This window comes from Lynx canadensis, chromosome B2 (assembly GCF_007474595.2).
Source record: "Lynx canadensis isolate LIC74 chromosome B2, mLynCan4.pri.v2, whole genome shotgun sequence".
In the NCBI taxonomy this organism is placed as follows: domain Eukaryota; kingdom Metazoa; phylum Chordata; class Mammalia; order Carnivora; family Felidae; genus Lynx; species Lynx canadensis.
In genome coordinates, this window is record NC_044307.1 from 114,454,391 (window position 1) to 114,526,479 (window position 72,089).

The 72,089-nt window shown below is 35.8% G+C and overlaps 1 protein-coding gene and 2 non-coding genes across 3 annotated transcripts; all 3 read left to right on the forward strand.

Moving 5' to 3' along the window:
- Positions 1 to 37,146: 37,146 nt before the first annotated feature.
- Positions 37,147 to 45,128, forward strand: CENPW (centromere protein W). Its single transcript, XM_030314610.1, has 3 exons — positions 37,147 to 37,412; positions 42,866 to 42,979; positions 44,990 to 45,128. The coding sequence occupies exons 1-3, from the start codon at positions 37,287 to 37,289 to the stop codon at positions 45,014 to 45,016; spliced, it is 267 nt and encodes an 88-aa protein (XP_030170470.1). The 5' UTR covers positions 37,147 to 37,286; the 3' UTR covers positions 45,017 to 45,128.
- Positions 45,129 to 47,931: 2,803 nt separating this feature from the next.
- Positions 47,932 to 48,040, forward strand: LOC115515082. The gene has a single exon (XR_003969148.1). It is a non-coding gene; the product is annotated as a U6 spliceosomal RNA (small nuclear RNA).
- A 3,228-nt stretch (positions 48,041 to 51,268) lies between these two features.
- On the forward strand, positions 51,269 to 51,374 carry LOC115515094. Its single transcript, XR_003969160.1, has one exon. It is a non-coding gene; the product is annotated as a U6 spliceosomal RNA (small nuclear RNA).
- Positions 51,375 to 72,089: the final 20,715 nt, after the last annotated feature.

The following is a 72,089-nucleotide window of genomic DNA, read 5'->3' on the forward strand; positions in this document are numbered from 1 at the left end:
GTTTTTCAGGCAGAGGGAATAATGTGCTAATGGCCTACGCAGAAAGACTCAGGGATGGGGTGGGGTGGGCAGAAATTGGAGGAACTGAAAGAAATTCAGTGTTACTGGGGCTTACTAGAGAAAGATAAAGAGTGGACAAAGATGAGGCTCCATAAAAGGGCAGAAGCTAAATAATGCAGTGCCTTGTGAGTGATGATAAAGCTCCTGAAGGGAATTAGGTGGAAAGGGATTAAGTGCTTTGGCTGCATGGGACTGAATGACCACACCTATAGGGAGTGTAGGGAGGAAGGGAAAGGAAAGGACAAAATTCACAATTAAATGAAGCTTTGAGATAATCTTTGATTTGTGCTCACTTGTTTTATATCTGTTGGTGAATAATAATTTTAAATCTTTCAAATTGAACAGGACTGTGGTTTTGTTTATTTTTATTCTTACCTGGAGTATGCTCTGCTTCTATTCTTGACATATGAATCCCCGTTTTCTGAATTAAATTCAGAAGCTCCTTTAACTGATACATTTTTGGACTTCACATAAAAGTAAAGGAGGATCAAGAGAATACTACAGTACTGTTTGTAGTTCTCTGTTTATAAGAACACATAGCAATCAATGTTTGCACCCCATGGAAATATGGTTTCAATTTTGTCCTTGAAATATGAGAAGAGATGTGTTGCCAGCACATATTTATTTCTGCAACACATCTTCTTGTTTCTTGAGTGTACAGACATCCTAGGAAGTTTTGCTTCCAGTTTTTTTCAAGTTTAGTTTCATTTTAATGTGATGAACACCTGATAAATGAGAGAATTTGATACAACGATGAAAATACTAGCTGGAATGATGTTCCAACAAGAGATGGCAGATGGACACCAATTGCCATGAGTCTACTAAGAATATCAACTTCTGTCTTGTTTATTGGGATTTATATTTGAACATACTGGCTAACTTTCAAATCTGAACTTTGTGTTGATTAGATTCAAAACAAGAAGCCAGGATTTTGAGGCTGGATTCTTAGAACTTGTTGCATTTTGTTACTGTATTGAGTAACAACAGAAACAGATGGTTAGCAATCATGACCTTGCAAGTTCATTAGAAATGTGACATTCATTTACCACAAATTTAAAGTCTTAAAGTTTATTTATGACCAACAATTTGGCCTGAAAATTTGAGCAAAAGTATGACAAATGTTAAATAGACTTTCAAATCAATAGTCCTTTGTTGGACTTCATGTCCATACTTCTCTTGTTTTTGTTTTTGTTTTTGTTTTTGTTTAGCATTTATGGAGAAATGATAGTATACAAAGCCAGCATTGACACAAAGAAAACTAAAACATGAAATATGTTATTTTGATGAATTCACTCTGGGATACCAAAGTTCTATCATGATAAGTGAGTAAAGGCCATCAGAGTTGGCCTTGAAATATTTGGGTTTCTTCTTACCACTATTCAATCTTAGTTCTTTTCTTATATCAACACATTGCATTATTGTTTTACTTTAGTCACTCTGTTATCCATATATTTGAAAATCCCAGAAAAAAATTCCTTTACTGCATATCCTCAAGTCAATATCAAATTCACTGTATGGAAGAAATTTAGAAACATTTAGAATCTGAGCGGATATAAAGGCTTTGTTAAACTTATCCAACACAGTATTTCTCACTATTTCTCCAAGAGTTATATGTTTATATGTTATATGTTTCTGCAGAGTCAGGTCTTGATTTTCAGTTAAGGTTAAAAAAAAAAGTCTTCTCATATCTAGATTCTACTTTCATTACTGCACTGAAGTTGCTTGCATGAAATTCATCAGTAATAGCCTACTTATAAAATCCATTGAATTTCATATATTTTTTTAATAGTATTTGTCATTGTTGACCACTTTCCTACCTACTGCTAACCTTTTTCCTGCCTCTGTTTTGTCACATATAAATTGGGTTGTTGTTAGCTTTAAATAAGTTAGTATATGTAGAAATCTTAAAGTAGTGTCTAACACATTGTAAGCACATAATACTTCCTGGCTATTGTTATTTTATTATTACATGCCTTCCTACCATTCCCTACTCTGCATTCCCTGAAAGCAGAGCCTGAAATCAAAGCTGGCATGAGAGTGGTTTATTGTGAAATGATCCCAGGGAAGAAGTAAGGACCCAAAAGAATAAAACAAGGAAGGAGGAAAAGCCAACACAAGTTTATGGGCATCTCTATAGGAGCTTATGTAATGCATTTTGAAACTGACCACATTTGTTCATTGTCTCTAACACCCTGTTGGTTAGGATAGCTACACGAACATTAACTTCCCTATACTTTCAGGTTGAGAAATTTTTAGTGCCAAGTTGGTACCGTGTATCAGAGAAGGCAAGAACTGATAGAACCAGAGCACAGGCTGAGGTGGGAAACTGTCAGGCTGCAACTCTGCAAAGCTGGTCAAAGACAGCATAGAATGTCACTGCTGCGTGGCTGTAATAAGAGGTGTGGCCACGAGTATTTTAGGTAGTGTTCAGGAGATATCTAATGCATACGTTCTCTGGGATTTTTTCTTACCTCCTTGGCCACTCTTTCTCCCTCTCTTTACATTTGGCCTCCTTGTATTATAATGTTTTCTTTTTTAATCAAATTTTGTGCTATAACTCACGTAAATAAAATGTACCCATTTTAAGGGTACAGTTGGATGGTTCTGACAAATACTTGTACACCTATTTAACCACTAGTCTAATTGAAGTCATAAATCATACCCAGTTCTCCCCCAAATTCTCTTTTCTATCTTTGCAATCAACACACCAGCCCTGCCTTCAGGTAGTCACTGAGCAGTAAAGAAAGGTGGTAGGCATTGTTTTGTATGAGTATTGGCTATTTTTCTGCTTTTGCAAAATATTTGTTCAAATATTTTGTCCATTTTTACTTCAGTTTGTTTTCTTACTGAATTGTAAAAAAGTCTTTTTTTTTTTTAAATGTGTATTTATTTTGAGAGAGAGCGCACGCACAGGAGCAGGGAATGGGCAAAGAGAACGAGAGAGAGAATCCCAAGCATGTGGCACTCAATTTCACAACTGTGGGATCATGACTTGAGCCCAAAATTAAGAGTTGGATGTTTAACTGACTGAGCTTCTGGTGCCACAGAAGTCTTTAAGTATTGTGAATATAAGCCCTTCATCAGATGTACATACTGTGAATTTTTCCTATTCTGTGGTTTCCCTTTTTATTTATTTTTAGCAATGTTTTTCAAAGGAGTTTAAAATTTTGATAAAGTCTAATTTATCAATATTTTAATCATATATTTATGCTTTTTACGTGCAATTTATGAGATCTTTGCCTATCCCAACGTAACAGATTTTCTTCTTTTCTTATTTTTTAAGCTTTTTTTTTTTTTTTTTTTTTTTTGAGAGAGAGAGAGAGTGTGTGTGCATGCATGGAGAGGGGCAGAAGGACAGGGAGAGTGGAAATCCCAAGTAGGCTCCATGCCTATCACCACCTTGAGATCATGCATGACCTAAGCTAAAATCAAGAGTTGGATACTTAACTGACGGAGCCACCCAGGCATCCTATAGTTTCTTCTGTTTTCTACTAAAAGTTATATAGTTTCAGCTGTTATATTAGACCTCTGATACATTGCAAATTAATTCCATATATTTAATGAAAAGTAAATAAATAAGTTATTTTTTTGTTTGTTTGTTTGTTTGTTTTAATAATATGGCTATTCTATTGTTCCAGTACGATTTGTTGAAAAGGTTACCCTTTCTGCATTGTATTGCCTTGGCACTGTAAAAAAGCAACTGACCATATATATGTGGGTTTATTTCTAGATTCTTCTGTTTCATTGATCTGTATGTCTAATCTGTATTACTGGGGTTTTATAGTAAGTATAGAAATCAAGTGGTATAAATTTTCTAACTTTGTTCCTCTTTCTAAACATTGTTTTGGCTCTACTTGTTCCTTTTTACTTCCATAAGAATCTTAGAATCACTATGCCAATTTTTACAAAAAGCTTGTCATAGTTTGAGATTACATTGGATCAATAGATCAATTGGGCAGAATTGACATTTTAACAATAGTGAGTCTTCCTATCAATAAATATGATACTCCAGTCCATTTATTTCACATGTCTTTAATTTCTCTTAACAGTATTTTATAATTTTCAGGGACAGGTAGTTTATATATTTTGATAACCTTATCCCTAAGTATTTTATAGTTATGCTACTACTGTAAATGGAATTTTATAATTTTGAACTTCCAATTGTTTTTTGAAAGCTCATCCTCATACAACTGATTTTGCGTATTCTTATATTTTTTCATGAGTTGTACCCTATAGCCTAACTAAATTCATTTGTTAGTTCTCATAGTTTCCTGTGTTGATTCCATATAAATTTCTGTATACAATTATGTTACTTGTGAATGAAGAAAGTTTTGCCTCTTTCTTTTATATGTGTATATCTTGTATTTATTTCTTTTGCTTTATTTCCCTGACTAGGACTTTCAGTACAATGTTTAATAGAATGGATGAGAGTAGGTATCCTTGGTTTGTTCCTGATCTTGGGGGGGAAAGAATTTTGTTTTTTACCATTAAATATATAATAACTATAAAGTTTTTTTTCCAGATGTTCTTTATCTTCAAATGTTCTGGCTCCAAGTTATGTGCTCTTTCATTTAGTTTCAACAACATATCTCAGACTATACTGTGTCAGGATGATAACATTATTTATCAGAATTTTATAGTGACTGTAAAGAATTCATAGTCCCTTGGTTTGTTGTTGCTTCAGTTCAACATTTTAGTTTTAGTTTAGTGAGAGTTTTATCATTAATAGGTATTGAATTTTTGACAAAATTATAGGCCCAATTTCAATACTGGCATTCCCTTTTATCTTCAATTTAATCATTTACTTAATACAGGCATATAATTTAGATATTAAAAAGTGCTAAGTACTTCTATTCTGCATCTTCCCAGTTTTCGTTCCTTATCCACAGGTAAACACTTTTATTAATTCCCGGTATTGTAAGCTGTCTGAATTTCTAAAACATAAGTTAACAGAAAATATCAATATATATTCTAATTTGCTCCACCTTTTAAACACATAGAATTCTATAAAGTGGTTTTGCACAGTGGCTTTTTTCACTTGATAGGTCTTAGAAAGTTTTTATCTAGTGCTGTTATGGACTGGAAATGTTGTGTCTTCTCTCCTCCTCCTCTAAACCCCCATGTGATGATATTTGGAGGTGGAAGTTTTGGGTTGTGCTTATATTTAGATGAGGTCATGAGGGTGGAGACTTCATAATGAGGTGGTGTTCTTATAAGAAGAGACCTGAGCTCTCTCCATCATGTGAGAATATAGGGCTCTCTGCAAGCCAGTAAGAGGATGGCCTTTGACAAGAACTGCATCCTTACTGGTACCTTGATCTTGGACTTCCCAGGCTCCATAACTATGAGAAATACATGTCTGTTGCTTAAGCCACCCAATCTATGGCAATTTGTTATAGCAGTTCAAGTAGACTAAGACAATGCATAGAGAGATTCCTTATTATTTCTTATAGCTACATAGTATTCTATTGAAAGAATATACCATTATTTAGAAAACTAGTACCCTTTAATGAAAGAATGGGTTGTTTCCAATTTTTTGTTGTTGTAGGAATGCTGCAGTGGATAACCACATATATATGTTAATTCCTATAATTAGTAATCCAGTTCAAAGAGTACATGCATTTGTAACTTTGGTGGTACAAATTTGCATTAACTTGTAATTTCTCATTGTCATGAAGTGATTAGACTCTTGTTCATATGGGAATGCTCTGTACTGCTCTTATCTAGATCCTGTTCTTCATTTATTGTTCTAGCTCCAAATTATGTGCTCTTTCTTTTAGTTTCAACAATGTATCTCAGACTCTACTGGGTCAGGATGATAATGTTATTTATCAGGTTTTATAGTGACTGTAAAGAATTCATAATCTCTTGGTTTGCTGTTGCTTCAGTTCAACATCAGTTACATTCAATTGTATATTTTTGTAACTAAATCTGGGATTCCTAGATTACTATACAAAATATCCATGCAAATTGCAACATAAATTTTTTTTTATCCTCCAGTTAGACTGGAAAATACCTAGTATAAAATTAAGCCTTCTTTTTTTTTTTTTGAAACTGTACTCTTCCTTTGCACTGTTTTTCTCTGTCCTTGAAAAAAGGTTTATACAGTTTTACTTAGAGTAGAAGAAAGAAAAAGACAAAGTCGGTACTATCTACTTAATTTCCCACATTTTGGAAAAGGGATTGTCTCTATCTTCTCTCAAAAATAATCGCATTGGCATCTAAGCATGTTTTATTGAACCATTTATGTGTTTTTCGGTGGAGACCACATCTGCTTTTCTTATCTAATGAAAAGGAATGATAGGAACTTTAACAAATCCAGTAGATAGGGCCTCAAATATTACTTGCCCATGTGTAGGGCTAGCTCTAGATTTACTTTTATATTACAATAAATGCCAGTTGCATCTTCTTTGTACTCTCTCTGAAAAAGAACAAGAAATGGTTATGTATGCTGAAAAAACATTTCAGATGACCAGTAAAAAAAAAATAGCAAATTTTGATAATATATTATTCTGCTTTTTCTGAAGTTTATGATAATAGGCCCTTTTCATCCCATTCCTATCTTTTCTATCTTTGGATGCACCTCTGAAGAGAGTACAAAAGGCAGAAGGGGAAATGTATGCCAGGAGAATAGAACTCACTGTACAGAAATTAAAAGTGTGATGAAATCTCTTGAAGGAACAATGTGCAAAGCATTCTGCACTTTAACTTGAGCAATGACAATGCTGTAGATTTTAAATAATCAACAGTATTTAAAGAAATACTATAGAAATGTAAAATGTCAAAAAATCTCAGATCCTATGTTAAATTTATATTCCTTTCAAATATTTTTGGATGTTGATGTGAGAGAACAGGAAGATACTTAAGGCGAGAGACTCAGCAGAGCAATAAATTCCCTCCTACTGCTTTTAATTAAAATTAATATGTTTTATTCATTTAGTATGACCTCTTTAAAATTTTTTTTTTTTCAACGTTTATTTATTTTTGGGACAGAGAGAGACAGAGCATGAATGGGGGAGGGGCAGAGAGAGAGGGAGACACAGAATTGGAAACAGGCTCCAGGCTCTGAGCCATCAGCCCAGAGCCCGATGCGGGGCTCGAACTCACGGACCGCGAGATCGTGACCTGGCTGAAGTCGGACGCCTAACCGACTGCGCCACCCAGGCGCCCTAGTATGACCTCTTTAATGAAGCATACATAATTGGAATCACTTTTGTATCCCTTTTGTGCTAATATATTGAGTTAGTTTATTGGTTTGGTGACTTGAAAGAAATATTGGTTAAGAGCAGTGGCTATGGAATGAGAGCCTAAATTTGAATTTTGGATTCCCCATGTATTAACTAATTATATCACATAAGCTCTGATTTCTCAGATGCACAATTCCTTCCTTAGTAAAACAGACACAAAAATATTTACCTTTTAAGGTCATTGTAAGGACTAAATGAGATAATATATGCTAAACACTCAACATAGTTTCCTGGTGAAGCGTAAATGTTTAATAATTGATAGCAAAAATGAAAAGAACAAAATTATTTTCCATTCCAGTATAGGTTCACTAATTGAATATGAGGAAATATACTTTGAGATGATTACTTGAAGTACAACAATTCAATATTCAGCAAAACTTTATATAGACATACATATGTAATGTATGTGTGTATATATATACACAATATACACATATCAACACAGGTACACATGCATATATATAAAGTAATGCAAAAAAAGCACTTTAGGTAGTAAGAAATGAATATGCATAATCCATTTATATGTTTTACAATTACTTATTCTAATATTTGTATCTGTTTCTATATTAGCACATTCCAGAAGGATAAGCAATATTTCTAGCACTGCTTATTCAGAAAACACATCTGCATGTACTTTAAGAATCCATCGGGGTTCTAGGCTCCCTGTAGTATAATGCTGTTGAGTATAACTTAGGCTGGAAATCTTTCAGGGATAGCATCATAACACATCCCATGATTTCATGCATTATCTGGCTGGCATTGTTCCCAGTGGGGCAAGAGAGACACACACTAACGTGGCTGTCGAAACAAGTTAAGATGAATCATCTGAAAATATGTTAAAGACTAGGATTAGTGAAGACAGCCTACTAATTTTCATTTAAGTGTTTTGTAATATCACTTGATATTAGACCGTCTGTTCAGGAACTTACCACCTGCAAATTCTATTTCTTTATTAAATCCAAAAAGTTTAACTTTGGAGTAGATGACAGAGAGCTAAAAGGAAATGGGGAAAACTAGAAACGTATATAGAATAAGTTTTAAATGAGATGACTGAAATTATCCAGAGAATAATTTTTATCATCAGTAAATATGCTTTTCACCCTTTCCTCTTGATTCACATAAATTTAATAAAGAGAGTAAAAAAAATGTGTGCTGGCCTGCATTTTATTATGTAATAACGTTTGCATGGTACCGCTTTTCTGTTTCTCACTTCATCAGTACTGTTTTTCATTTGGTTGGACCTCCTCAGCTGTGACAGTGTCGGAAAAAAGCATCTGTAGTTGTGCAATCATCTACTGAAAGCTATTCTGTTTCCATGTAACTATACGTCTCTTTGAGACCAAATGGGAGATGGTTAATGTTAATAAATAAGCAGTTTCTGCATAAATAAAGACCAGGCCCTAAAATCTACAGGCTTGATTAATTATTTTTTTTCTGTGCCAAGCCAAATGGACTCATAAAACAAGCGATAAAGCTGTGAATTGTACACTTAGTTACAAATGCATTCAGAATAAATATGGTTTCTATTTGTAAATACAAATATTATAGCGCTATGGGATTCAACCTTAATCCATTACAATAGAGAAAAATACAAATATATGACCCTTGTGCATAATGCACATTTGTGCCAAAGTACTGCAGCAATGGATAATATGTTCGTCTTTGGTTTAGATGCCAAAAATGTGCTTCAAAGCCTTGGAAGATGAGACCAACTCACCTCCTTTCTGGCCTCTCACTGCTCCTCACAAACTTTAATATTTAATCTGATCAAATGGGGGCAGTACATGGTGATTTTCATACTAGCTGTGCATATTTGCATGCATTTAAGAATATGGTCTTTAAAAGAGGAGAGGTACTATTTTTTTAAAAAAAGGTTGCTTTATATTTCTATGAATGTAGAAACAGAGGACTGTAATTAAGGAGGAGCTATGTTAGCTATTTATCTATTTATTGCTATAAGGACAATTTTTACTACTGTTTGAATAATTTGTACAAATACTCTTTTTTGCTGCAATTTTTCTCATTTGTTACAGTGAGACCATAAAAGTCACGATTGACCACAACAACAATCGGTTGCCTTAGATTGGATTTTGATGCCACAAATTCACCATTTCATTTTAGTATCCAATAGCTGGAGAACTCAAGCTGAGAGGAAGGAAAACCTTGTTTAAATATAAATAGCTTTGACAATCATCTGGGATAGTTAAAAGGATTATGAGAAACACATGAAAGGTAATAGATACTTTTTTTAAACAATAGAGTTTGAAGTTTCTTCTGTTCTGAATGTTCTACTTTACAAAGAGAAAATATAAAGTAAAAAGATAAATTATTATATTTGGTTTATGGCCTCATTTCCATTTAACAACAAAACTATTTTATGATGATAAGATTCTTGTAAACTATTGTCTTTTTCAAAATAAACATAGTTTTTTATTAGCAGGCTATTTGGAAAAATTGGCACTTCAAGAATATTCATTTATAATTAATATAAAAATATAATTAAAAAATAAACTATGCCTTAAGGAATATGAGGTCTCCATTCAGAAGCCCCATGTGTTTTACGAAGTCCTAATAGACTTCAGTTGGCTTTGCTGGCAATTGCCTTCCGCCCAGCCATATTTAACACCTCTTACATTCAACTATCCTTCTCAAACCTGAATCTAACATCTATGTCCCAGTAGCTGTGTAAATATATGTATATTGACCCCTGAAAAGATGATGGTGACCAAAGCCACTTCTACATCAGTATATATTTTTCATGCCTAAACCAAAAATTGAATTCAATTCTCATATCAAATGCTACCTGTTCTTTGAAGATCCCATCAATTTCTTAATTCCATCACAAGCCTAAATTTAGGTCTTCCTCCTTCTGTACTCCTATTACATTTTATGTAGATACACATGCACACTTCCATTAGAGACACCAGCACACTCTAATGTATGCCCTGAGTTTGCCTGGTCACCTCCTCTATAGATTGTAAGAGTTCTATAAGATACAGAAAATGCCTTCTTATTGTACTTGTTAAATTAAAAAGCCCAATTTAATATGTGATGAGTGAGTAATGAAGTAATTCAAAGTGCAGTAAAACCTTGATTTGGGAGCATAATTCATTCCAGAAACATGCTTGTAATCCAAAGCACTTGTATATCAAAGCGAATGTCCCCATAAGAAATAATAGAAGCTCAGATAATTTGTTCCACAACCCAAAAATACTCATATCAAAATGATTACAATACTGTAATATAATACAAATAATAAATAAAATACAAAATATAAAGAAAAAATAAACAAATTAACCTGCACTTACCTTTGAAAACCTTTGTGGCTGCTGTGAGGGAGACAAGAGAGAGAAGGGTTATTGTGTAGGAAGACTTTCACTGTCACTAATGGGATCACTGCTATCTATTGCCTGGATGGAATCTTTTTCTGCATGGGGACCATTGTATACAGTAGCATGGATGTTGACTACAGTACGGTATTAATAAACTCTTGTCATATACTGTGTTTAATGTAACTGGCAATAAGGCAGCAGGAGAAAGGGTCTATATCTGCAGGCAGCCTGACCTATAATGAAGCAAAGCATTCCTGAGCTTACTCTTATATGAAAAAGCAAAGGACTGTCCATAGGTGCTCTGAAGTGACAAAAAATACACTTTTGCTAGTTGTGGGAACCTTCCAGTGTTCTGAAAAACCTGTTATTTCTGCCAAACACGGCCTGAGATCGAGCATCTGAGCATGGGTAATGATTAACCACAATCACGCAGCGAGAGAGAGAGAGAGAGAGAGAGAGAGAGAGAGAGAGAGAGAGAAGAACCATTGGCTCAGTTGTGATCATGTGGTGTTTGGCATCACGTACTACTTGTATTGCAAGACTTGTTTTATCACTCATTTATCAAGTTAAAATTTATTAGAAATGTTTGCTTGTCAGGGCACCTCAGTGGCTTAGTCGGTTAAGTGGCCAACTTGGGCCCAGATCATGATCTCAATGGTTCATGATTTCAAGCCGCACATCGGGCTCCATGCTCCTAGCTCAGAGCCTGGAGCCTCTCCCTCTCTCTCTGCCCCTCTCCCACTCACACTCTCTCTCTCTCTCAAAAATAAATGTTAAAAAAGTTAAAGAAAAGAAATGTTTGCTTGTCTCACCGAACACTCGCAGAACAAGTTACTTGCAATCCAAGGTTTTACTCTACTTAGAAAATTTGTTTTGAGGGGCACCTGGGTGGCTCAGTCGGTTGAGCGTCCGACTTCGGCTCAGGTCACGATCTCGTGGTCCATGAGTTCGAGCCCTGCATCGGGCTTTGTGCTGACCGCTCGGAGCCTGGAGCCTGTTTCGGATTCTGTGTCTCCCTCTCTCTCTGACCCTCCCCCGTTCATGCTCTGTCTCTCTCTGTCTCAAAAATAAATAAATGTTAAAAAAAAATCTTAAAAAAAAAAAAGAAAATTTGTTTTGAAATCCTGGATTACAGATAAATTACTAATTTGATACACTCTTTCTTCACTCTACATGAACCTGTTTCCTGTCCCATAATCTAAAATGCATTCAATAGCAGAATGAGGAATATAATTTACTTCAGCTAGCCATTTAAATATGAAACTATATTACTTATGTGGTGTTTCTAAATTATGAGAGAATTAAATGAATTTCTATGGAAAGTATGTGAAGCCAGAAGCAAATAATAATGAACAAATTATTCATAAGAAGATTCTATAAACACAAGGTACCTTAAGTATTTTAGAGACTCTTTGGATGGGGAATTCAAATCATTGGAAGTTTGGAATCCAAGTGTTCCTCTGCTTCTTCAAGTCTTTGTTTCTTTTTTTTTTTTTTTTTTTGAATGAAGACAGTAATGAACAGGTGAAAGTAAATACATGTATTTTGAAATGTTTAGATTTACTTAATGCTCTACATGTTCTCTTATGTTTTGTTTTTGTTGAGAAGAGAAATTTATACATTTGTCTTCCTATTATATATATTTTGTAATTGAAAGTAATGCTCTTTACCCATTAGTTTATTTGAACTTGCTACACTGACCTTTAGTCCCCACAAAGTACCTAGAAGAAACAGAGGTATAAGCCACTTAGATGTCACAAAATTCCTAAATTGAGAATATATGGTTGTTTTCTATTGCTACTGTCAACTCATTCCCTTGAATGTTAAATAATAGAATATGTTCTTTTATTCTTTGCTCGTGCCTTTTTTTCAAAAATTTTTTTAGGTTTATTCATTTTTGAGAGAGAGAGAGAGAGACAGAGTGTCAGTAGGGGAGGGGCAGAGACAGAGAGGGAGACACAGAATCCAAAGCAGGCTCCAGGCTCTGAGCTGTCAGCACAGAGCCCGCACGTGGGGCTCAAACCCACAGACCGTGAGATCATGACCTGAGCTGAAGTCAGGACGCCTAACAAACAGAGCCACCCAGGCGCCCCCTGCTCATGCCTTTTCAATTATCACAGCTACTTTAATATCAATGGTATTATAGTTGCCCTTAAAATTGAGCTTACTTCTGTTAATTTGGGTTTAAAACATTTTAAGATCCCACATAGTATATACATTTAAAAAAATGAATTACCAATATCTTAACCATGTTTGGCTAAAAGTGATAGAAAGAGCTCTCAAATTAGCTTAAATTAAAAAGGAGATTTATAGGAAAGATGCCAGAGTGGATCACTAAAGGAAGATAACAGGAAATAAGATAGCTCTGGATGTCAGAAACTCTCTACTTCTAATCAGTGCTTCTTTCTGGGTGTTAGGGACATGGCTCCTGGAAATTCTGATGTCTCAGAATTTAAGCTTCATGATCAGTAAGGAAAGAGATCTTATCATCATTAACAGAAAAATCCTGGGTGGGGCAGAACTCTGATTGACTTACCTGGACACATATCCCCATTCCTAGACCCATCCATGTAGACAGAACTAAAGCAAATTATGAATTATCCAGCCTCAGTCTCATGATGACCTCTATGGTCAAGATATAGGACTGTTTTTCAAAGAAGGCTGATGGAGGTGCCAGGCCAACAATAGCAATAGCCACAACAAAGAGAACCCAATCATTTTTATTTCATTAACCTTTTATGCCTCATTCTGTAACATCAGAGATTATGGGGAAAAAAAGATTTATATCCAGTGTCAAATATTTGTAATGCTACTATTAATTTAAACGTGGAAATATTTTGTCTGTACAGCATTTAACTATTTGCTCTAACTTAGGATTATTATGAAAAAAAAACCCACTATTGAGGCCAGATGTTAAAGTGAAGTTTTAATTAAAATATTAGAATGTAATGGGCTATGAAATTCTAAAGTGAGATGCCAGACCAAGATGAAAATTTTCAAAGGAAAGCTCTGTAAATGGTCTTCTTGACTCTAAAAATCCCTTAACTCTCATTGGGAATATAAATAACAAAGAGAGCAGAGAGGGGTGGAGATTAGTGAAGATGATTTTTTTTTGACAAAAATTAAGATTTCCCTCTTCATGTGAAGTCGAGAGGATTTCTAGCAGGATTACTCAGAGACTGAGCTATGGCCCTGCAGTTAAGGAGGCACAGAAACGTAGAATGCAAGGGCTTGCTACAACAGGAGTGTTAGCTCCTCTCTTGGGATTGTCCTGCTATACCTGGTGTGTGGGGAAAAAGGATGCCTAAGTGTTTTGTGCTCATCGTATATGGTCGAGAGATTTGACATAGATGTTTATTAGATAGCATACAAGCAGGTCCCCAAGAGGACAAACAGGCTTCAAAAGGAGAAGGTGAATCACCAAACTCATTATGGCAGAGGAGTAAGCAACCACAGAAAAGTGTTTATCCTAGTCAGGAGAACTGCAGAACAGAGACCATCTCAAAAGGGAGGATGGTAGGGTAGGGCATTCCAAACAAATGCAAAAGTTCCCCAGAAGAGAAACTGTTTGCTTTAAAAATCTGCCAGCTCTTAAAAGATAGTAAGCAACTTAAGACAATGGTGATCAATTACGAATTTTCTTGCTCCCGCCCATCCCTTGTCTGTCCTCGCATATTGTCTCTAGAGGGAAGCTTCAATAATCACAATTAGCAAGGTAGAGGTGTAGGATTGAAGGCCTAAGAAGAAGAGAAAAGGATACAAAATGAGTAACTTTCACCACTTTATTGACTTCTTACAACAGGTCTATATACTTTGGGGACTGGATGTAGCTCTAATTTTGAGCAAAGTTGGATACTTTGACTATTACATGAGACTAGACATTCTAAGTACCAAATGCAGGCTTTGAAACCCAGAGTGATCATTGTGCTTTTTATTATCTATAAGTGAGAAGAACAGTTAGGAGGCTACCAGTGTTTTATTCCAGAGACAAAAAGGGAAGAGCTCATATCACTGAATAAATTTTGAAAGGAGAGTGGGTGGGGCGGGGAGAAAAGTGTATCTGATTATAATCTTTGAGTTATGTTTTTTCTTTTTGTTTCTTGCTCACTTGCTTGCTAGATTTTTCTTTCTCTTTTTTTAAGCAGACATAGTCCCTTAAATTAAATTATCAGCTTCTTAGGCCATACCTAACCAAACAATTCTTGTGAAGTGTTAGACTTTTTGTTTTATTTTATCATGTTTGGTACATAGGAATTCTGTGTACTATATTGTTTGTGTCTGTGTGCCTGTACATTTTATGTTCTTCATCATTTAATTTATCTGGTGTCCCAATACAATATCAATGATAGGAACACCTTTGTCGAACTTAAAAATTATTTGAGAGTCAGATTCATATTATAAAAGCAATAGAGAAAAATCAACCACTAATTAGAACTTGGAAAATATATTTTTACAGATTAAAATGAAAAACAAAATGCCACTTAAATGTTTTAATTGGTTTCAGTTTTACAACTGCAAACCAGATGGTTTCTTTTCAAGTAGTTTACAATGTCTTTGCCGAATAACTGAATTACCAAACCAGCTGTGATTATTAACATTTACCTAAATAGAAAAACATGTCTGCTATTTGTTTGCTGAGAAAGTACCTGTTTTGCAAAAGTTTGGCAAACAAATCATGACTCTACTCTGGCTAGCACAGTATCTTAATAAAATAGCATAGATAAATAGAGGTACATATATTAACTTATATCCTAAAATGAATGCTAATTTAAAATTTTAACTTAAGTACTAGGTGTCAGAAATCTCTCATGGATTCTTCCAATTTTATGATTCTACAATTGTAAAATCTATTTACATTTTTAATGTGACGAGACTGTTTTCAGACTCATTTAAAAACCCTGTTAATAATTATCTTTAACTGCTTGTTAAAATATTATATTTTGGAAGCAAATGGTCCTTACAGAAATTTGTTTCTGCTGTAAGCTGAGGCTTTCTAACTCTAAACTATGAGCAAATGTAAATTTCTAGATACAAATTTTAATTATATGCTGAGCACATACTCAATTCTCTTTAGAGCCAGTTAGGGAAAGAGACATTTAAGGGGAAGTAATGGTGAAGAATGCTATTTCTATTCTTCTATCAAAAGGATCGATTATCAGGGAAAATTCTGAGTACAAAAATGACATTGTAAACATTCTATTACAGTCATTTTCCAATCAGAATTTTCCTTGTAATATGGGGAGCCTGGGTGGATTAGTCAGTTAAGCATCCAACTTCGGCTCAGGTCATGATCTCTCAGTTCGATCTCTCACGATCTCTCAGCCCTGTGTGGGGCTCTGTGCTGACAGCTCAGAGCCTGGAGCCTGCTTCAGATTTTGTGTCTCCCTCTCTCTGCCTCTTCCCCAGCTTGTGTTCTGTCTCTGTCTCTCTCAAAAATAAATAAACATTAAAAAATTTAAAAAAAAAGAATTTTCCTTATAATTTACTGCTTTGGTAAAAAGACTGAAAACTAATTTTTGTCTCACAACTCTGTGATCAACTGGGCACTTTTATTGATCTGATCTACGCAGCTTAACTGATCTACGCAGAACTGTTTCAAATGTCTATCTCTAGTCAGTTTGCGGCTCTGAGGGGGCCGTTGGTGCAGGATGGTCAGCACAGTGATGACTCAGTTCTCCTCCTGCTGCTCCTCACATTTCTTCAGCAAAGTAGCTTCTGTGTGTTCTCATGGTTCTTATAAGGAGCAAGAGAGCAAGTACAGTGAACAAGAATTTTTCTCACTTCTGATTGTGTCCATTTGAGAACATTCCTTTGGCCAATGCAAGTGCTGTAGTTGAGCCCAGAGTAAAAGAATGGGGCAGAATGCCCTGACTGATGGGAAGAGTAAAGAATTGGAGCCATCGATACAATCAATCAAATACACATTCATATAGGTTTACACTATTAATAGCATTCCTATGTGTGATGTACCATAATTTACTTACTCATTTCTCTATTTATGGATATTCAATTGATTCTAATTCTTTTTTTAAAATTACAATCAATGCTGCAATAAAAATTTATGTACATCCAGCTTTATGCACAGGTATGAATATTTTGAAATTTTCAACATACAAAATATGTCCTCACCACTGATATAAAATAGCTTTTCATATTTTGTCACACCTGTTTCAATCTTCATGAGTACCTTTTTTGAAGTTTTAAGAAAACAGGAACAGCTAAAGCTGCATCACTTATCCTTCCCTGCATTTCCAGAGGCAACCAGTCCCCTGAAGTTGGTATGTGCCATTCCGGTATGTGCTATGCATAGTTATTATATATGTAAAACTGTACTGCTGCTTTACATTTGAACATTTTTATGTCAGTGTTAATCATACTATATGTAAGTTTCTATAGCTTCTATTTTTATCCAACAGAATGTCAAGATTTATCCATATTATTACATGTAGGTTTGCTTCAGTAATTGTAACAGCTGTATACATTATTCCACTGCATGAGTAAGCCAGTTATTGGGAGGTACTTGTATTTTTCCAAAGTTTTGCTGTTGCAAAGCGTGCTTAGTGACCATCCTTGTATGTATTTCTTTGTGTATATATGTGAAAATTGTCAAGTGCAGGAACCCAGAATAATTTCTGTTTAGTAGAGTATGTGCATATTGTTTGGCTTTTTTACAATCTGTCCAGGAATGTATAAATGATTTGCCTTTCCTCATATCTTACAAAAATTTGTTATCATCTGACCTAATACCTATGTCAATCTGATGATTCTGAAATTATATCTCATTATTACTTAAATTTACATTCCTGTGGTTTTAAGCATATTTTCCTATGTTTATTTTCTGTCCCAGTTTCTATCTATCCTGTCCCTTTACTTTTCCATATAAATTTTTGGATTTGTTTGTTAGTTCCCCTAAAAATCCTGTGGGTTGTAACTGCATTAATTTTAGAGATTATTTTTATTTATGATTGCTATTCATAAACATGTGATAGCATTTATTTAAGACTTTTTTATGCTTTTGAATAATATTTTACTATATTCTCTGTAAATATCATACCTCTTTGATTTATTCTCAGGAAATTTATGAGTCTTGTTACCATTGTAGATGATACCTTTTTTAAAGTACATTTTTCTGTTTGTTGCTCAAGTGTATTGACCACTATTGATTTTATATACTGAGCTCATGTTAGAAAAACTTGCTAATGTCCTTTACTCACTGAAATTATCTGCAGATTCTCACAATTTTTTTTTTTTTTTTTTTTTTTTTTTTACAAATAGTGACAGTTTTCTTTCTTCATTTCCAAGTGCTTCTTCCACTCTCTATTTTTTATAACTTTTACCTTACATTACTGGAAAGATCTTCCAATGTAATGCTGACTAGAAATGTTCGTTTCTGAATTACAAGGAATTTCTTATCGTGTTTCAAAAGTGACTTTGTTATCGGCAGTGGGTTTTGATAGATAACATTCATCAGGAAGGGAAGTTTCCTTCTATTCCTAGTTTATAGTAGTCTTATTTTTTTTTTATTTTTTTTTATTTAAAAATTTTTTTTTCAACGTTTATTTATTTTTGGGACAGAGAGAGACAGAGCATGAATGGGGGAGGAGCAGAGAGAGAGGGAGACACAGAATGGGAAACAGGCTCCAGGCTCTGAGCCATCAGCCCAGAGCCCGACGCGGGGCTCGAACTCCCGGACCGCGAGATCGTGACCTGGCTGAAGTCGGACGCTTAACCGACTGCGCCACCCAGGCGCCCCTATAGTAGTCTTATTAAGTTAAACATGTGTGATGAATTTTATCAAAATTGTTTCACTTCCATTGAAATATTCATGATTTTTTTCTCCTTTAATGTCAGTGTGGTGAATTTACATTAGTAGCTGTAGAGAGCAAGATGGAGTCACTCATGTCAAGCAGGGGCCTGTGTCAAGCAATGACTCAAGCACTTGAGGGGACTGCAGCTACTAGATATCGCCAAGGCCAGCAGCAGCTGACCATACCCCAGAACTGATAACAAGCAGGAGCAGAGGAGGGCTGCAGGGGCCCAAGACTGATTAAGTCCCTTTAAAAAGAGAGGATTTTTGCAGCAAACTGTCAGATTCCTTAGACACTGACCCCTCTATGTCTGACCACTTCAAAAGGCAGCTGCCGCCAAAGGCTCTGCCTGATTGATCTCTGAACAGAACTGAGATCCTTCACTACTTGATCATAACAAGCAGTAAGTGCCGAGAGCTGACTTGGACTGGACCGAGGCCTTATCTCAAATGTGCGCCCACCAGACTGACCTCACCACGTTTCGTTCCTTAGCTTCCTACCCGCTGTGTTATCTTGTTTGTTGTGTGACTTGTCTTGTGTTCAGCTTTATGTGCCTTTGTAAGAAGCCAAGTTAATCACGTGGTGAAATGTCAGGGAGTTTGGAATCCTGAGCCTGCTTTATAATTACATTACCCTTGCTTTATGACTGAATAAAGCTGACACTGTGAAAGACATAACTCATGTGTGGGCCTTCAGAGGGTGCTCAGGACAGGAGCTGTTACAAAGTTAATCATCTGTACATTCCTGAGATAAATGTATTTCTTCATGTATTGCTGATTTCTTTTGCTAAGAGTTTTTTTTTTAGAATTTTCTATCTAGTTCAGAAGTAAGAGCCTCTTATATTTTTCTTTCTTTTATTGTCCTTATCTAGTTTTTATGTTAAAAGTATACTGTCTTCATAAAAGAAGTTGAGGAACTTTCCCCCTTCATCTTGCTCCTCTTAGGATCTACCCTTTTCGAAGGTTTTTCTGCAGTTTCACTACAGTGCATTTGTTGTATATTAATTCTTTTTTTTCCTGCTTGTACCTTAGGAATCCGAGATTTTGTGTCTTCTGTCAACTCTGGAAAATTCTAGGCCATTTAAAAATGTATTCCCTCTCTGTTTCTCTCTGTTCCCTTGATGTGGAACTCATCTTTATGTTGGACATTCTCATTGTATCCTCAACATCTCAACTTCTCTTAAATAATTTCTATAATTTTTAAAATATACTTTATTGTCAAATTGGCTAACATGCAATGTGTAAAGTGTACTCTTGGTTTTGGGGTAATAATTTCTATAATTTTATATCTCTGGTCCACAATGTAGATAATTTCTTAGATTTATTTTCCAGTTCAGTAATCTTCTCTTTAGTTTTTATGCATTTAATCATTTTAAGAATACTGTTACTTTGATTCTCCTTCAAAGTTTTTTTCTATTATCTCATATACTTTTGGATAATAATGCTATGTTTAAACCTTCTGGCTTTGGCTATTCTGCTTTTTTTTAAAGGTTTATTTATTTATTTTTTTTTATTTTATTTTTTATTTTTTAAAATTTACATCCAAATCAGTTAGCGTATAGTGAAACAATGATTTCAGGAGTAGATTCTTAATGCCCCTTATCCGTTTAGTACATCCCCCCTCCCACAACCCCTCCAGCAACCCTCAGTTTGTTTTCCATATTTATGAGTCTCTTCTGTTTTGTCCCCCTCCCTGTTTTTATATTATTTTTGTTTCCTTTCCCTTATGTTCATCTGTTTTGTGTCTTAAAGTCCTCATATGAGTAAAGTCATATGATTTTTGTCTTTCTCTGACTGACTCATTTCATTTAGCATAATACCCTCCAGTTCCATCCACATAGATGCAAATGGCAAGATTTCATTCTTTTTGATTGCTGAGTAATACTCCATTGTGTGTGTGTGTGTGTGTGTGTGTGTGTGTGTGTGCGTGTGTATACATATACCTCATTTTCTTTACCCATTCATCCATCTATGGACATTTGGGCTCTTTCCATACTTTGGCTATTGTTGATAGTGCTGCTATAAACATAGGGGTGCATGTGTCCCTTTGAATCAGCACACCTGTATCCCGTGGATAAATGCCTAGTAGTGCAATTTCTAGGTCATAGGGTAGTTCTATTTTTAATTTTTTGAGGAGCCTCCATACTGTTTTCCAGAGTGGCTGCACCAGCTTGCATTCCCACCAACAATGCAAAAGAGATCCTCTTTCTCCACATCCTCGCCAATATCTGTGTTGCCTGAGTTGTTAATGTTAGCCGTTCTGACAGGTGTAAGGTGATATCTCATTATGGTTTTGATTTGTATTTACCTGATTATGAGTGATGTGGAGCATTTTTTCATGTGTCTGTTGGCCATCTGGATGTCTTCTTTGGAGAAGTGTCAATTCATGTCTTTTGCTCATTTCTTCACTGGATTATTTGTTTTTTTGGGTGTTGATTTGATAAGTTCTTTATAGATTTTGGATACTAACCCTTTACCTGATATGTCGTTTGCAATCTTCTCCCATTCTGTTGGTTGCCTTTTAGTTTTGCTGATTGTTTCCTTTGCTGTGCAGAAACTTTTTATTTTGATGAGGTCCCAGTAGTTCATTTTTGCTTTTGTTTCCCTTGCCTCCAGAGACGTCTTGAGTAAAAACGTTGCTGTAGCCAAGATCAAAGAGGTTTTTGCCTGCTTTCTCCTCAGGGATTTTGATGGCTTTCTGTCTTATGTTTAGGTCTTTCATCCATTTTGAGTTTATTTTTGTGTATGGTGTAAGAAAGTGGTCCAGGTTCATACTTCTACATGTTGCTGTCCAGTTTTCCCAGCACCACTTGCTGAAGAGACGGTGTTTATTCCATTGGATATTCTCTGCTTTGTCAAAGATTAGTTGGCCATACGTTTGTGGGTCCATTTCTAGGTTCTCTATTCTGTTCCATTGGTCTGAGTGTCTGTTCTTGTGCCAGTACCATACTGTCTTGATGATTACAGCTTTGCAGTATAGCTTGAAGTCTGGGATTGTGATGCCTCCTGCTTTGGTTTTCTTTTTTAAGATTGCTTTGGCTATTCGGGGTCTTTTCTGGTTCCATACAAATTTTAGGATTATTTGTTCTAGCTCTGTAAAGAATGCTGGTGTTACTTTGATAGGGATTGCATTGAATATGTAGATTGCTTTGGGTGGTATCGACATTTTAACAATATTTCTTCCTATCCAGGAGCATGGAATCTTTTTCCATTTTTTTGGTGTCTTCAATTTTTTTCATAAACTTTCTATAAGTTTTCAGTGTATAGATTTTTCACCTCTTTGGTTAGATTTATTTCAGGTATTTTATGGTTTTTGTGCAACTGTAAATGGGGTCAATTCCTTGATTTCTCTTTCTGTCACATCATTGTTGGTGTATAGGAATGCAACCGACTTCTGTGCATTCATTTTATACCCTGCAACTTTGCTGACTTCATGAATCAGTTCTAGCAGTTTTTTGGTGGAATCTTTTGGGTTTTCCATATAGAGTATCCTGTCATCTGTGAAGAGTGAAAGTGTGATTTCCTCCTGGCCGATTTGGATGCCTTTTATTTCTTTGGTTGTCTGATTTCAGAAGCTAAGACTTCCAATACTATGTTGAATAAGAGTGGCAAGAGTGGACATCCCTGTTTTGTTCCTGACCTTACGGGGAAAGCTCTCAGTTTTACCCCATTGAGGATGATATTAGCTTTGGGTCATTCATATATAGCTTTTATGATCTTTTATGATAGAAGTATGCTCCTTCTATCCCTACTTTCTTGGGGGTTTTTATCAAGAAAGGATGCTGTATTTTGTCAAATGGTTTCTCTGCATCTATTGAGAGGATCATATGGTTCTTGTCCTTTCTTTTATTGATGTGATGAATCACATTAATTGTTTTTGCAGATATTGAACCAGCCCTGCATCCCAGGTATAAATCCTGCCTGGTCGTAGTGAATAATTTTTTTTAATGTATTGTTGGATTCGGTTGGCTAATATCTTATTGAGGATTTTTGCATCCATGTTCATCAGGGAAATTGGTCTATAGTTCTCCTTTTTAGTGGGGTCTCTGTCTGGTTTTGGAATCAAGGTAATGCTGGCTTCATAGAAAGAGTTTGGAAGTTTTCCTTCCATTTCTATTTTTTGGAACAGCTTCAAGAGAATGGGTGTTAACTATTCCTTAAATGTTTGGTAGAATTCCCCTGGAAAGCCATCTGGCCATGGACTTTTGGTTTTTGGCAGATTTTTGATTACTAATTCGATTTCCTTACTGGTTATGGGTCTGTTCAAATTTTCTCTTTCTTCCTGTTTCAGTTTTGGTAGTGTATATGTTTCTAGGAATTTGTCCATTTCTTCCAGATTGCCCATTTTATTGGCATATAATTGCTCATAATATTCTCTTATCATTGTTTTTAGTTCTGTTGTGTTGGTTGTGATCTCTCCTCTTTCATTCTTGATTTTACTTATTTGGGTCCTTTCCTTTTTCTTCTTGAACAAACTGGCTAGTGGTTTATCAATTTTGTTAATTCTTTCAAAGAACCGGCTTCTGGTTTCATTGATCTGTTCTACTGTTTTTTTGATTTTGATAGCATTGATTTCTGCTCCAATCTTTATTATTTCCGGTCCTCTGCTGGTTTTGGGTTTTATTTGCTGTTCTTTTTCCATCTCCTTAAGGTGTAAGGTTAGGTTGTGTATCTGAGATCTTTCTTCCTTCTTTAGGAAGGCCTGGATTGCTATATAATTTCCTTTTATGACCACCTTTGCTGCATCCCAGAGGTTTTGGGTTGTGGTGTTATCATTTTCATTGACTTCCATATACTTTTTAATTTCCTCTTTAACTGCTTCGTTGGCGCATTCATTCTTTAGTAGGATGTTCTTCTGTCTCCAATTATTTATTACCTTTCCAAATTTTTTCTTGTGGTTGATTTCGAGTTTCATAGCGTTGTGGTCTGAAAATATACATGGTATGATCTTGATCTTTTTGTACTTACTTAGGGCTGATTTGTATCCCAATATGTGGTCTATTCTGGAGAACGTTCTATGTGCACTGGCGAAGAATGTATATTCTGCTGCTTTAGGATGAAATGTTCTGAATATATCTGTTAAGCCCATCTGGTCCAGTGTGTCATTCAAAGCCATTGTTTCCTTGTTGAGTTTTTGATTAGATGATGTGTCCATTGTTGTGAATGGGGTGTTGAAGTCTCCTACTATTATGGTATTACTATCGATGAGTTTCTTTATGTTTGTGATTAATTGATTTATATATTTGGGTGCTCTCACATTTGTTGCATAAATGTTTACAATTGTTAGATCTTCTTGGTGGATAGACACCTTGATTATGATATAATGCCCTTCTGCATCTCTTGATACAGTCTTTATTTTAAAGTCTAGATTGTCTGATATAAGTATGGCTACTCCGGCTTTCTTTGGTCGACATTAGCCTGATAGATGGTTCTCCATCCCCTTACTTTCAATCTGAAGATGTCTTTAGGTTTCAAGTGGGTCTCTTGTAAACAGCATATAGATGGATCTTGTTTTCTTATCCATTCTGTTACCCTATGTCTTTTGATTGGAGCATTGAGTCCATTGACATTTAGAGTGAGTACTGAAAGATATGAATTTATTGCCATTATGATGCTTGTAGGGTTGGGAGTTTCTGGTGGTGTTCTCTTGTCCTTTCTAATCTTCTGTTGCTTTTGGTATTTATGTATATATATATTTTTTCATCTTTTCTCCCCTCAGAAAGTCCCCCTTAAAATTTCTTGCAGGGTGGTTTAGTGGTCACAAACTCCTTTAATTTTTGTTTGTCTGGGAAAGTTTTTATCTCTCCTTCTATTTTGAATGACAGCCTTGCTGGATAAAGAATTCTTGGCTGCATATTATTCTGATTCAGCACATTGAATATATCCCACCACTCCTATCTGGCCTGCCAAGTTTCTGTGGATAGGTCTGCTGCACACCTGATCTGTCTTCCCTTATAGGTTGGGGACTTTTTTTCCCTTGCTGCTTTCATGATTCTCTCCTCGCCTGAGTATTTGGTGAATTTGACTATGATATGCCTTGTTGATGGGCGGTTTTTGTTGAATCTAATGGGAGTCCTCTGTGTTTCCTGGGTTTTGATGTCTGTGTCTTTCCCCAGGTTAGGAAAGTTTTCTGCTATGATTTGCTCACATAACCCTTCTACCCCTATTTCTCTCTCTTCCTCTTCTGGGACCCCTATGATTCTGATGTTGTTCCTTTTTAATGAGTCACTGATTTCTCTAATTCTGAAATCATGCTCTTTTGCCTTCATCTCCCTCTTTTTCCTGCTTCGTTATTTGTTATTCGTTGTCCTCTATATCGCTGATTCTCTGTTCTGCCTCATCCATCCTTCCTGCTGCTGCATCCATCTGTGATTGCAGCTCAGTTATAGCATTTTTAATTTCATTCTGGCTATTTTTTACTTCTTTTATCTCTGCAGGAAGGGATTCTAATCTATTTTTGACTCCAGCTAGTGTTCTTATTATCATGATTATAAATTCCGGTTCCAACATCTTGCTTGTATCTGTGTTGGTCAAATCCCTGGCTGTCATTTCTTTGTGCTCTTTCTTTTGGGGTCAATTCCTTCGTTTTGTCATTTTGAAGGGAGAAAAGGAATTAATGAGGTAGAAAAATTGAAATAAAAAAATTGAAATTAAGAAATATTAAAATTAAAAATTAAACACACACACACACACACACACACACACACACACACATAAATCGAATAAATGATGCTAGATCCCAGGTGTGTTTTGGTCTTGGTGTTGAAACTGGTTTGACAGATTCGAAAAAAAAAAAAAAAGGTGGGGGGGAGAAAAAAAAGAAATCATTTGAGAATTTGAAAAAAATGAATACACTGAAGTAGACTAAAATGAATTGGTGGGGGTAAAATAGAATTTGAAAAAATATACACAAAATAAAGAATATAGTAGAAAAAATTTAAAGAAACATATTTTTAATAAAAATTAAAAATAAATATGAATTTTTTCATTTTCTGTATTTAAGAAAAAAGAAAACAAATGAAGAAGAGAAAAAAGATAATAAAAGAAAAAAAAGAAAAAGAGAAATCGTTTGAAAATTTGAAAGGTGAATACACTGAAGTAGACTAAAATAAAATGTTGGAAGTAAAATAGAATTTGAAAAAATTTACATAAAAGCAAAAAATATAGTAATGAAAACAAATAAGAAAAATTTTAATAGAAATTTAAAGTAAAAATGAAATTTTTCTCTTTCTGCATTCAAGAAAAAGAAAAATGTAAAACAGAAAAAAGAAAAAAGAAAAAGAAAGAAAAAGAAAATAAAAAAAGGAAATTGTTTGAAAATTTGAAAAGGTGAATACACTGAAGTAGACTGAAATAAAATGATGGAAGTAAAGTAGAATTTGAAAAAAATTTACACAAAAGTAAAAAATATAGTAATAAAAATTAAAGAAAGATATGTTTAATAAAACTTGAAAATAAAAATGAATTTTTTCTTTTTGTGTTCAAGAAAAAGAATTGTGAAAGAAAAAAAAGAAAAAAGAAAAGAAAAAAAAGAAAGAAAACTGAATAGATGAACCTGCTAACAGATTGAAGTAGGACTGAAATTGCTTTGTTTTCCCCTAGAAGTCAGTCTATGTATCTCTTTATAGTCCATAAATTAAGCCCACGGTGAAACTTGTGTTCTTGAAAAGCAAAGTTGGCCCAGTTGGACAGGGCTTGGTGTAACAGCTCTCTCTCCACTAGACTGCACTGCTAGCCCTCTGGGGTGGATTGTTGCGGAACTTGTAGGTGTGTATGTGCATGCGCGGGGGCTGTGAAAATGGTGCCACCCAGCTACCCAGTCTGTTCTCCCGGATCAGCAATTGCGCACCTGTCCTCTGTCTTCAGCTCTTGTCTACTCCCTGCTTTTTCAGTCTCCGTGACCAGGCCCTAGGCAGTACCTCTCTCACAAGTTTTGTCTCAGATGCGGCTGTTTTTCCTGACCCCTAATTTCTGATGGACTGTGGCTGTGACCTGTTCCACCCCTCTGTGGGAGGGTCTCACTGAGCAATGGCCGAATGAGCAATGGCTGAATATCGGCTGCACCCAGGAATGCCCACTGGACCCTGTTGTTCCTGGTGCCCCGAGACTGCAGCCAGGTGCCAGCCTGTCCCAGAAAATGTTCACGGGACAATGTAGCCGCAGCATTTCAGGGATTATGGAAAATCACAACACACATCTGGTACCAGGCTTCACCCTTAACGACCTTGCCCCGGAACCAGTGAATGTGGCTGCCTTCCGGGGTCTGCTGGGACCAGGTGGCTTCAACAGTCTCTACTAAATGTCCTTCCAGCAATGGAACTGCTTTTTCCCGTGTTGCCCGAGAACCTCTCTGACCCCTCTGTTCCTGGGGATTTGCTCTTCCCACCAGAGCACCTCCAGGTATCGAGCTGCGGAGTTGCAGCCATTGTGCTCCCCTTGTTTACAGTCTTAATGGAATTTAAACCCTCTCCTTTCTCCTTTCTCCCTTTTTAGTTTAGTCCCTGTGGCTGTTTCCAATTTTCCACTTTCTCTCCAGCTGCTTTTGGGGAGGGGTGCTTTTCCTATATGTTCCCCCCCACCCTAGTCTCTGTCCTCTCTCTGCCTGCAAAAGCAGTTCCCTACCTTTTGCGGCTTCTTGCTCCCCAAGTTCAGTTCTCTGCTCTGCATACCTGCTGAATTCTGTGGTTCAAGTTGTGCAGATTGTTGTGTTAATCCTCCAATCAGTTTTCTAGGTGTGTAGGATGGTTTAGTGTTGGTCTGGCTGTATTTCATGGATGCGAGACACACAAAAAGCTTCCATGCTGTTCTGCATCTTGACTCCTGCCTCCCAGATTCTCTACTTTTTTTTTTTTTTTTGGTGGAAGTTGTATCTTCTATTCCTTTTTTAATCCTTTAATATTTTATATACATACTTAATATATTTTTACTTTCCTTCCCCCAAATAGAAGACCATCACACTATTTTCATTCTGATCATTCTTCCTCCTACCTCACATGTCACCATTGTTGAGGATTTAACTTCCCTCAAATTCTCCCAAATTGAATATTATTATTATCTTACAGAATCAATGTTTGCTTAGATTTACTCACTTGTGTAATCATCCAATTTCTTTTTTCTGTTTTGACTTTCTTTTTTTCCTGAAAGGCATGCTTTAGACATTGTCTCTGTAAAACCTATTGAGGGTAACGATCATTTTTTTGTTTGTTTGAAAATGTCTTTTATATTGCCCTCATTTTGGAATGATAGTTTAGGTATAAAATTATATGTTAAGTCTAATTAGCTTAAGTAGTTTGAAGTTGTTATTCCATTATCTTTTGACTTCTCTAACAAACTATATTTACTTATATCCTCAGTTTGTTTTTCATCTTTTGAAGGCTGTGGTAAATCTCTAGATGCATGTAACATATTTCCTTTGTCAGTGGTATCCAGGAATTTTTCTAACTTGTTTCGAGGCACGGATTTTATTTTGTTTATCCTGCTTGAGATGCATAATGTTGTTTGAAAGTAAAAAAATTCAGTTCTGGAAAATACTAGCCATTATTTGTTGAATATTTCTTTTCTTCCATTCTGTCTATGCTTTCCTCCTGAACTCCAATTTTTTTCCTCCTTATTTAAAAAATTCTCTTTCATATTTTCCATCACTTTGTAATTTCCTCAATTTACAAGTCACTACTTTCCCATTTTACTGTTTCTAATCCCTTGTATAATGAATCATTTAATTTGAAATAATACTCTTTAAGTTTATTAATCATCCATATTATTTTTGAAAAATATAGCTGGCTTAATTTTTTGTAATGACTTAGTTTCTAATTGAAAAAAATTAAACGTATTTATTTTATATTCTATCATCCATTATTTTTTTATCTGGTGTTTTTGAGGATCTACTTCAGATATCTATTACTTCTCTTGTACTTGCTGCTGCTTTTTAGTTTCTTTACATGTTCCCTAATTTTGCATTAGAAATTTATGTACAGAGGTAGATGGGTAGAAAGAATAGGAGCTTGGGTTTTGGAGGATATTACAAGGATACTGTTTTCATTACCCGCTTGTAGTCAAATGCAAAAAAAAAAATTTTTTTTAAATACATCTTTATGGGGGCTCCTATCTGGCTCAGTCAGTAGAGCATGTGACTCTTAATCTCAGGGTCCTGAGTTCAAGCGTCTCATTGGGTGCAGAGTCTACTTAAAAACAAAAAACACAAAAACTACATCTTTATGTTTGGTGTATGATAATTGAACTAATCGTAGAATTGAATGATTAATTTTTGGTCAGAAGATAACTTGCAGAACATAATAACAAATTATAATAGGAGCACTTGATGGAAACAGAAACATGTGTCACATAGTGTGATGACAGCTTTATAACACTCACAACAATTATTTCCTGCCAAAATAGGAAGGCAGCCAAAACTATACTATACAGTTATATATTATATGGACAAATGTATACTCTAGTCATAATATTAGGTATTTCCCCCTTTTCACATAGTATAAATCATGGTTAGAGAGAGTAAGCCACTTGTTTAAGGTCTCAAAGCTAAGATAGACCTGTATTCAGATTCTAGTTTATTTGACTTCAAAACCCCTTCTAATTTCAAATTGTATTGGCTCTCACTAAAACCTTCTGTGTCAAAGGTTTCCAGTTATTATACATTCCTTGATTTTTAGCTGGGCACATTGTAGCCCAAATACAGGTAGCGTTTTCTACCTCAATGTACATTTTGGTGTCATCACGTATCAGAGTTCTCTTCAAAGGAATAGATGTGATGTGGTATGTGTATTAAGGAAAGGGGGTATGTACCACACTTCTGCTTCCTCTTTTGTTCTTGCTCAAACACAGAGGTGCTCACAGAAGATCAACTTTAAGTATATGGCCATACTAAAAATTAATTTTCAATATTGAATAAGACAATTTTGTTATTGTCATTTCTAGTCTCATAATACTAAAAACCTAGCTTAAGTCAAACGTTAAAACATAAACTACTTGACTAGTTTTGATAAAAAGTTTCAAGTGGATTACTTTTTCCATTTTATTAATTTATTCTTTCTATAGAGATGCAATGTTACCACTTAAAATAAATGGGAATTACAGAGGGAAAAAATCACCCTCAAAATTAATACCCTTCATTCACACTTTGTGATTTTTGTTCTAGCCATTTTTTGTAAACTTTATTTTTAACAAAATATGTATAACCTAAACCACCAGTAATAGAATATTTTAACTGTTTTCCTTGACCATATTAAGATATAGTTTTACATATTTCTACCTGGTGTTTAAAATCATTGCTTTAAGTGAGTGCATGGCTGTCCATGGACAGACTATGTTTAATTAACTGGACATTTTATGTTGTTCCCAGGTTTTTTGCTGTGATAAATCGCATGTCATCTCCACTAAATGTGTAAATTTTAGAAAGTTATTTCTGGGTCTCTCTTTCCTTCTCTGTAAGTGAGGATAACAATAGTAATTACCTCTAGAATTCTAGAGAAGATTAAATGAGCACACGTGTGTTTGGTATTGAGAGCAGTTCTGAGTACATGGTAAGCACAAATTATAGTTATTTTTATCATTTTTGGGGGATAAATGACTTAAGATTATTGAACAAGAAAGACTTGATGGAGTGTAAGCAGAAACTAACTTTATTCTTCCTCCTGTTTCCCTCCAAACCTGTTCCTTTATTCTTAAATGGAAATCTCAGGATTTTACTGCCTCTCTTTGGTAATAAACTCAAAAACCCTCTATTTTGATAAGAAAAAAAATCTAGCCTAGTCTCATAATTACCCATCATTACAATTCAGTCCAGAGAAATAATAAAAATTTTAAACTTTTACCCAATATTAAGCTTCTTTCTCCCAGTCCTATGCCTGATCCCAACAGAGAAGCCTGAAGTGGAAGAAGGGAGGTGTATTATTTCTTTCACTTCATCCTAGTTTTCCCTTCTTTCTTTCTTTCTTTCTTTCTTTCTTTCTTTCTTTCTTTCTTTCTTTCTTTCTTTCTTTCTTTCTTTCTTTCTTTCTCTTTCTTTCTTTCTTTCTTTCTTTCTTTCTTTCTTTCTTTCTTTCTTTCTTTCTTTTTTTAAGTTTACTTATTTTGAGAGAGAGAGAGAGAACGTGAACAGATCAGGGGCAGAGAGAGCAGGGAGAGAAAGAATCCCAAGGAGGCCCAGCGCTGTCAGGGCAGAACCCAATGTGGGGCTTGAACTCACAGATCCTGAGATCAAGACCTGAGTTCAAATCAAGAGTTGAATGCTTAACCAACTGAGCCACCCAGGCACAGGCACCCTTCCCCCTTACTTTCTAATAAAAATTGCTAAATAATAAATTATGTTGGAATTTTTCACATTTGCTTAAAAATTCTTTTTTCTTTTCCCACCAGAAAAATGTGACTGTTTTAGGGATAGAAGACAAAAAACTTTTACCTGGAAAGAAGTACTTAGTTTACTCTTCTTTTCTTGACAATTAGCCAATTGATGTATATCATTTTCTCACAGAATCCTTAATAATTTATCTGTGGACAGCAGTGTCAATTTGAAAACTTACTGAAGTCACTAAATTAAGAGGAAAAAAAATCCTGATGATTTGATGTTACCAGCTGAGTAAAAATTTTAAATTTAAGTATTTCTCTTTTGCCCTGTTCTATTCCAAATCATGTGCTAGTGGCAGTTGTTCTTAGTGTAAAAACAGGGGTCATAGAAAAATTATGTTAGCAATGTAGTTTTTGCCCCAAGTTTTGATTTTTATTTCCACTTAATATTTCCTAGCAAAGTCCATTTGTTTTGGAATATGGTATCCTATTTCAAAGCTCAGGTCATGATCTCACGGTTTTTGAGCCCTGCATCAGGCTCCATGCTGACAGTGTGGGGCCTGCTTCGGATTCTCTCTCTCTGCCCCTCCCCTGCTCACAACTTCTCTCTTAAAATAAATTAACTTAAAAAAATATTCAAAAATGTTAATTCAGAGGAATACATTATGTAGTATCAGACTTCATATGTGTGCATTAGTACAATATATGAAAAGCAAAATCAAATTATTTTCCAAGATTCTGTTGAATATCAGAAAGTATTATCAATTATTTTTTAAAGTTTTTCTAATGTAAATAGTTTTCTTAGGGAAATATTTAAATGAAATTTATTCTGTAAACATTTTCAACTATATAAAATCAATTAGCTAAAATATGAAATATCTCATTTCTTTTTTTAAGTTTATTGTAGAAAATTGGACATTTAAAATAATAAAAAATATTATCTATATTCCCATTATGTAAAACTAAGTTCATTTTTGGTATATTTCTTCCCAATGTAGTGTGTGTGTGTGTGTGTGTGTGTGTGTGTGTGTGTGTGTGTGTATGTACGTGTTTTCAATATTCTTGGAGTCATATTATTTTTAACTTGGTATACAGGTATTTTTCTCCCACTTGCCATTAAAATCACTTTCTTGGGGGTACCTGGGTGACTCAGTCGGTGAAGCGTCTGACTTCGACTCAGGTCATGGTCTCACAACTCGTGAGTTCAAGCCCCACGTTGGGCTCTGTGCTGACAGCTCAGAGCCCGGAGCCTGCTTTGGATTCTGTGTCTCTCTCCCTCTCTGCCCCTCCCCCACTCGGGCTCTGTCTCTCTCTCTCTCTCAAAAATAAATGAACATTAAAAAAAAATAAAATAAAATCACCTTCTTTTAGGCTTAAATCTTTCATAAATGTCATTTCTAATATGGCCACAGCTGGATGGATGTGCCCAAATGTATACACATCAAACATGTTTTAAAAAATATTTTTAAAATCTCTGTGCATAAAATGGATTTTATATTTAGGATAATTTTCTTAGGGTAGATTCTGAAAAAAAAATGCATCCCTATTTAAAAATGACCTTAGCAGACATCAACAGTTGTCATCATCAAAAAAAGGCAAAAATTCTCAAAATTTTTAATTGTTTTTCATATACACCAATGCCTTAGAGTAGCATGGTGGGGGATCTCTAAATAATTTTCTTCAAACAAATTTTATTATTGTAAACATCAAAGTAAACAGCAGTGTCAAAGAGGTCTGTGGTTTTCAAATGAAGGCAAAGTTTACATTAGAAGGACTGGTTGGGATAAAGAAGGTGATGTATCTATCCTTCTGGCGTCAATGCTACTCCTGTCTAGATCTTGGTCTTTCTATCTAGATTCCCTTTTACTTTCCCTGAATTTGGACTTAGGGCTGTCATCACTCAAGACATTCTCAGTTTTGGGGGAAGATTCTAGCTGTATGGGCTAGAGTTCTAATTAATTGAAACCTATCTAATTAATTGAGCCCTATGTTTCATTACAGGGATAAATACATAAATTATTACCCTTATACTCTACTTCAATATTCTTAAAATGTGTAAAAATTTAATAACAAAGTGTTTTTGTTGTAGAAAGTATGAAAAATGCAGATAAATTGAAAGTCCTTTTTGAATCCTGTTTCTTGGCTTCCACTCACCTACCAAAGTATCACAGAAAATTACTTGTTAGTTTGCTCTAACTGCACTGTCCAAAATGGTAGCTACTAGTTACATATGGCTAGTAAATGTAAATGTAAATTATATTTAAATAAAATTAATATTGTTAATCATAGTAGCCGTATTTCAAATGCTCAATAGCCACATATTGCTATTGTGTTGGACAGAGCAGATATAGACCATATCTGTCACTGAAGAAAGTTCTGTTGAACAGTTCTGTAGAATCAAGTCCAGGAAGAGATCATATAGTAGGCAGAATAATGCCACCTCTAAAGATATCTATGTCCTAATCTCCAGAATCTGAAAATGTTACCTTACTTGGCAAAAGAGACTTTACAGATGTGATCATAGTTAAGGATCTTGAGATGAGAAGATTATCCAGGATTATCTGGGTAGACCAATTGTGATAACAAGGGTTCTTAGAAGGAGTCAGGCAGATTAGAGTCTGAAAAAGATGTGCTTATCAAAACAGAAGGTAGAGTGATGTGCTTTAAAGGTGGAGGAAGGGACCTTGGGCAGAACAGAAATGGCCTCTGCAAGTTAGAAAAGGCAAGGAAACAGACCCTCCCCTAGAGCCTCCTGAAAGAAGAAAGCACTCTGACACTGATTTTAGGACTTCTGACCTGCAGTACTGAAAGATGGGAAGTTGTATTGTTTGAAGCATTAAATTTGTGGTAATTTGTTACAGTAATGCTAGGAAACTAATACATATGACAATAGATATTTCCATTCCTCTCTTTATGAATACTGTCTCCAATTATTTCTATCATAAATAAAGCTACTATAACATTTTTCTATATACAGAAGCAAATATTAGATAGTGGAAAGTGCTGTTGACAAAAATAAACCACAGACAGTGTTAGTATATTTAGATCAGCAGGGATATGTGCAGTGTTATGTTGGTAAACGTTTAACAACTTCCTTTCCAGAAAAACAAAAACTAAAAAAAGAAAACCCAAAACCCTGATTTGTGCATTTGCCAATTCCCACGGTGTAAATACTTTTGGCTACCAACATCATGTCATTGAACAAAGTTCTGGGAGGATAAGTCAGCTTTTGCACACTGTTGGTTTTGTGTCTGTGCATATGTGTATGGGTGTGTCTAGGTTTTTATGTGTTTACATGTGGGGGGGTTCTATTTTTTTTTTATTTGAGGGCACACACGCGTGTGAGAGAGAAAGCGCAAGAGCGTGCACACACAGGGGAGAGGGGCAGAGGGAGAGAGAGACAATCTTAAGTAGGCTATGTGCTTAGTTTGGAACCCAACATGAAGCCTGATCCCAAGACCCTGGGATCATGCCCTAAGCCAAAATCAAGAGTTGGATGCTCAACCGACTGAGACACCCAGGCACCCCTGGAGTTTCTATTTTAAATAGGAGGTGTCTCTGATACTTGTCAGAGCAGACTCTTGAAGGAAGTGATGGAGACACTTCTGCAGATAAATGAGGAAAAAGTATCGTTGGCAGAGGGAATAGTAAATGCAAATACTTGATGGAGGAGTGTTTGGTATATTTGATGGATTTCAGGTGTGCCTGAAGGCTATCAAGAATGCTAATACAGTTAGAGAAGCTTGAGTTGCTTAATTGTGGTAAGTAAAGTCAGAGTTAGTTGTGCATTTGTAAGTGTATTTATACTTGAAAGGCAGGTAAGACCTCTTAAGTCATTGTAGAAACTTTTATTTTGATGGAAATGGAAGGGGTTTGAAAAGAATAACATAATCTGAATTAAATCTGGCTCTTCTGTTAAGGAAAACAGCAGCCTGAGACACAGTCAGGAGGGTGTTGCAATAATCCAAGTGATAGATCATGGTGACTTGGCCAAAAGTTATCAGATATTGCAAATAGAGCTCATGAAATTTGATGAAAGATTGAATGTGGGGTGAGAGAAAGAGAGGAGCTAAGGATGATTCCAAGATTTTGGCTTTAGTAATTGGAAAAATGAAAGTGTCATCAGCTGTGATAGGTAAGTTAGTGTAAGGATATTTGGAATATAGGGGCATATCAAGAGCTAATTTTGGGTATGTTAAATTAAGATGACTAAAATTCCAGTCTGGTGGAGAATTGGATATACATGTCTGGGAAAGAGAATTAGCTGGAGATGTAAATTTGGTATTTAAAGTAAAAATACTGGATAAGATCACATAGGGAGAGTGTAGATAGAGAAATTTAAGGACTGAGCCCTGTGCTTCAGTATTTTGAGACAAAGTACACAAGGAGAAACCAGAAATGGAGAATGAAGGGCCATGAGGTAGGAGGAAAACCAAAAGAGAATAGCATCAAATTAAAGAAAATGTTTCCTGGAAGAAAGAATCATAAAACCCAACAAATACTCCTTGTTTGTCAAATAAACTGCAGTTTCAGAATTGACCATTGAATTTTAAAGTGTTATTAATTATGTTGACCAAAACAAATTTGCTACAGAGATGGGTATAAAACTTCGACTTGCAGTGGCTTCAAGAGAGAATGGAGGAAAGGGAACTGGAGACATCAAATGTAGCCAATGCTTTCTAGTTTTTCTGTGAAAGGACAGTAGCTAAAAATAGGATCTAAAAAGGGATATTAAAAGGCTAGAGATATTACAGAATGTGTGTGTACAGATGGAAAAAAAAATCAACAAAGAAGGAAAATTCATGAAGTAGAAGAAGGGAGAATTGCCAGAGAATGTCCTTAAGAAAGGGAGAGGACAGGGATCTAGGGCCCAAATGGAGTGGTCATAGATGGTTCATCAGTGGGAGAAAGTGGAGATTGATGGATAGATATGGTGGTGGGATTATGTGGAAAGTCTCTATGGGATGGTTCTGTTTTGTGAGTGAAGCAATGTTATCAACTGAGGGTGAGGATGGGATAGGAGTGAAGGGAGGTTTGAGGAAAAGAATGGGTGAATGAAAAGACTTCAGAAAGAGCAAAAGACTCCCAGAAATACTTAAAACCCACTTGAATGGTCATGAATTTAAATTAAGACCCAACACAGACCTGTCTTGTGTATTTTAATTAAGCCAGTATCAATTCACAGATGCAAGCACAGAATAGATTGAGATTGTAATTTAAACAGGGATGGAGGTTTGTCAGGTGAGTATAAAGGGAAAAAGAATGGCTACAGAGCTAAGGCAAAGTGTAAGGGAATATTATAATAATGCACAATGGACTGTAGGAGGGAGGATAAGGAGAAGAGTAGGGTTTGGGGTCTGGTAGGAATAGAAAGAAAGAGGACTACTATCCCAGTGTCGTCTAAGAATTGTTGGAGTTGGGATACTGGCAGGAATGAGTTGAAAAGATAGATGAGGTTGAAGAGTGAGACAACTGAATTGTGAATATGGAAAGGTATAGTATTTGGTGATGACATGGCCTAATGTATGACTGTAAGTGTGACTGGATGATAGGGTGAAAGATAGCGTCATCGATAGAGAGAAGGCCTTGGAAATGGGAGGCCAGATAGTGGAACGATCAACTGTGTGGATACGGAAATCACAATAATTACTACAGGTATAGTATTAGAGGTAATTACAATGAAAATCACAGTGTTCTCAGTGTGGTCCTCAGACTAGCAGTGCCAACATGGCCTGATTAGTTAGAAATGCAAATTCTCAAGTCCCATCCAGATCTATTGAATCAGAACCCCTGAGAGTGGTGCTTCACTGATGCACAATAAAGTTTAGGGACTAGTGTCCTGTAGCACAGAAGATAAAAAAGTTAATTGGGAGAAATAGCAAGGATTTCAATGAGGTAGCACTTAAACTACACCTGAATTTATTGCAAGGTTAAGTGCAGGGGCCTTAAAATGAAAAGGAGCAGCATTTGTAAAGAAAAGCTAGGGTCATAAAAGACCTCAAGTAAGATCAAATGAAATTATGTAAATGTGTAAATTGTTAGGCATTAATATCAGAAAATCATGTCTTGTTAGGAAAGCATTGTTTCTTCAGGAATCCTGATAAAACATCACAAACATTTATTCATCTACTTCTCAGTCCGCTGGTATTAGGTTCAGTAAGTGTAATTGCCTTGGCATACAATCATTTTCCATAATTTCTCAACACTTCTGTGAAACACAGGAGAAATAGTTCTAAAGCGCTGATATTACACAAAAATCGAAGAACGGAAGCCTGGCCCTTTAATGACATCCCTGGGCCCCCGCCAAGGAGGGTGTTTTCTACCCTGGCGCCTCCGGGGGCGGGGCTTGCGCCAAGCCTACGTCACTACTGAGCGCCGGGCGCACTCCTTTGGCGGCGGATTCAAACGTTCGGGCTGGGGTATCGGGCCTGAAGGAGTGTCCCAGCGGCTGGGTGCTTCCTGCTGTCCGTTCGGGTGTGAATATCAGTGCGGTGCCAGGAGGATCTTGGTAGCGAAGGCGGCTAGTGCCTGAGGGAGAGAATGGCGCCCTCGACCACAGTCTCCCAGAGAAAGAAGATAAAACGGAAGGCTCCCCGGGGCTTTCTTAAGCGCGTCTTCAAGCGACAGAAGCCTCACCTTCGTCTAGAGACAAGTGGCGACTTACTGGTGAGATTCTGTCCCTTTTTTGGGTGGGAGTGGGGCAAGGAAAGGTAAAGGAAATAAACCCCAGGTTTTATTTCGCCACCCCAGCTCTTTCAGGCCTCCGTTTAAGGCGTTTCCAGCAATGACTAGGGCAGGTTTGCTCCGGTTTGGCTGGTCAGTTCGTATGACGCTTAGTTGTCCCGGGGCCCGCTGAAATATAAATATCCGGACCTTTTTTACGGGAGGCTATTAGCCACATCATCTTACGAAAACTAACGTTAATTTCTGCTTTTGGCTTTTACATATCACTTTTCCAGAGCACAGTCTGGTACTGCGCTTAAGTGTACTTGAGAAAGGTATGAAAGATACAGTTAAAAAAAAATCTGGAATTCAGGCTGGGTTATATTTATCTCTTGTAAAGGGTATTACTGACATGGCTTTTAAATGTGTACCTCCTTCCTTGCCTTTCTCCCTTACCCCCATTTTTACTTAGTTAACCAAACATATTTCCCTATTTCCTCTACTTTAGCTTACTTATTAAAGAACACTGATCTAAGTTTACTTGTAAGCAGTGTGCTTTCAACTGTGAATTTATTTTCCTAGACAAATAGAGCACCTGTTAGTTGAGTTTTCAAGGCAAACCAGTAAAACTTGTTTATCTTACTCATAATCCTGCAGCATAATGCTCACCATAACCAAAACCACTGTGTAATATTTCTATCTTGAAATAAATTGAGAGTTTTTATGTTGTATGCCTGGAGCATATTGTTTTCTAGCAGAATAAACACTCTTTCCCTAGGTTTAAACCAAAAGAGGCACTTCCTCCCTTTTGTCACGAGCTTTTTGAGTAAAGGAGCCATTGTAAGTGGGCACCTAATTTCCAGGAAGTCAAGGTAAAGAATTGTGGGTAGCCAGGATATATGGCTTGGAGAATGTCTTCAGAATGCGTCATCTATCTGTTCTTAAGCTACCTTGGGTGTTTTCAACTCTTCTCTGTAGCCTTCCCGAATTCACTAACTGTCTTCCCATCTGTTGCCTGCAAGTGCAGCGTTTCTGTATTTGCTAGAGTACTATAGAATTGTCTTCACTTTTCCATTATTTGGTTTCTGAAGCCAAAATAGCTTTTTTTTTTTTTCTTGTGGGAAAAGTAGCCCTTCTGATATCTCCTGCCCTTCTTTTTTATCCCTTTCGAGACCCTGTAAGAAAAGACAATACAGTTGACCCTTGAATGACCCCTTCCACCCCCCCAAAGTTGAAAATCCATGTATAACTTTGACTCTGCAAGAACTTAACTACTAATAGTCTCTTGTTGACCAGAGCCTTACTGGTAACATAAAACAGTTGATTAACACATTTTTTGTATATGTATTACATACTGTATGCTTACAATAAAGTAAGATAGAGAAAAGAAAATGTTAAGAAAGTCATAAGAGAAAATGCATTTACAGTACTGTATTAAAAAAAAAAATCTATGTTTTTCAAGAGTCATCTTATGTATACAATTTTGAATGCCCCTCTCCCCCAATGGCAAAATAGCATAATGAGCTGGATTAAATAAAGTGATCTGAAGAACATTTTTAGGAATTTATTCTGGAGTTTTCATTGGTGCTGGGTTTCTAATTGGAGGGGGAGGAAATGTACCTGCTCCAGAATATCTATGAGATTACAAACTGGAGCAGATTATTTGGCAGAAATTTCTCAAGTAGAGTCCTCCCATATCCCTCCCTGAGCTGCCTGCCTCAAAGTGATCCATGGACAGGTGGGCTCTATTGTGGATTGGGATCCAGGTGCTGTAGGAGACAAGGGAAATGTCAAGCAGTTGCAGTGGTAGAGGAAAGGAGGCTTCTGTTGGCATCTGTTCCTAGGTTGTATGCTTGTCTTTGGCTTGTGTTGGTTCTCCTTCACTGTCTTGTATATGCCATCCATCACCTTGGTTTCTTTGCTTATGGTTTTCTGCTTGCTTTTGACACTTTGTAATCTTATCCAGCAAGTGTCCCCCGTCATCCATAAACTTTTCTACAATTATGGTGGTCAATTTTGATCTGTTTTTTCTGAACTTTGATAGTAGTGATTACAGTTTAGCTATTGAGACTCTGGCACTCTTCTCTAAGTTTCATATGTCAGTTTTGACTCCCAGTGTGGTATGCATCTTCTTGAGAATAAGGAACCATACATATCCTTTTTGTCTCCCGTTATCTTTAAAAGAAAACTAATCCACTTTTTTTTAAAAGAATTTATTTTTAAATAATCTCTACATTCAACGTGGAGCTCAAATTTACAACCCCAAGATCAAGAGTTGCACACTCCACCAACTGAGCACAGCCAGGAGCCTCAAAACCAATCTACTTTGTATATAGGTTTGTCTTTTGTATATAGTATTGTTGTCTTTTGTAAGGTTGTCTTTTGTATATAGTATTTCTTCTACCTGAAGATGTCCTCACTCTACTTGGTAAACTCCCAGTTTCAAAATCTAGTTCAAATGCCAGCCACTTCCTGAGTCCTCCTTAATCTTAGGACCAACTTTATGTTTCTGTATCATCTATGGACACATGTTTGTCTTTAATTTTGTATAGGTTTGGTTCTCTCATTGGATGGGGACTTTGAATTGGGAACTTTTTGTATTCCTACTCTTTGGTATAATACTTTGAGTATTATGAGTATACAACTAGTGTTGGGAATGCATGGTAATTAATGTGGGTTGATTATTATTTATAACATTTTACTCATAAAGTCTTGTGTTATTTCATAGTTCTTCTGCACTGGCTTTTTGTTGTTTTAATTTATGACTTGATTGTATATCCCCATGTCCAGTACTGGTGAGTACATCTATTAATCTGAATAAATTGTTCAGCTTTCTCATGGATTAGTTGTTTTTCAGATTTCTCACTAGTAATGCTGTGCAAATATCTGGATGCTTATGGTTTGTGTAAAATTGAAAAGTGCTATAATGAAGGGAGGAGGAAATCAGGCTGGCCCAGTCTTTTGGCCAATTGACACTGTAAAGGAATGGATATTTCTTTGTAAATTATCTTTCGCTTTATCTTTCAAGCAAACTGACTTTTTTTCCCAAGTAAATTTTTGATAGAATGGTCATTTTGAAGTTTGAGTGCCTTGTGGGATACCTTAAAATTTGTTTTTGTTAGGACCATTTTAATTTAAACCTTAGTGCATTTGAGTGGCACCACTCAGTTAACTGTTTTATGACAGAGGATTAGGTTGCTTTAAAAAAAAATTCTGTGACGTTAAAAAAAAGTAATATTAATTTGTCTCAGTACCTGTGGCTCATGTTTATAAGGCAGGTCTTTCCACATAGGTTAATAGGGTGAACTAAATCTCAAAGCAGTTTGGGAATTTTTGTTTTTTGCCTTTTCATTTTTTCAAAAGTGAAGTATAGTTGATGCACAACATAGTGATTCAACAAGTATGTATGCTCTGCTCACCACAGATGTAGCTACCATCTGTCACCATACAACGCTGTTACAATACATTGACTATATTTCTTGAGCTGTACCTTTTATTCCCATGACTTGTTCATTCCAGTGACTTATTCCAGTGACTTATTCATTCCATAACTGGAAGCCTGTATCTCCTATACTTCTTCACCCATTTTCCAATCCCCCCATTCCCCTTCTCTCTGACACCCATCAGTTCTCCAAAACAGGGTGTGGTTCATTGCAGATTAACTAAAAAAATTTTTTTGCCTAATTTGTGGAGAGATGGACAGATCTAATTGTTGACTACCCTGTGTGTGTGTGTGTGTGTGTGTGTGTGTGTGTGTGTGTGTGTAAATGGCTAAAGATCACTGAGGATACAATGTTGGGGAAATTAGACATAATTCTTCCCCTTATATAGTACATTGAGGAAGACAGGTGAGAAATTGCTGCATAATGTATGTAGTGTGTACAGTTGTGAGAAGTTCAGGGTGCATAACCTTACATATTGGGGGTAGTTGGACTTTTCAGAGAAGTCTACAAACTAGTAGGATGCCGGTAGGCAAGGTTGTATTTGAATACCAAAAGAAGTTCAAAAGACTTACTATAGAACTGTGAGCTGAGAATGGTGAGAGATGAAACTGGAAAAGCCTAGTCAAATGGGGTTAGTATTAAGGAATTTATCCTGGGCATATCTGGAAGCTATTATATCTTTAGAAGTAGGAAATCTAGATTAACAGGAAATTGTGCCGTATTATGGAATGTTTTTGCTGCAGAAGGAAATGGGCTATCATTAGAAGTTTAAAAAAGAACTGAATGACAGGGCATTACGTAAAGAATCAGAATTGGGTGCTTTACCCTAGAGTTCTTGTGAGAATTAAGACAGCACATCAAAAAAAAGTACCAAAGGACTCTCTCTTTCCATAGGTTCTTTATCTCATTAAATTTAAATTCCCAATCTCCTCTATTTTTTCCAAATATCACTAACACATTCTTAAACATCTAAAACCAGCTACTAAAGATTTCTGTATAATATTTAAATTTAAAACACCACATTATCTAGTTATTTAATGTTTAGTGAACTGTGGAGGAGTGGTTGTGTGCAGCACACAAGATAGTAAATATTAGATGAGTATTGTTCTACTGCAAAGAGCATATAATATTATATAAATGACCAATATATTAAAGATATTATCTAGCTGTACCTAAATGATTAATATTTATCTGCTTATGTTATCTATTTTAATGTCTTAAAAAGAGCCTTAAAGATTAGTAGTAGTAGATATGATTATTTTGATATGTTGGATGACAAGTAACTTGACCTTTATATATATACTTTTCAGTAAACTTTTAATATTTCAATTATTAACCTTTTAAAAAAAATGTTTACTTGTTTTTGAGAGAGAGAGGTAGAGAACAAGTAGGGGAGGGGCAGAGAGAGAGGGAGACAGAATCCCAAGCAGGTTCCATGCTGTCAGTGCAGAGCTGGATGTGGGGCTTGAACTCAAGAACCATGAGATCATGAACTAAGCTGAAATAAGAGTTGGACTCTTAACCAATTGAGCTACCCAGGTGCCTCTAACATGTTTTTGAATAGATATTTCAAATTAAATATCTGATTAAAATATCTTAAGCCCTTGGATTATAGCATGAGAGATGATTAGCTTTAAATATAATTGTTGATACCTTTTGATTTTAAATTTTTGGGAAATTCCATTATCAATTCAAATTTATTTGGAACTGGAAGGAAGAATATTTGCTACTTAATAGAGTCCTACATAAACTTTGTAATTATGCTTTACAATAAATGGTATCATCTCTGGCCTTTGGTCAGCCTTATATAGCCTTGTTTCATGTATTGCAATGACTAAGTCTCTTTTGTGTTGAATTTAAGTTGGACTTATATTAAATTGAATTTTGTGTTAGTGAATTAACTTATACTAGTAAATATTACAGCATTAAATTTTGGAATCTTATTTTTAAAAACCATTATTTCAGAGTATCAGTGTTTGAGTTTAAAAGCCCTTTTGAATTTTCTCTTTCAAGGTGCACCTGAATTGTTTACTGTTTGTTCAGCGTTTAGCAGAAGAGTCCAGGATGAGTGCTTTTGAGAATAAGTGTGGAGTCATTAAAAAGGAGCATGTACAGGCTGCAGCAAAGGTAAAATCTGACTTGCTTTACTTGAGCAAGAATTAACTTAAAAAATATCCTCTAGTATATCCCTTCTGTCTGATTTGGATTCCTTATTCAGCTTTGTTGACTGAGTTGATGCTTGGCTTTTTTTTTTTTTTTTTTTTTTTTTTTTTTCGATTATGCTGGCATCCCGGTATAGTTAACAACAGAGTTGGCATGAACCAGGCCCAGAATGCCAACCGGTTATGTCACCACTTCTCCTAGTGGTGTGACACTTGCCTAGGTACATGGCAGCCTAGGCAGCTGCCTACCGCAGAGGGATGTTTGGCTTTTTATGTTAATGGGTTTTCATTATGGAGTTGATTTTCTTTTTCTATATGTTTATATTGTGGATTTCTGATGGAAAGATTCGTGGCCACTACTTTATCATTACTTAGGGGAAGATAAATGTTTGGCTGCTAATCTGTATGATTTAATAGTAGGCTGTATATAGTTGACAGGGTTTATCACCTCGAAATTTATGAGAACTTCATGATCACTTAAAATTTTCCTAATTATTTGTTTTTCTAACTTTGGCATTCAAATGACTTATGAATCAAATCACTAATATAAACAGAGAGGATTGTGTCTTACTGGCATTTCTATACAATGTAAGAGTATGATGCCTAGGGTAGTTTTTTCCCAAATATATCCCAAGATCACTATTTTCATTTGATGTTAGTAGATGCCCCATCATAAAATGCTTTGGGGGTCAGATAAACTTAGATGACATACTATATCTCTTTGAATAGTCACAATATTTTATATAAAGGTTGTTTCTGTAATACTACGCAAGAAATTGACAACCATGATTGACTGGGGGATGATGTGGGAGAAAGACTTATTTTTGACAGTCTACCTCTTGGTAGACTTGTTTAATGTTTTTTTATTTTGAAATTATTATAGACTCACAGATGCAAAAATAATAGAGTTCCCATGTACCTTTTATCCAGTTTCCCCACAGTGTTATCTTTATGTAACTGTATTTATGTAAAGTTATAAAAGCTTATGAGATGCAGCAGTAAAGAAACTTGTTGAACTCTATTTAACTTAGTATTTTAAAGATTTGAGTGTATAATATACTCAGCATTTTGTAAATTTGAGTATGTTGTACTTTCTTTTGTGGTACTAACGTGTAGAACCAGAGAAGTTACTGGCCTGGTATATAAACCTACTTGGTGGCGTCTGTGGAAGCTTAAAAATGTACATGCCCCGATACTTTTTTATGGGCTTTCAATTATCTTATATTCCAATAAGTTTCTAGACTATTAAAGTGAATATAAGTCTTTTTCTACAGGTGAAAAGCAAAGCTTAAGGGCTTGAAGAGTGTATGTGCACATTTAAAATTTATAGTTTGTTTTTATTAATTATAGGTGTACTTACCTATAAGTAGGTAAATTATTTAAAAAAATTTTTGGATATATTTTGGTCTAATACTTCCTGTCTTTTACAGCTAGAGATCTAATTTTATTTTCTCATGGGCTATATATTTTGAAAATTGTATCTAATGAGCTTTTTTAGCATAAGATGACTAGTCTTGGTCTCTAAATTGATATGATTCCAGCTCAAATGTAAGAAATTTGGTGTTACAGTGGATTTGTATTGCTTTATAGTTGTTAAATGCTTGATTTATAATAGGATTTTTGACTTTTGGAACATTCTTTAACTCCCTGGATTACTAAATTGTCTACAAACCTCAAGTTGGGAGCCATTAATCTGGGTACTTTTGGCTTACGTTTGAAGAAATTGACATTCAGAAGTGACTATAAACCTAAATTTTGAGAATTGCATGTTTCACATTTTTTGAGAGAAGTAGACTATTTTAGGGAAGTCTAGGACCATTATAAGGCAAAAAATTCCCTAATCACCTTCTAAATTGTATTTTACAAATTCAGAATCTTGCATATTATACACATAGGATGATTTAACATTTTGTTGAGGAATTCTGTTTTATTTGCCTTGTGTATAATATGAATCTTCATTTTTTCCCCCTCACAGGTAATTCTAAAGAAGAGCAGAGGTTAGAAGTCAAAGAACCATTTTTGAAAATTATATGATGTATTATTTTAGGTGGTAACACATCTTGAAAGCACTTTTTATATATCAGCTAAATTGTATATTAAAATATTGGCTAGTTGTGGACTGTGTGTATTTGTATATTTTTTACTGATATTGGAATATCTCTAACACCTAGGACTGTATAACTTTTTTTTTTTTTTTTTTTGAGGAATCATTTCATTCACTTTAAGTGGCCTCATTTTACTTCCACTTTATTGGTATTGCAAATGTTTAACATAACAAAAATAACATTTTACTATATAAAGTAGTTTGAAGAGATGTGATTTTAGAATTAAATTTATATGGATTTAGATTTTGTTACAATTAACTATCGAATCAGTTTCATTTCTAAAGACAATGTGCAGTGAATCTCAGTACATTTTAACACTGATTTTTAACTTTTTAATGCCTTCATATAAGCAATGCAATTTTTACTTTACACTATTAATGACATTTCTCAACTGAAAATATCAGTGAGGTGTTTTCAAAACCTGTCTCTCTTCCTGAGCCAAAAAAATAACAGAGCAAACTTATTTTCTTTAAGTAGATTTAATAGATAGGTGTTTTATTTCCTCTAAGGAATCTGTTAGAAGTTCTTGTGTATCACCTGATAGTTATTTTTAACTTTTTATTTTGGAATAATTATGGATTGCAATATGAAGTTGCAAAGATAGTACAGAGAGGTCCCCATGTACTCTACATCCAGGTTTTTGCCAATGGTTATATCTTAAATATTGAAGTATGACAATCAAAACCAGGAATTTGATATTAGCATAGTGTGGGTGTGATTCTGTACCATTTTATCATATGTAGATTTGTGTAACTGCTGCTGCAGTCAAGATACAGAAGTTTCATTACCAGAAAGTTCTCCTTCATGCTATCCTTTTTTTTTTCATTTAAAAGTTTTTTTTTAATGTTTAACTTTTTGAGAGACAGAGACAGAGTGCAAGCAGGGGAGGGCCAGAGAGAGAGGGAGACACAGAATCCAAAGCAGGCTCTAGGCTCTGAGCTATCAGCACAGAGCTTGACGCGGGGCTTGAACTCACAAAAGTGAGATCATGACCTGAGCCGCAGTCACAGATGCTCAACCGACTGAACCACCCAGGCACCCCCATGATGTCCTTTTATACTTACGCCTAGCCTTCTATGGACACTCCTCCCCTCTAGTCCCTAAGCCCTGACAGTCACCAATCTCTTCTCTGTTTCTATAATTTGTCATTTTGATGGAATCATACAGGCTATGACTTTTGGGTATTTATTTATTTTTTCACTCAGCATAACTTCCTTGAGATCCATTCAAGTTGCTGCATATATCAGTTCATTTTTGTTACTTAGTCGTATTCTGTAGTATTTATGTACCACAGTTTGTGCAGCTATTCACCCATTGTAAGGCATTTTGATTATTTCCAGGTTTTGGCTATTACAAGTAAAGCTGCTATGAACCAATGTGTACAAGTTTTTATACAGATAGAAGTTTTCATTTCTTTGGGATAAATGCCCAGGAGTGTGATTGCTAGGTTGAATGGTACGTTTGTTTATTTTTTAAAAAAGAAATGGCCAAACTATTTTCCAGAATGGCTGTACCATTTTATATTCTCATCAGTTTATGAGAGGTCCAGTTTCTTCACATTCTCATAAATATTTGTATTGTTATTTTTTATTTTAAGTTGTTTTGATGAGAGTGTGTCTCATGGTTTTTTCCATTTCCCTAATGGCTAATGATATTGCACATATTTTCATATGTTTCTTTCTCATCCATTTTTTTTCTTTGGTAAAATGTTTCTTCATTTCTTTTGGCTACTTTCTACTTGGATTTTTTTTTCAACGTTGAATTCTGAGAGAACTCTTTGTAGGTATGGGTCATTTGTCAGATATGTGGTTTGCAATATTTTCTGTTGCTTTTTACCCTCTTAACAGGGTCTTTTATAGATCAACAGCTTTTTTTTTTTAATGTTTATCCATTTATTTTGAGAGTTTGAACTGGGGAGGGGCAGAGAGAGACGGAGAGAGAGAATCCCAAGCAGGCTCTTTGTGGAATAAACCTAGCAGAGCCCAATACTGGGCTTATTCTCACGGACCTGTGAGATCATGACCTGAGCTGAAATCAAGAGTCAAATTCTTTTTTTTTTTTTTTTTTTTTAAATTTTTTTTTTTCAATGTTTATTTATTTTTGGGACAGAGAGAGACAGAGCATGAACGGGGGAGGGGCAGAGAGAGAGGGAGACACAGAATCGGAAACAGGCTCCAGGCTCTGAGCCATCAGCCGAGAGCCCGACGCGGGGCTCGAACTCACGGACTGCGAGATCGTGACCTGGCTGAAGTCGGACGCCTAACCGACTGCGCCACCCAGGCGCCCCAAGAGTCAAATTCTTAACTGACTGAGCCACCCAGGTGCCCTAACAGTTTTTGATTTTGGTGAATTCCAACTTAATTGGGTTCCCCTCACCCTCTCACCCTCTGCCTTTTCATGGTATTGGTGTAATGTTGAAGGAGTCTTTCCCAAGACCTTGGTCCTAAAGATTTTCTCCTATATTATTATTTTTTTTTACAAGTTTTATAGTTTATGTTTTAATTTCTGATGTATTTTGAGTTAATTTTTGTATGAGGTGTGAGGTTTAGGTCAAGATTTAATTTTTTGTCTGTAGATATTATTTCAGCACCATTATTTTGAAAATACTGTATTTCCTCCATTCTTTTGCAGTTTTGTCACAGATCTGTTGGCCATACTTGTGTGGGCTGGTCCTGAGTTCTCTATTCCATTAATTTGTCTAAGTTGTTCCACCAATAACACATAGTCTTTATTACTGTGGCCATATAATCAGTCTTGAAATCATCTGGAGTGATTGCTCTCACATGACTTTTGGTCAGAATTGTTTTGGCTCATGCTCACTTTGGCTCAGCACACATACTAAAATTGGAACGATACAGAGAAGATTAGCATGGCCACTGCACAGGGGTGACATGCAGATTCATGAAGCTGTCTGTGTTTTTAAATGGCTATCTGAAATAAAGACTTGAATGCTTGTTGAAAACTGGTAAAAAAAATTTTTTTTTTTTTGGCTCTTCTGTTCCTTTGCCTTTCCATATAAATTTTAGAATGATTTCGTTTGTATCTACAAAAAAAAAAAAAAAAAAGTCTTGCCAGAATTTTGATAGGAATTGGATTAAACCTGTGAATCAGTCTGGGGAAGACTTGGCATCTTAACTATGTTAAATGTTCCAACCCATTGATATGGTATGGAAAGTCTCTATGTTTATTTACATCTTTGATTTCTTCATCATTGTCTTGTAGATTTCACTTTTTTATCATTTTCTTTGTGTTTAGAGAACTTCCTTTTGTCATTCTTTTAGGGTAGGTCTCTGGTGACAAATTTTCTTTGAATGTCTTTTTTTTCAATTTTTTAAAATATTTTATTTTTGGGAGAGAGAGAGAGAGAATGAGTGGAAAGGGGCAGAGAGAGAGGGAGACACAGAATCTGAAGCAGGCTCCCGGCTCCAGGCTCTGAGCTGCCAGCACAGAACCCAACACAGGGCTGGAACTCACAAACCAGGAGATCATGACTTGAGCCAAAGTCAGACTCTTAACTGACTGAGCCACCCAGGCACCCCCCTGTTTGAATGTCTTAGGATGTGATTTTCCCATCATTCTTGAAGCATATTTTCACTGGATAGAGAATTCTGGTTTGACTGTTCTTTTGTACTTGAAAAATACTGTATCATTTCCTTTTGGCTTATATACTCTTTGATGAAAAAAATCTGTAATTAATGCTTTGTATCTTTGGCTACTTTTAAGAGTTTTCTTGTCATATTTTAGAAGTTTGATACCATGTGCTTTGGCATGGATGCCTTTGCATATATCCTATCTGGAGGTTACTCTGGGAATGTTTTTCTGCCAAATTTGGGAAATTTTCAGCCATTATGTTTTTGAATACTTTTTAGCCCCATCTTATTTTGTGGGTGTCTAATGACACAAATGTAAGATTTTTTTTTAAGTTCCATAAATTCCTGAGGCCTTTTCTTGGGAAGGGGGGAATGTCTGTTTCTCTGTTCAGATTGGGTAATTTCTATGTTCTGTCTTCAAATTCACTGCTTATTTCTTCTGTTTCCCCATTCTACTGTTGACTCATTGAGGGTTTTTTTTTTGGTTATTAAACTTTATAGTTCTCAAAGTTTCACTTGTTTCTTCTTTATCTTATATATCTTTCCTGAGACTTCATATTTTTTTTTTCATTTAAGTATGTTTGTAATTATTCAAGAATTTTTATGATGGCTGCTTTGAAATTCTTGTTTGATAATTCTAACATCTGTGCCATCTTGGTGTTGACATTTGTTTTCTATCATTCAGTTTGTGATCTGCTGATTCTTGGTATTCTGTGTGTTTTTTTAATTGAAACTTGGACATTTGGGGTATTATGTTACAAGACTGGATCTTATTTAAAACAGGACTTTTTTTGGCACCCTTCTGGTGGATAAAACCTGATACTGCCTTGTTACTGCTGGTGGAAGTAAAAGTCCAGGTTCTTCACTTAGCCACTGTTGATAGCCCATGATGGTGAAGGAAGGAGCTGTCTGTTGTTATTGCTGGGTAGAGGTGGGAGTTTAGGCTCCCCACTGGGTCTTTGCTGATACCATCCTGATTGGGAGGGGGAGAGGTATTTTATTATTGCTATTCACTGTATTCCTCTGGTGGACGGTAGCCGTGTTACCCTTGAGCAGTGATGAAAAGTTCCAACTTTACTAGTCTCTGATACCACCCAATGGGGAAGGGATAGAGTTTTTTTTTGTTTTTTTTTTTCCTACAGCATGAGAATGAAATACCAGACTTCTGGTCTTCGCTGACTGTGAGGGTGTGCTTCCATGTTGAGTGGTAAGGGTCCTGCCTCTCCAGTAGGTTTCTGATACCTCACCAACAAGGAGAGGATGGGGTTCCTTGTTAGTGCTAGTTGTAGATGAAATTTTGGGCTCAAGATGAACTGAAATTACTAGCTTCTCACTTGGTCTTCTCTGACATCACCCTGGTAGCAGGGTTTGGAATGCTACGTTATATTCTGGCAAGAGTAGAAGTCTAGGCTGTCTACTTGACTTGCTGAAGGGAGTGAGAAGTGGAGGCTACAGTTTTTATCTGTTGTATTTGGCTGGAATAGATTGGTTATTGTCTTCAATTTTTGTCTTGCTTGGATACCCCTTTTCTTGTCTTTTGGTTAGAGAGAGTAGCTTTTTAGAGGGCTTTTCAGTTTTCCCTCTTTTGTTTGTGCTTATTGGTATTTTCTGAGTTGCCAGCTTCTCTAATATCCAGTCTAGGGTAGAAATGGGAAAAAGAAAACCCAGTGTACTCATCACTGTATTATTATTATTATTATTTTTGTCCCAAGTTTCTAGCTAGTCTGGTGTTTTCTTTATATTTTTCAGAGTCTCCTTATATATGGATGAGGTGTGTACAGCCATCCTAGTGGCCTAATCCTCTGTGTAATTTAATTTCTTTAGAGAAAAATCCCTTCCACACTTTTCCCCCCCTGTGATAAACTTCGGGGAATGGACTGTCCCACGTACAGATCACCAGTTAAATCATTTTGTTATTGCCCTTAAGTCTCTTCCTCCATTGTACATGGCTGTCTGCACTCAGGAGAGGCCCAAGTTCTGCCTCAGCAGGTCAGCTGCTTCTGCTGCAGCATCTTTTATTGTTACCTGTAACTTCTTAGGCTCTGCCTCAGCACTCTTTGCATCTAGAAGTTTCCTGAACTTTTGAATGTCTGTATCTTATCTCTTCAATTTTGGTTTATACCTTTTTATATTTTCTTATTTTAATGGAGTCTAAGGAGGGAAAGATTGTGTGTGTGTGTGGTCAGTCTTGAACAGAAAGCCTTGTGAATTCTTAGTTCAACATAAATAAAATTTAATAAGTTAATACTTCTAAAGCATTAATGTGCCAAGGTTTCAACATATTATTTGCAATATAAATAACACATTTTAACGTAAAACTATGTTAAATATGAGGATAAATTATAGATCAATATTAGATTTTTCATAAGAATGTATAAAATTGAAAAAACATGCAACTAGAATAATTCATGCTGAAGAGTTCTGTAAATGTATGTAATATCAAAATCTCATTGTCACTTGTCTTTAAGAGCTAGATTAGGGAACTTGGATCCAGGGACAACTAGAACTAATGTATTTGGAGTTAATATTTAAGATTTTTTAAAAATGAGGTTTTCCCTTGTGCTTGCTTTGGCAGCACCTGTATTAAAAATGGAATAATACAGAGAAGATTAGCATGGCCCTACTCAAGGGTGACATGCAAATTCATGAAGCATTCATATTTAAAAAAAATGAGATTTTCTCATCTTTTCTGTTTCTTATATGATGACAGATGAGCATAATATGCAGTTAGGCCCACTACCACTTCCTGAGAAGACTTTCAAATAGTCTGGACTTACTCTTACAGTGTCTATGTTAGGTTTCTATATACAAATTTTCTACCTCACCCCAACTTTTAAGTCATGAAAACTTCTAGGAGAGTGGGCTAAGATTAAACTTCTCCAATTGAAGGGCAAAATAAGATTCTAATCGAGTATTTGGAGAGGCCCGGAGGTTTTTGCTCCATCGTTACAGACCATGATATTGCTAACCTGCAGGAAAATACAAGACCAAAAGAGGTATGTGCTTGTGTGCTGTGCACACAACCTGGGGAGTAGGATGGGATGAAGGGAATTGGTAGAGGTAAGAGTGAGTAGAGGCGCGGTGAGTGTCATGTGGGTTTGGGCACCTCTTCTGGGAGGTTTTTGTTAAAGGTAGAAATTTTACTATCTTGGTAACAATTATAACTCCCAACATTTCATGAGAGTTAGAGACTGAAGTAAGCCAGAAGCAAGACATAATGAAGATAGAAGAGTAGGAGAAATTCATTGGTTTGTCTTCTGTGTCTTATATTTATATGCCACCCATCCCTCACACCTGAATAAGAAAAGATGAAGATAATCTAGAATATAAGAACTCCCTGAAAAAACTTTCTTTAATATTTTCTTTAGTGTCTTAGTAATAAATTCTTTGTTTTTGTCTGTGAAAAAAATTTCAACTTTAAATTTGAAAGATATTTTCATTAGATATAGAATTCTAGATTAGCTGTTACAGCACTTTAAAATTATTCGATATTTTCAGGCTTCCATCATTTTGTTTTGTTTTGAGAAATTCAGAAGACTTAATATGTCTGTCTTTCTTTCTGTTAGCAAAGGGTTTCCTTTCTGGTTTTCAGCAATGTTACTGTGATTACTTTCCCTAGGTTGTTTTCTTTGTTCATTGCTTTCCTTTTTATTTTGCTTGATGTTTCTGAAAATACGTGGTGTCTTTCATCAGTTTTGGAAGATTTGGAACATTATCTTTTCTGATATTGGTTCTGTCCATTTTCTTTTTCCTCTTCTGGGATTCCAATTATGTCTTATTAGACTTCTGACTATGCCACTTGTCTCTCTAGACTCCTGTGTTTTTTTACATTAATTTTTTTTCTCTGTCCTTTAGTTTGGATATTTCTGTTCACTTGTCCCAGGTTTACTAATTTTGTCTTCTCTATTTCATCTGCTCACACACACATCAGATGAGGTCTATATTACAGACGTTTTTTCTCTCTTAAATGCATTTGGTTCATCTATTGAAACTTTTAATATTTTTTATCCATTCTTTCCTCTGTTGTCTTGGACATATTAATTATATATATACTATAATAGTATATATATAGAAGTTTATTTTACTCAGAGAGGGAGAGAGAGAGGCAGTGGGGGAGGAGCAGAGAGGACAGGATCCCAAGCAGACTCCTCACTGACAGCAGTGAGCCTGATGAGGGACTTGAACTCACAAACTGTGAGATCATGACCTGAGCCAGAGTCAGATGCCTTCACTGACTGAGCTGAGCCATCCAGGCTCCCGACATATTAATTGTATTTTAAGGTAATTGTCAGTGAATTCCAATATTTGGGTTATCTGAATTTTTTTCCTCTTTTTCTCTTTGTTTTTTCTCTTGGGTTTTGTTCACGTAGTTTTGTCTTTTGGCATGCCTAATAAATTTGGCCAAATGCTGGATATTTAGTTTGAAAAATAAGTTATTCTCCACAGAAGGGTCATTCTCTCCTGCACCGTGCAGACAGAGTGATGGCTGATCACCTTAATCTAATCAGTGACTATGCTAATCCATGGCTGTGTTGTTGTTCAGAAGAGATTCGGTCACCTCTTGTTTGCCCGTGGCCTTCCAGGTATTTTTACTGGGAACTTGATATGTTTTTTAGTAGCTCCTCTTCTTGCATGTACTGAATGCTAAGACTTTGACATGTCAGAATGCCAAAAACCTCTGCTTTACTTTTCAGAGTCTTTTCCACATAGGCACCAGAATTCTATAAATGCTCTGAAGGAAAAACTGACCTTCTGATTAAAGGTTCTAGGTCTCCATCAAAAGCTCTGCTATTGCAGCCTGGAGTCTTAGCCTGCTTTCTTCGTTAGAGTTGGCAGATGGCTATAGGGTAAATTGGCTGCAAATACTAGCTCACTTTTCTTAATGTTCTCCCTTCTGCAGTCTTAGTCCTTCTATTTCTTCTGAGCAGATCTTATTTGTCTTCATATAAATGGCTTTTGTATTTTATCTAGTGGTTTTTTGTTCTCAGAAGGAACACTGGTTGGCCATAAACTTAAGTGAGTGTGACCACCTGTCCCAGTTTGCCAAGCTGTTCCAGTTCAGCACTGTAGATCGCCAATCCCAGGAAACTCTTCATCCAAGGCACACTGACACAGTGGTCATTGTAATTATAAGCCATCCAGAAACGGTAGTTAGTAAATTTAAATTAATATGAAACTAATATGTAGGAAGGTATTTTTAACAAAACTCATGTGAGAAAGACTACTTTTCATACTGAGGTTGTATGTTAAATACTTAGCTCATAATTGTTAAGCCAATATTTTCATGAGTAAGAGTGCTTAAGGAAATGCAAATATCTATTGTTTAGAAATTTTAAAAGACTGTCTAATCATTATTTTGTTAATTGTTCTAAGAAAGTTGCAAAATCATCGGTTTGTCTTTGAAATCGTTTAAGTGTTTGTACAAATTCTGACTTTCATTTATCTCTTTTTAAAATGCATTTTTTTGGCTCTAAGATGTTTTTGATCAGATACTTTTGTGTCTAAGTAAAAATTCATGCTGGCTGGTCTATCCTGTGTGAAGGCAGTGAACTCAGTGCTCTGTGGCTTCATAGCTAATATTGCACCATAGAAAAGTGAGGCAGAGGAACAACGGCTCTTGGATGACAAGCTTTATTCATTAAGCTCAAGAAATTTTTTCATTTGTAGGTACTGTATCTTGTTTATATTTTATCATATTTAAAGTTTGAAACAAAAAATAAAATTTGTCCAGTAAAAATGCTACAAGAGCAGATGTTTTATTAGTGGAGATATAATTTTTAAAGGCTAGATTCAATATTTGTATGTGATTTGGGAAATACTTGCCTTGTGATAGTGTCATGCTGTCTTAAATTGTATTTCAGTTTATATTTTTAATTGTCATTTTATATTCATTCTGATTTTGCCAAGTAGAATATAAGGTCTTCTAGGGCAAGAGCTTCTCATTATTTGATTCCTCAAAGCCGATGTACAGATTTTATTTAATTTCCAAGAGGACTGGATTTTCAATGAGCAGTTACTTATGGCCAGATAATGCATCTTTATATATATCATGACCTTACCGAACTCCAAAATAATCCAAAAGAAAGAACATTGCCACATGTTTTAAGAAATCTAGATGATCATCTGGATTCTGCCATTAACTACACTTAAGCAAAGTAGTTTCAGTTTCTCTCTCTGTAAAATTAAGGATTTGAAGACAATAGTTTCTGACATTCCTTCTAACTCTTCAAAAATAAAAATAAAAAAATAGACTGGTTTCTGAGAGAGCTAATATGGAGAATGTTCTATTTGGACGTATCAGAGCTTAACCCATGTTGTCTGAAGTCCATGAACTGCTGTGATTATAGCATTTCTGAGCTCCCTAATATCTTTTATTTTGTTCCATAAAAGACCATAAAAGTTATTGATAACTTTTCTTAGATCTGTTGCATTTAGTTGTTTTTTCTTATGTTCTCTTCATTTCTATTTTTTCCCCTGATTTTCTTTAGTATTGTGCTGAAAACAAGCTTTTCAGAGTAAGATTCACACTCTTCTTCATTTATCTAAAGCTAAATATGATAAGGAGAGGAAAACTGTTAGAAGATAGATGTTGTTTTCAAAGGTATATCTTGGTGAAATTGGGATAGTTTTGGCCTGCATACTTAAATTTATTTTAAAATCCTTCTAGTTAACATAGAAATGTATTTTAGGTCCGCCTGGGAGGCTCAGTCGGTTGAGGACGGACTTCGGCTCAGGTCATGATCTCACGGTTTGTGACTTCGAGCCCCGAGTCGGGCTCTGTGCTGACAGCTCAGAGCCTGGAGCCTGGTTCGAGTTCTGTGTCTCCCTCCTCTCTGCCCCTCCCCAGCTAATGCTCTGTCTCTTTCTGTCTCAGAAACAAATAAACATAAAAAAATTTTTTTTTTAAAAGAAATGTATTTTAAAAGAAAAATGGCTTATGTCTGTTAAGTCTCAACTTGAGGATTCTTTGTGGACACATAGGCACTGAGATCTCTTTCTTTAATGAACAGCAGCACTGCCTAAAGACAGTATATGGCAAATGGAGAGTATCTGGTATTTGATTGTTGAGTTCATATCAACTAGACCAGCCAGGGAAGTGATTATGTTCACGGTGGAGGGATTTCATCAGCTGACCACCATTATATAATGGAGTGGAATAACCAGAGACCATAAACTAACTGGTGGTTCAGGTACTATATTTGGCTTGCACAGAAGTTTTGTTTGACACACATAGTTTTGTTTTTTTTTTTAATTGAATTAATAATATTTAAAAATTAAATTTCACATGCAAATTAAACTTCTGGCTTTTTTTTTCTTTGAAAAATTGTGCAGTATGACAATAATACATCCACAGTCAGTAGGACCTAATAGTAGCTTCTCTTAGATGACAACATTCTTTTGTTTGTTCACCCCAGTAATCAGGCCTTCTTTACTTATTTATGTTAACTACTGCACCTCTGTAAACATTGAGTTTACAACCCATTTGAAAACTTAAAAATTGGTATTTTTCTTGACCTCCCTGGCCAATTTTAGTGGCATGACCTAGCTGTGACTCAAGTTGTGTTCTCTTCCTCAGCATGATATTTTCCAACATATCGTCAAGTTTCTGGTAGCAATTAGCTTGTACCATTGGCTCCAAAGCTTGTTCTAAGTCCAATAGTAGCAGCCAGATCCTTAAAGAATCTGGCCTCTGGCAACAGATTAGGGCAAAGTGTTTGAACTCATCCAAGTATATCTCTCATCAACCTTGTCTCACCCATCCAAAAGTAACTCAAGTTTAAGATTTCTTGTATCTATGCAAATTGGATTAAAATTCATGTCTAATTTGCAATTTCTCAAGGGAGTTTCTTGATACACAGATAATACACAGATAATAGTGTTGATTTGCTTTTCTATATTCATCACTAAAAAGAACGTTCTCAAATTGTACTTATTTTAATAATGTCTCTTTCCTTTATGATGCTGTACCAGGAACTGTAATAGTACACAGTTATTTGTCTTGCATTCAATCCATTGCATACTGACCCCCAAGTATTTGACAGGCATGGTGAAAATCCATTCTATATGTAGTTCTGTGGTGCTTCCTAGAGTCACCTGGTACTAAATCTGAGATCTAGAATTCTAGATGGTAGCCGTGCAAAATGTACTATTGTGGTGACTGCATCAATGGGCACTCAGTTACACATTTGATGAATGGATGAGTAATGGAAGTCACTTAAAATTGACCACTTAGCCTAGTCTTTGCTGTGTCACATTCAAAGGAATAGATATCTGTTTGCAAAGGTTTTTGAAGAATAATGCAGATGGTAACTCTAGTCTTTCTTGAAGGCACAGCGCAGGGTTTTTCTAAGCATTTCACTCAGAAAGCTTCTAAAGTTTTTCTTCAGATTTTCTGTTTCTTATTATGAAATTGGCTAAAATTTCTGCTGCTTTCACTTTCCAGAGTAGTGTCACCACCATTTTTTTTTTCTTCAGTGTTAATAGCTCTTCTTTTCCTGGTGGAGCTTTAGGCATCCTAATTCTTATGACCACATTGACCCCTCTATGTTTTGGAGCTGTTCTTACCCTTCATTGACTCTAAATTAATTTTTCTATCAAGGTTGCTTTTCTCTTCAAATCTGCTCTTGTGAATGGGTGAATAAAATTGTTATTTTTTTAAATATTATTTTTAAAGAAAGGGAGAGCAAGCAGGCAAGGAGCAGAAAGAGAGGGAGACAGAATCCCAAGCAGGCTCCACGTTAAAATTATTCACTTTTTTATATGTCAAAGAAAACTTGAATGAAGGAATTTGTTTCTTGGTCCCCTCCATATATTTTCACCCACCCAACCAGGTTGGAGAAAGCATGAAGGAGGAGAAGTATTGAAATAGTATGGGATATATAAGTTTAATACCTAGACAAATCATGACTGAATAAAAACAGGTCAGAAGACAACCCATCTGCATTATGGTGAAGGTATTTAGTCCTTACTAACAGCCTGTAAAATAGATGTTATTTAAAATTATTCTCGTAAATCACAAATCAGAAAACATTCAGAGAGAAGTGACTTGATGCTATAATCATGCTCAAAATTGCCTGTGGTGGGCAATTTTCATGTAAACAAAAGACTGAAGGAAAAGGTCTCAGTGAGTCTAAGACCTGGTTGTGAAGTGACTGGAATTTTTATATTTCTTAATTTTCAAGTAGAACCACAGGACTATTGGGGATGGTAGCATTATAATGAACTCTAATCGACTGGCCTAATTGTACTTTAAATACTATAAACTTAGGGGCTAGAGATGATTAAAATGGAATAGTGAACTAATTGTACATTTTCAGAAATTTATATGAGTGGGGTTAAACCACACTAGGATACCACAGTGTGAAGAAAAATAATGTTAACCTGTGTTTAAAAATAAGTGTTTATGATGAACAGATATTCTAAGCTACCATTTAGGGATTTTAATAACTAGTAAAGCAGGAAAAAAAATCCCTGTTTTCTCCTTCACTCTGATCCACAAAACATTAAATGAAAATGAGTATTTTTATGTTTTGTGGCCATATGAGTTTTTCCCCCTCATATTTTGTGAGTGATGAAATTCCTTAATTGTGAAGTCCAGATTTCTGATTAAGCAGTTTGTCCTTAGTGGGCTTTTAAATCAAATTTTATCTCCAGGCCTTGAGAGTTAAGGCTGCCAAGACTTAAATAAGGAAAACATTCATTTTGATTCCTAATAACGTTAAATTTTAAGACTTTGCAGTTGTAAAGCAAATACTAAAAATTCAAATTTGAAAATAAAGTTGGGATTGAGTGTGCTATTTTAATCTTTTACTATGCAGGGAAAAACAATGCATAGTATATATATATAGTATATATATATAGTATAGTTACATTTGATTGTATTATAAGATGAAATCAAAGACCTGAAAATAATTTTTTCTCTATAAAGTTTTATTCTATAGTTGTTTTCAAAAAGTTCACTCTTTATATTATGAAGCCCGTGATATAAAAGAATACATATCTTTCAGTAATTTCTTTGCATGAATAGTTTGGCTAATGAAATGATGGCAATTTTCAAGGACTATACAGATTTTTAATTATTTTAGAAAACTTACTGAAGTTTTAGTTATGTTAAACTGTTAAAGTATCTATTTTTCAAATGGTCATATAGTATTTAAGTATATTACACCTATAAATATCATGTACTTATAGTACAATATACTTAGCTACAAATCCCAGTATAGAGCACTTGGGGGATCAAAGGGGTAGGTTGGTGAGACAATCAGATCAGTAAATTGATTAAATGCTCCTACCTGTAATTTTGTGCAGAGTACCCTCTGCTATGAAAATTAGATGTTCTTAGATTTTTGTAACTAGACTGCTTAGGTTTTCCAGAAGGAAAGAACATAGCTAATTGTAATAAACTCAACTTATTTTCAGTGATATATGTACATTTTGGTCAGTTTAGATTTTAAGTGCATTAAGTATTATGCCTATGTAGGTTATTTTTGAATCGAATAACTTTGAGTGTCATCTTATGAATAGTTTCTGAATTTGTAAATGTATACCATGTACTCAAATAATCATGTTGGGCATGTTCATTTATTTTAGTACTTGCTGTGTGCTAAGCACTCAAGTAGAATGAAAGAGAAACAATATCCCTGCATTCAAGAATACCCTATAACTATCTATATGAGGGTTTTTACTATAGAGTTTGCTTAAATATTTGCTGTTTTTTTTTTTTTTTTTTTTTTTTGTAACCAAGGTCATAGTAATCACAGAGGTAATGTAAAGGATTTGAATCAGAAAAACTTCCTGAGAGTTTTTTGTTTTTGTTTTAATTTTTGTTTTTTTGGTAGGGGACACCAAATTCAGACTTGGTGGAAAAGGATAATGGAAGGTTGAAAGTTGGCAGAAAACACGTAGAGAATGGTATGGACAAGGAGGAAGAAATAAACCATAACATGAGCTCATGATTAGAGTGCAGGGCATGTATGTTGAGATTGAAGAGATTGTTTGAAAGACTTCCAAATCGTGGGAGAAGTGAACCATCAGGAATTTAGAGTCAGTGCAGGGGACAGGAGGTAGTGAGGTTCTTTGTGTGGGGTTATAACTAAAGAAATGTGTGGGTTTTTTTTTAAGATTATTTTAGTAACCATGAGTGGGTTAAGAGAAAACAGATACAGTGAAACTACTTTGAAAGCTGTTGCAGTGTTCAAATATGAAGTAATTACAACTTTCACAGTTTTGAAATAAACAGGAGATACTAGATCCGAGAGAACTACGAAAGGAAAATAAATTATATAAAATCTCTAGTGTCTAAGTCATTTCAACTTTTAGTTTTAATTAGGAGTAGATACTGATGATTTAAACCATGATCTAGAGAACTTTGGGGGAAGTTAAGATACAGGTTATGGAAATCCCAAATACAACAGCTTAGGCAAAAAGGGGAAGTGGCAGTTTAGGACTCCTGCAGTGGCTTAAATGTTTCATCAGGGTCTTGGATTGTATCTTTTAATCTTTGGGGTGAAGGCCTTTCTTTATGTATATCTTCATAGTTTCAAAATAGCTGCTGCATCTCCATATATCACCTTTGTGTTCCATACTAGAGGAACAAAGAAGAAACAGAAAGGGTGGAACTTTTATCAGCAGAGAAGCTTTTCATCCTATTTACTTGAAACTTGTCCTATAACGCCACACATAGTTAACTTTGTTTTCCTTTGGGTGAGAATGTGTAAGATCTACTTTCAGCAACTTTCAAGTATATAATACTGTATTATTAACCATAGTCATTAATAACCATATTATTAACCATAGTCATAAGCTGTACATTAGATCTTTAGAACTTATTCTTTTTTTTTTTTTTTTTTTTTAAGAAAGAATGTGCATGAGCAGGGGAGAGGGCCAGAGAGAGAAAGACATACAGAATCTTCAGCAGGCTCCACCTCCACTCTCAGCATGTAGCCTGATGCAGGGCTCGATCCCACAACCCTGGGATCATGACCTGAGCCAAAATCAAGAGTTGGATGCTCAACCGACTGAGCAACCAAGCTACTCCAGAACTTATTCTTATAACTGAAAATTGTACTCTTGATCTGCATCACCCTATTTCCCCCTCCCCTCAGCATTCCCCAGTAGCCACCATTATATTTCTGTTTCTATTAATTGGGTTGGCTTTTTTTCCTTTTCCTTTTTTTTTTTTTTTTTTAAGATTCCACACGTAACTGACACCATATAGTATTTGTGGTGTACACATATACATTTTCTTTATCCATTCATCCATTGAAGGACATTTAGGTTGATTCTGTACTTTGGCCATTGTGAATAATGTTTCAATGAGCATGTGTGTACAGATATCTGTTTGAGATACTGATTTCAGTTCCTTTCAGATATATACTTAGGAGTGGGAATGCTGGATCCTTATATGGTAGTTCAATTTTCATTTTTTGGAGGGTCCTTAATGTTTGAATCGATTTATGTTTCCACCAACAGTATATAAAGGTTCCCTTTTATCCACATCTTCCCCAACATTTGTTATTTCTTGTCATGTTGATAATAGCAATCCTAACAGATTTCAGGTGCAATCAATCTCATTGTGCCTTTGTTTCATGTTTTCCTGATGACTAATGATGTTAAGCATCTTTTCATATACCTTTTGGTAACTTTTTTTTTTTTTTTTAATTTAAATCCAAGTTAGTTAACATTGTGTAGTAATGGTTTCAGGAGTAGAATTTAGTGATTCATCACTTACATATAATACCCAGTGCTAATCTCAACAAGTCCCCTCCTTAATGCCCATCACCCATTTAGTCCATCCCCCACTCATCTCCCCTCCAGTAATACTGTTTGTTCTCTGTATTTGAGTCTCTTATGGTTTGACTCCTCTGTTTTTGTCTTATTTTCCCTTCCCTTCCCCCATACTCATCTGTTTTGTTTCTTAAATTCTACATATGAGTCAAATCATGATACTTGTCTTTCTCTAACTTATTTCACTTAGCATAATACACCCCAGTTCCATCCACGTTGTTGCAAATGGCAAGATTTCATTCTTTTGATCACTGAGTAATATTCCATTGTATATATATATATGCCACATTTTCTTTATCCATTTATCAGTCGATGGACATTTGGACTCTTTCTACTGGTCATTGTATGTCTTTGGAAAAATGTCTGTGTAAGTCCTTTGCCCATTTTTTAAATGTTTTATTTGTTTTTTGTTTTTTGGTTTTTTTTTGCTATTGAGTTGTATGAGCTTAATATATTTTGGATATATCAGATATATGATTTTCAAATATGTTCTCCCATCCTATAGGTTGTTTTTTATTGAAGGTTTTATTGCCATGCAGAAGCTCTTTAGTTTGGTGGAGTTATACTTGTTTATTTTAGCTTTTTGTTGTCTGTACTTTTGGTGTTTTATCTAAGAAATCATTGCCAAGACCACCAATGCCAAGGTTCTTTTCTCCTATGTTTTCTTCTAGGAGTTTTATGGTTTCGGGTCTTACATGTATGCCTTTAAGCCATTTCACGTTAATTTTGTATGATGTAAGTTTCATTCTTTTACATGTGGATATCCAATTTTCCCAGCACCATTTATTGAAGAGAGAGCTTTTTTTCCGCTTGTGTGTTCTTGGTGCTCTTGTCAAACTTAGTTGGCCATACATCTGGGCTCTCTCTTCTATTTTACTGGTCTGTGTGCCTCTTTTTATGCCAGTACCATACTGTTTTGATTAATATAGCTTGAAATCGGGAAGTGTGATGCCTCCAGCTTTGTTCTTCATTCTCAGGATTGCTTTGAATCTTTGGGATTTCTTGTGGTTCCATACAAATTTTAGGATAGTTTATTGTATTTCTGTGGAAAGTGCCATTGAGATTTTGATAGATATCATGTTGAATCTATAGATCACATTGGATAGTATGGACATTTTGACAATATTCTTCCAATCCAAGAACATGGGATATGTTTTTATTTGTGCCTTCAGTGTATTTCATCAATGTTTTATTGTTTTCAGTATTCGGGTCTTTCACTTCCATGGCTAATTTTATTCCTAAGTATTTTATTGTTTTTGGCACTTTGTCTCTCTGAGCACCGTCAAGGAAGGAGAAGCATATATTAGGTAGGTGTCTGGCAGAAGAGGTGTTTTGTATAACCCATTGATTCTACAAAAAAAATAAAAAATGTATTAAACCATAAAGTTAAAAACCTTAACATGTTGGGCTGGAGCTCTTTCAGTTGTCTGAATACTGACTCAGGACATTTGTTACTGTTTTTGATCCTATTGGCTTTCTCAGACTGTGTGGCCAGAGGAAACCTAGATTATGTCCAGGAGGAAGTGTAGAAAATTCATGTACTCTGAGGACCAGCTTATAAATATGAAGACTATTACATAAATATGTGGTTTCAAATGTCTTTAAATTTAATTTAATTTATATTCCATGTTTATAGTTTTGACACTTAACATCTCAAATTATATTTTAAAAATTGTGTTTTTTATGCTCCAACACCATCTGTGATCCTAGATGAAGGTAAGCCTTTAAACTAAATGACCAGTATACTTGTAACAATTAAAAAAAATTTTTTTTAATGTTTATTTATTTTTGAGAGAGACAGAGACAAAATGCGAGCGGGTTAGGGGCAGAGAGAGAGGGAGACACAGAATCTAAAGCAGGCTCCAGGCTCTGAGCTGTCCGCACAGAGCCCGATGTGGGGCTCAAACTCACGAGCTGTGAGATCATGACCTGCGCCGAAGTCGGATGCTCAACTGACTGAGCCACCCAGGTGCCCCAACAATTTTAAAATAGGAAATAAATGTGGTCAGATTATCAGGTATACATAGTACTTGTTCCCCCAAATGATACGTGATGTAGGTGCAAAACTGTATAGCTAAAGATATTTAGCCACTGAGATCATTGAACTGGCCAAATATTCTCGAAAGCTTTAAGAATGAGGCTCTGAAGGTATGTGGTCATTTAAAATATATTTTGGACAAACCTCCAGTGATGCAAAAGTTAAAACATCTAGCCAAGAGATTGAATCACTGAAGTGCAGAAAGAACCAGCAGTACAATTGCTGCGTGTCTTTTCTGGAAATGCAATCATTTCATTGTTACTCACATGAGTCTTCTAAAGTGCTTTGGGATATTACTGGTAATATAGATTCTATGCCCCTGCGTAATAAAATAAAATGTTACTCTTAATCATTTGGAATTTTAGATGTTACTCTATTTTAGATTCAGCTGAGTAATTTTTCTTGGTTTCTAAGGGAGGCCTTAAAATAATTTTGTTCTTATATTATTATAGTTGAATAATTATGTAACAGTGCTTCTTCACATATGAAAAACAATAAAGGTGCAAGATATAAATAATATCAAAATCATGTTTTAGATTCTGAAAATTTGTTAATAATATAGTCCTCAAAGGTGTGTGTGTGTGTGTGTGTGTGTGTGTGTGTGTATATATATATATATACATATACATATATATATATATATATATATATATATGGAAATGATTTCACAATAAAATTAGCTTTATTCTAAAACTTCCAAGAGCCAAAAGAAATGAGATGGGCTTCTAAAGTACTTAGTCTGTGAACAAGATAATAATCAGTACATACAATTTTTAGGGCACTGTGCTGGAGAGTGAGGGACATAAAAAACATTAAAACACATTCCTTACCCTTAAGAAGATTATGGCTTGAGCAAATAACAGAGAATAACTCATGACACAGGACAATTTACTAATATTTGAAGCCATTTCAGTCATAAAAATCTGTGCTGCTAACATGATTGACTATTTTGGTTATTGCTACATAACAAATCACCCTAAAATGATATAAGACAATAGCTATTAATTTTATTATTTCTCATGATTCTATGGATTGACTGGGGCTCACCTGGGCAGTTCTTCTGGTTTCACTTGAAGTCTGTCATACCATTGCAGTCAGGTGATAGCTGGGCTAGGATGTTCCCATGTCTCATCCTCCAGAACATCTTTATGTGGTCTCTTTTTTCCCGTGTGATTTCCTCACATCATGCATTAGGTCTCCAAGTATCAAGAAGTAGACATTTTTAGTACTCTTACGTCCTGGGATCAGAAGTACCAGCATATCCATTTTCACCCCATTCTATTGATCTAGGCAGTTTTTTTTTTTTTTTAACGTTTATTTATTTTTGAGACAGAGAAAGATAGAGCATGAACGGGGGAGGGTCAGAGAGAGAGGGAGACACAGAATCTAAAATAGGCTCCAGGCTCTGGGCTGTCAGCACAGAGCCCGACGCGGGGCTCGAACTCACGGACCGCGAGATCATGACCTGAGCCGAAGTCGGCCGCTTAACCGACTGAGCCACCCAGGCGCCCCTGATCTAGGCAGTTTTAAGACCAGCCTGTGATAGTAGGATGAAGTGGGGAGAATAAGTTCCACCTCTTGATGTGAGGAACAGCAGTAGGTAGTGGAGGCATTTTTAGAGGTCATCTTTGGAGATTAGCTACCTCACTTGCTGATTAGTGGTCTTGGCCTTAATTGCTGTGGGATCTAAAGGATAGATGACTCTCTCATTTAGGTGACTGAGGAAATTTTCAAAGATTAGCTAAAACTTTTTCCTGAGTCAAAAAGGCTGAGCACAGAGGAAACAGTAGAAGATAGTAGGGTGGGGGACAGTGGGGTGGATTATGGGATTCTCCATAGGAAGAATAGCATATGCAAAAGCACACAGGTGAGAAAACAAGTCATTAGATTAATAAGAGTTTAATAAAAAATATGATCCAAAATAATGGTCATCATAAAGCCATCAATAGTGGCTTCATATCCTGGATCAATACTATTTCAATTACTGTAGAAAGAACTAGTAAAAAATGCATAGGAAGTAGATGTTTTTAAAAGGCTGATGCAATTCTAAATAGGGAGCATATCATTTACTAACAGCAGACTCTTTAAAACTGAACCAGTAATGGGCTTAGATATAAGACGGTGAAATTTATTTGGAAGAATTTTCTTTTGGTTTCCATCATATCTGAGGTTCTATTCAGGTAGCTGGGCAATGTCAGAGTAGTAAAGCAAGCTACTTGAATATAGGTCAAGTAAGAAAAGACAGGTTTGGACATGGCTTGGGAGTTTTGCTTCCTGGATAATCCAGTTTGCAGCTTCATAGCAACTCAGCTTATATTCGTCAGCACTAGGTGAAAACTGATAGCTCAGAGAGTGAACAGTAAAAATGTCCTGAGAACAAGTAAGTCTCAACCTTAGGATAGCTATGTATGCTGTGAGATAAGAGTCTACTGTAAATTCTTTTTTTTTTTTTTTTAATTTTTTTTTCAACATTTTTTATTTATTTTTGGGACAGAGAGAGACAGAGCATGAACGGGGGAGGGGCAGAGAGAGAGGGAGACACAGAATCGGAAACAGGCTCCAGGCTCTGAGCCATCAGCCCAGAGCCCGACGCGGGGCTCGAACTCACAGACCGCGAGATCGTGACCTGGCTGAAGTCGGACGCTTAACCGACTGCGCCACCCAGGCGCCCCTGTAAATTCTTAATAAGTCAAATCATTATAACTGACCCCACTTGGAAATTTAAATAACAAAGTCAACTCCATGTATATAATATATAATTCATCTATTTCTTTAACACCTTTATAGATTAGCTATGTGAATAGCTCATTACAAATGATGTATAAACTGTCCTAATTTTTAGGAAGTAATTAATCTGGAACTTATATTCCTGTTTATTCCATGCATTGGCACTATTTCTGTGCTCTAGATGAATATAAATGTCTTCTACAAGATATTCCTAATATCATCTGGAGAAACAGGCATTTCCACTGACCAAGTCCTTTTTTTGCTCCCCAGATTCTTTGATTATTAATGTTATGCTGAAGTTTTCATTATCCTCATTCATTCATTTAGCAGACATTCACTGAGTTTTATCTATGAGTTAGACCCAGCGAAAGTGTCTTTTGAACTGTGACCTATAGTATGAAAAGGAGTCGGTCTTGAGCTGAGCTGGTAAGAGAGAGTTCCAACACAAAGCACAAAGGCCCCAAAGAAGGAATAAACCTAATGTATACAAGGAACAGAAAGAAAGCCTTACAGCATGCTGAAGGAGATGTGAGTTAGGTCACATAATGTGTGCCTCTGAAGCTATAGCAAGGATTCTGATTTTTTTTTTTTTGAAATTTATTCTTTCTGAGTGGGAAGAGAGGGTACATTGGATTGATCTGAGCAGGGAAGTGATGTGATCACAATTTACCTTTTATAGGGATCTTTCTGATTCTGGGTAGAGGAGAAACTAACGGGAACATGGGTCAACAAGATACCTGGAAGTTATTACAATAGTCCACAATGATGAGGGCAATCTGGATTAGGTACTACTGGTGTAATTGCTGAGAAATTAGATGCTCTCTGCCCCTCACTCTTTTGTCAATCCCATCCTTGCTGTCCCACATATTCCTCCTTTCTTCTCATTTCAGTGCAACAGTTGGCGAGTGCCTATCTTGGACCTCATAGCTCTTCACTTCTTTTGCCTCAAGCCCTCTTTCTTTTCTACTTTACTTCTCTTGTTTCTAGCCCATTTACCTCTCCGATCTCTTGTTTTTTTCCATCCCACTGCTTTCTGATTTTCCCTTTTTTCTCTCACTCTTCGTTTTTCTATTTATAGGCTTTATAAAGGGCCTTCTTATTCCCATTCATTGGTAGATTATCCTTCACTCCCTTGAGGAGGCACATGAAGGGGCCAGTTTTTTCTAATTTACCCAGCCTAGGAAATTTAAAATATTCTGATCAGGTATATCTTATACAGGAGCCTATAGAATTAGGTCTCATTGTATCCTTGACTGGCACTGGAAAAGTCTCAAACTGTTGTGGCTCATCAGAAGAAGCTATCAATAAACATGCATGTCTTGAAACTGGAAGTATCTGCAATGTTAACTTAGTTTTGATTTGGTTGTGCTTAAGAGTCTGGCATGATGCTGGGAATGAGTGAGTGAATCAGTGAATGAATGAATGAAAATAGAAACTTGGTACAGAAGAGAGAAGGTTTTCTGGTCCACACAAGCTGATAGCTGTCTATCCCTGCATATATAGCTGAAAAAAATTATACCTTAATAGTGGCTTTCATATCCTGGATCAATGCTTGGGACCTTGGTAGATAAGTGTGCTAGGCATTGTACCTTGCTCCTGAAACAAAATGATGTTCTTTCAAGGTCAACATATTCCAGACTTGGTTTCCAACTATCTCTATGTTTGTATTTATTGCTATAATAGTAGACCACTCTTGTTATTCCTGTTCTTGATGTTCAGAGGTAGTGACTCAGGAGCCAGTCAGATCTCCCACTAATAGTAATAGAGTTGATAGCAGAAGTTGGAGACCCGCTAAGAGAGCAGAACCAGAGTAAATACTGCAGTTGAGGTCTTGGAACTGGGCATTTCTTGGGAATGTCCACTGTCCAAATTTCTGTGGCTAATTCTGTCATACAAATCATGTTTTTAGCTTCATTAAAATACTTTAAAGGCACATAATACTTAATCATACGAATTGGCAGTAGGGAAGTATTTTACATGATGAGTAAAGTGCCACTGATTGATAGAAGAGTACAGAGTGCCTCGTGCTGACGGGAGCACCCTGATACTTCTGTGTGTCTAGGATGGGGCTGTGGTTTGATGCACTGGTTCTTATTTTGACAAAGCCCCCATGAGATTAATTAATCGAAATGTACAGTTTAACCTATGTGCACACATAGGTAAGGGTGATCTGTTTTTGTAGGTGAAGGAACTCAGCAGTATATCAATTAAATTAATTAAATTTATTTTATGTTTAGATTCTAGGATTTGAAGACACATCTAAGATAAAAAAAAACGATGCAGGGTCTGTGCAGAAAGAGGGGACATGTGACTTGGGAGAGGAGAGACTTTGACCCAGACTTCTATTAATAAATAGTTTCCCATTTATATTGCTATTTTTCAACTAACTATAGATGGCTACAGAAATACTCACAATGTAAGGAGAAGGGATGTGTCCTTTTATGAAAACGTGCATCCCCAATGAACTGTTCACTGCTTTACATATTCATCAATTCATCTTCTCCCTAGCCTCCTATTGTAAAAGAAAATGTCCAGAGTTAGTTGCTATGGAATTGAACTAGTTTTGAGTTGCAGCTTTTAAAAACCCTTTTTTAAACCTTGGTAAAACATTGTTAGTAGGCAATTGGTATCACTGTCTACTTAAGTTTTAAGATGTGGCGCTTAATAAACCATTCTTTTGTAATATGTGGAGATAGGGAGGGAGGGACAAACAAACCTAGTAAGAGCTTCTGCAGCATTGCTAAACTCAGGTGAAGAAGGTTACAGTTAAGTACCTTGCCAGATATTTTAGCCAGTGAGTCTGTACCACAAAATTGGGATTGCTAGGAATTCTTCTCAAAAACACTTACAATTTTAAGAAATGTACTTTAAGTTTTGATTTGTTTTGCATAAGTAAACCACATGCTAACACACCACTCACTTTTAGAGCACTATCCAAACATCACAAAGTCAGTTCCAAAGTCCAGACAATTTCCAGTCCCTCTGTCAGAAAGCAAATAACAACAAAAGACTATTCCAAACATAAGTCAGCCAGAACCTTGGAGAACCTTCACAGTAACTTGCTTTGCACAATAACTTCAGGAAATTTGTGAATAACCCACAGTGGGGAGCACACAATCCCATAATACTCAGAACATATTGCCCAAGTTATACATGATGACAAGGTAAACATTTGCTTAACAACTCTTTCAAAGGGGGAAGTGGTATGAAAACCAAGGGATACTCTCCCATCTTTGAACCCCAAATTAACTATAGTCTTGGCTGTACCCAGCACCCTTAGGTCTGAGCACTGCAAATTATATCATCTTTTGGTTCAAAGAAAACAGAAATTTAACTTTTCTACCAAAATGCATCTAATTGTTAACCTGTTGGAAAAAAAGGTAGGAATAGGTATGCATAGATGATAGGTGCTTGTTTCTGGTTCTTTGTATTTCTTGGTGTGTAAGCATTTGTCAGCTGGTTGCTAGTGATTCTATACCTAGATACAACTCTTATGTATCCATTTAGTACTTTCCTGCTGAAGAGCACAAGATGAATGATCACTTGTGGAGTTTTCCAGCATGGATACAGTTCACAGTCATTGTTATGATGCCATAAACCATGGTACACAAACTCACTTTAGTGGTTTTACACTTAGCTATAACCCCACATGCAAGGACCATTAAAGTTAAAATGTCCCTTGAGTTTCTTTCTAACATTAAATTTATTTCAATTGCTATAGATGAAAACAAAGCAACAAAAATGTACTGGTCTTAAACACTATCCTTGAATAAAATAAAGCTATAATGATGAGATATTTTATCATAGTGTTTAAGGATTCCTTGCCGTGATATATTGCACAATGCACATTGGGTGCATAAAACAGGGAATAGTAATTAATTTTACCTTGGAAGTATGATCCTAAAGTCCAGAAGAAGGTCAGAGTTGTGTGTGTACAAAATCCATAGAGTGTGGAATGTCAGAAATATTTATGTGACAATTTGAAAATATTATTCCTGATTCTCATAATTACACTCCTCAGAGGAAAAGGGAATCTATATAAGTCTGAATAAAGAAACAACAGGAGAGGTTAGCTACTAACATTATAAATGGACACACATTGTATACAGAAACTTAAAGAAGTTGGTTTTATATTAAGTGCAGAAGAAACATCTTACATTATTTTGTTGTATCTCAATGAAAAAAAATTTTTCTTTGAAAAATAATTAGCACTTAAGTGTTTGGCTTTTTATGCTGGTTACACATCCATGTTAACTCTTACTGATATAAAAAAAATAAAATTAATGCTGAAAATGAATCTGTTATAGTAACAAATCCACTCAAGCTCAAGAGCACCAGTTTTGTACCAACTCCTCTCTGTGCGGAACATGGATTATACAAGTAAAAGCCTCTGTCTCCGAGGAGCCCCAAATGCATGAAACTCACAGTGCAGGTTCCCATAATTCCAGGAAACAGTTTTTTTTTGTTGGAAAACTTTAAGATTAAATCTTTTTTTAAAAAAATATTTATTTATTTTTGAGAGAGAGTGTGAGCAGGGGAGGGGCAGAGAGAGAGGGAGACACAATCTGAAGCAGGTTCCAGGTTCTGAGCTGCCAGCACAGAGCCTGATGCGGGGCTCGGACTCACAGACTGCAAGATCATGACCTGAGCCAAAGTCAGACGCTTAACCAACTGAGCCACCCAGGTGCTCCTAAGATTAAATCTTAAACTATGAGGTGGAGACCTTACCTTTCTCTTACAGTGTGGTCCTTCATGGAAATGAGTAAGTTTATTGGAAGAACACTAGAGGGGATTTGCTAATACTTGAGACTGAGATCCACATAATACATGCTTTGGAAGTAGAAGAAAGAGACTGGCCCCGAGTGCCGTCAGGTTGGCCTTTTAGGTGAATTTAATGCTCTTGATTTTTATTATGCTGCTCTGCTTCCTCTGAAACCTACACTGGTTTATTCCAACCAATGTGGTCTGAATTCCATCCAACATTTTAGTAATATTTATCAGCGTTAAACTCAGTATTGCTTGATAAGTCAAATTTGTTGTAAATCACTTCCAGTTGTATAAATACGTTATTTACTCATAATTGGTAAAACTCCATGCTGTCATTGAGTCGACATATTCATGTAATTACCTAGGCTGGGAATCTGTTTAAGTGTGATTATTCTGGAGAAAGAAAAATCAAAAGAATTAAAGTATAATTCTGTGAAGACTATCATCTTTGACAGTTATAAAAGTAGACATTTTTCAAAAATGTGTTTCATTTTACTGTAACTTAAAAAAATTTCACTTTCTTTTTATAAAGTCCCTATAAATTGTCCAAAGTTTGGATGGATGTATTTAAATATTTTAGTCAAAGCTTGGCAGCTGATGAACTAAACCTAGTTTTATTACCCATTCCAAATGACCCACCCTTTAGATTGAGTTCATGGGTTATGCCACCAACCCCTAAAGTAACTGGTGAAGTGACTCATCATCAGGGGAAAGGCTATGGCACAACTCCAGTTTGGAACAGAGACTGGCAGTTGATTTAAGCTTGGGAATAGAGGCAGAGAAGGAGCCAAAGTTTAAGCTGAAGCTGGAATAAGGCTGTTCTAGTACTGAAACACATCCTCCAGATTCACCGGCTGTCCTCAAATTGTGTATTGAATTCAAAAGTAATGAGACCTCATATCTGGTACTTATTTAATGCTGAAACATACTTATGATCTTGGTGATGAGCAATGGCCCTGCTGTTGTCTCTAATGTTGGTCATGGCAGCAGGTTGCATTAGATTGGGCTGTCACAAAGGTCATGGAAAGAACTGATGAAAAAGTTGGCAAATTCTACTCTGGC

Bases quoted from the DNA above. Each gene is read 5' to 3' on its own strand.
- CENPW (XM_030314610.1), top strand. From the start codon at position 37,287: ATGGCGCCCTCGACCACAGTCTCCCAGAGAAAGAAGATAAAACGGAAG. The intron at 37,413-42,865 runs GTGAGATTCTGT...TTCTCTTTCAAG, and splicing joins AGACAAGTGGCGACTTACTG to GTGCACCTGAATTGTTTACT. The intron at 42,980-44,989 runs GTAAAATCTGAC...TCCCCCTCACAG, and splicing joins ATGTACAGGCTGCAGCAAAG to GTAATTCTAAAGAAGAGCAG.